The sequence below is a fragment of the Arachis hypogaea genome, chromosome 9 (genome assembly GCF_003086295.3).
Source record: "Arachis hypogaea cultivar Tifrunner chromosome 9, arahy.Tifrunner.gnm2.J5K5, whole genome shotgun sequence".
Taxonomy (NCBI): domain Eukaryota; kingdom Viridiplantae; phylum Streptophyta; class Magnoliopsida; order Fabales; family Fabaceae; genus Arachis; species Arachis hypogaea.
In genome coordinates this window covers 13,141,808-13,213,896 of record NC_092044.1, presented here as the reverse complement: position 1 = coordinate 13,213,896, position 72,089 = coordinate 13,141,808, and the positions used below count along the sequence as shown (strand labels likewise).

General features: G+C 29.9%; 1 protein-coding gene and 1 long non-coding RNA gene across 2 annotated transcripts; one reads left to right on the top strand and one right to left on the bottom strand.

The window, feature by feature from the left end:
* Positions 1-27,884: 27,884 nt before the first annotated feature.
* LOC112710441 (protein BIG GRAIN 1-like B) lies at positions 27,885-29,710 on the bottom strand. Its single transcript, XM_025762649.3, has one exon. The coding sequence runs from the start codon at positions 29,240-29,242 to the stop codon at positions 27,992-27,994; it is 1,251 nt and encodes a 416-aa protein (XP_025618434.1). The 5' UTR covers positions 29,243-29,710; the 3' UTR covers positions 27,885-27,991.
* A 7,995-nt stretch (positions 29,711-37,705) lies between these two features.
* Positions 37,706-38,801, top strand: LOC112710440 (uncharacterized). Its single transcript, XR_003156844.3, has 2 exons — positions 37,706-38,138; positions 38,538-38,801. It is a non-coding gene; the product is annotated as an uncharacterized lncRNA (long non-coding RNA).
* Positions 38,802-72,089: the final 33,288 nt, after the last annotated feature.

Genomic DNA, 72,089 nt, shown 5'->3' with positions numbered 1-72,089 from the left:
TGACATTGTTTTTAATAATGCTTCGTCAAACATTTTTCTTAGCTAATTTGGTTGCCCTAATTTATAGTAAAGTCATAAAGTCATATATGTATGTCTCATACTCTCATAATTTATTCAGTTGGTAATGTTTTATGCCAAATCTATTATAAGAGTAAAGTATCGTTTTGTCCCCAACGTTTGGGGTAAGTCTCAAAGTTGTCCCTAACGTTTGAATCGTCCTATTTAAGTCCCTAACGTTTCAAAATTGACTCAATGTTATCCTGCTGTTAGGAATCTGTTAACGGAATTGACAGAGGGACAAAATTGAGACGATTTTGAAATGTTAGGGACTTAAATAGAACGAACACGCTGGGATAAAAAATGATACATAGAAATAAATTTTAATTTTATCCTTCAATTATATTAATTTTTTACAGTACATAGGTATACAATTAATTTTTAATCACATCTAAGTAAATTACACTTAATCACATTAATTTTATTCTAAATAAATTTATTTTTTTATAATTTTACTCTTAAAAATTTTTACTTACCATAAAATGTTTGTAGAATAACTGGTACATAAACTTGTGGATAAAAAAAAGATACAAATACAATAAAGTAATGTGATTTTAGTCATTTTACAAATATTTCATGATGAGTAAAAATTTTTAAGAGTAAAATTATAAAAAAATAAACTTATTTAGAATAAAATTAATGTGATTAAGTGTAATTTACTTAGATGTGATTAAAAAATAATTGAATAACTATGTACCGTAAAAGATTGATATTAGTGAAGGATAAAATTAAAATTTATTTCTATGTATCATTTTTATCCCCAACGTTTTCATCCTATTTAAATCCTTAATGTTTTAAAATCGTCTCAATTTTGTCCCGCCGTCAATTCCGTTAACAGATTCCTAACGGCAGGATAATATTGAGTCAATTTTGAAACCTTAAGAACTTAAATAGGACGATTCAAACGTAGGGAGAACTTTGAGACTTACTCCAAACGTTGGGACAAAAACGATACTTTACTTTTTATTATAATGGGTTTTGAATTTTGGTCATTTTACCTAGTTGAAGTCTGACATGTTGAAGAAAAAAACTATTATAGTAGACTATAATAGGTTTTCATAATTAACTTTTGGCAACAATTTAATTTAATATTATTTTAAGTTTTTAGATACATAATTAAGATATTCGATAATTATTGCTCTTATATGAGATCAAAGTTTCCATCTTTTAAGTTCTAAGCTAAATTCTAAACAATTATAATGTTATGTATTATTTCTATAAAATTATATAATTCTCTCATCTACTTTTTTAATATTAGTTTGAATTTTGTTAATTTTTTTTAGTTGTATATTTGTTTTGGTAAAGAATTCAATTTATCAATTAGTGGTTATTATGATTTATAATATTTATCATTGAGATGAAATTTCTTTTACATATTTAATATTTTATATATTCTATTTTTTTTTAGAAATATGATAATAAAAATAAAAAAATTATGTCTTTTTTAAAAGAAAGGTTACTGCTAAAAATAGAAAAATATGTAGTGTCTACGATGGTCTATTTTCAGTAGTGGTAAAATAATACTTTAAAATTAATTTAAATTAGATTGAAATTAGAACAAGTATAAAACGAAGTACGAAATAATACATACATGAGACGCAGGTAAATTTTAACTTACCTGGTTGAAGATCCATATAACTGATTATTGGTGTGAAAATTAACGCCTTCAAAAATCTAAAAAAAAAAACAATACATCATGTGAAACCAAAACAATTTCATAAGATAAAGAAATCATTAAAGCACGAAGAAATAAACCAGTCACGGAGGTGAGGTGCATAGGGAGCGCGTATAATTGTTCTGTAAAAACTATTTATAAAGGCCGAAAAAAAGCTCTAAGAAAAATAGTTCAAAGTTGAATATAAATAAATCTTTAGAGAGAAAAAAAGAGAACCACATAGGTGTGTGATGCTTGAGAAATAATTTGTGATGAAAATGTGTAAACTGATTTTATTGCTTATCAGTAAAATTTATTAAATTGAAGTGGCACGATTAGATACCTTTGAGAAGCACATGTTTTTATAACTGATTAGTTCAACAAACATTTGAAATTAAACAATTATTTTCTACTTTTTTTAGCCTAACAGTTTTTTATCCAAGCGGTTCAATATAATTTTTAAGAGAAGCAATAGCTAACCTTTTTAAATTTATCCCGTAACTTCATAGAGAAGCAATAGCTAACCTTTTAAAAATAAATGCTTTGAAATGGTTAACGTTAAATCTATAGGTAAAAGCTTGTTGTGATCTCCCCCTAATTCTAAGCATTTTTTTGTTTTCTCTATATGCCCCATCATCTCTATAACTCTCAAACCCTCACCTAAGATGCACGTCTATCTCATTATGTGAGAGAATTCTCCCTTTCAAACCCCTTACATGAGTTAAACTCTTGCTGAATTAATTTTCTTCCATGGCATGTTAAATATATTGTTATCTTTTTATATATTCTCAAGCTTCGTGCATTTCAGTAGACAATACCACTAAGGAGTCAGAAATAGACGACAGTGCTCGACAACCAAAAGATTCTAAATTTGTGTAAAGAGCATATTTAAGAATCAAACAATCCTTTCACTGTGCCGCTCAAAACAACCACTTCTTACAACTTGTTCACATCCATCAATCGGAAATTGAGACCAACCAAGTAAATATTGGATTTGAAATTTAATCTCCAAAGTTAAAGTACTTTTTTGCTCCTCTTCTCTCTACCTTATTTTATTTTGCTTTTATATATCATTCAGCAGTAAGTAATGTATAATATCCAAATTTCTCTAGTTTAGCTCTATGTACCTCTTGTGTTACTTATCCGAATTGTTAAACTTTTTCCTTAAGAAAAAAATTTTCTTTTTTTATTCCTTAACTTGTATTAATTTTATTCATTACTTTTATTTTAGCATTTCTATCTTATACGTTTGCGATTACTTGTACTGGATTTGAGTATTATACTTTTTCAATTTAAAGTAGTCTGTAATGGTTATAGATATTCTTCAAATTATCAGTCTTATACTTGTGAGCTGGTTTTGGTTAATGACAATGGCAACTAATTGCAGTGGGTCTTTCACTATGAGGACAATGTCAGAGAAAAAATAAAGTGCGGAATCATACAAAGGATAGGAAAAAACTGGAAGAATACAAGACACAACTTGTATCATAAGTGTTACAAAAAAAACAAGGATTTTTTATAAAAATCTTAAGCATCACCCGCCAGGAATAAAAGAAAATGAATGGAAACGGTTCCTTGAATATCGCCAGAAGGAAGAAACAAAGGTAAGCCTTGGTATTTTTTATTATTTTCCCAAAAACATACATGTGTATACGTATTATACCCCTTACATTTTATATTCAACATCCCATTCTCATTTATATTTGTTTTGTTATTTGTTTATATAAAAAGTGTAAACAACACGCTTTAAATCAGAGCAAGTAACTTTATACACATAGTGGGGGGCTCCAAAACATTGGCAAGAAAAAAAAGACAAAGTGGTAATAAGTAATTATTTGCATTGAGATTTTGATTAATCTTCCTGAATATGGTATTTTTATTTACATAATTGTGTCGATATCAATGATACAGGGAAAAGAATAAGGAAGACCTGTTGGTAGAGGAGAGTTGTTTATTATCACTCATAAAAAGAAAAATGGCTCGTATATCCATCCCAATGCTCGTGTTGTTAGTGTAAGTAAAGTATGAAAATTTTAAATTTAGATTACTGTATATATCGTGCTAATTTTAAATCATGTCTTTCCAATTTCCTAAATATTTGTAGGAAGCAATTGCGAATGTTGAGAGGCAGGATGAATCCTCTAAGTAGCTTTTACAAAATGATTCACTGACACAAGTATTTGGAAATGAGCATCCAGGACGAGTTCGTACCTTAGGTTCTGGACCATGTCCCACCCAAGTATTTGGTAACGTCGTTGGACAACCGTCGGGTTCTAGTGAGCCAAATCAAGAGTATGAGAGGAGGATTGCAGAATTGATACTAAGATAGAAGAAGAGCAGGTGAAGAGCAGTTGATGGGGAAGGTTTTGGGATATATAATCCAATAATAAGGAGGCAATTTGCTAGCTAACATTGCTGCAGCGCTAGATGATTTGGACAGTACACCGACCTCGTCGCGCGCAAGGCCATCTTCATCTGGCTACCATGATCGCAACAAAAATAGTGATTTTTAATCAATGTTATTAGCCACTATTGAATTTAACTTGATTTAGTGCTTTATGTTTATTTACTTCAAATTATGAAAATTTAGTTTATATTGAATCATGCACTTATTGTAATTTCATTATATAAGTTATGTTTGCCTATATATAATTTGGTTTGTTATGTTATTTAGTTGTTTTATTTGGTTGGAAGTTCTTTAAATTAATCGGTAACTAATAAATTAAAGTTGAATAAACATACTATTTTAAAAGAGGCAAAATAATAAAAAAAGTTAGAATTTTAATGAAAATCTTGAATTTGACGAAAAAATCATTTTATGTTCCCCAGCATTTAGCGGCGATTTTTCAACCGCCACAAAACGAACGCAAATTTCAATTCTTTGCCATTTAGCTGCGGTTTTTTAATTGCATGGCAGTTATTCCAGCGGTTAGTTAAACCACCGCTAACCGTTTAGCCATAGCCTATCTAACGGCGTCTGGGTTAATCACTGTAATATGTTTGGCGACGGTTAAAAATAGCCGCAATATGACCCCAAAACCGTCGTAAAATGTCAGTTGTGTTGTAGTGTTTATTATCGTCAACATCAACATCTTCATAATCTTCGTTTGTGATTTTCTTTTTTTACTCTATATGTGTTCAAAAAACTAGACCACATAAATTTTGATGTACAACATATAAAATATGGTGTACAATATAAATTTTTAAAGAACCACATGTACAGATTATTGATACCTAACTAACAAATTGCACACAGTACAAAAATTTTAGTGCATAACATTAAAATTTTAGTACCTAGTACAAAAAGTTTTAAAAGACCACATGCCTAAAACATTGACTTTCAATTAACAAAATACATACATAACATAAATTTTCATGTACAACTCAAAAATCTTGGTGCATAGTACATAAATTTTTAAAAGATCATATTCAGAACATTAATTTACTTAACTAACAAAATACATTCGTAGAAAAAATTTATATACCGTGTTAAAATTTATGGGTTATATACTATATACAAAAATTTCTATACTTTGATAAATTTGTGTCGTATACAAAATTTTTTTGTTATATGAATAAATATTTCTGCACAATAATATTAATAAAAAAAGTAAGTACATATATTGTGTACGTATATTTTTGTGTGTGTTAAACTTAATTATAAAAATATTTGTGTATATAACATTACTGATTAATTCATCTATTATTAATTAATTGGTGACGACAATTATCCTACTTTCCGATCAATTATTTCTACCGCAAAAATAAGTTACTCGAATGTTTAATGTCCAATTTTTAGCTAGTAATCATTTTTTTTAGATTTTTTTAAAAATTACCTCTATATTTTATATTAAATTTTATCTTATCTTACATATAATACTTCCTTTAGGGTCTAACTTGTTGTCTATTTTATTATTTTGATTTTATTTTGTTTTAAATAAGTGTCTAATTTTCAAAAAAAAAAAATCAGACAAATTTAATTAATTAATTTTCACCAGTAACACTAATAAGTCAGTGAAAAAAAGAGAATAAAAGAAAAGAAAGGATAAGCATATATAAAAAAGATTAATATTTGTTAAGGATAATTTTGTACAAGTATATGGTTTAGTTTATCTAACACCAAAGATGCTTATAATTTTCTTAATCATGCATGCACTAATTAACATTAGACAGTTATTTTGAAAACAAAATATGTATTTTATCGATCTACTAGACATATAATTTCAACTTGACATATATCGAATATTTCATGAATATATACTCACTAGTCGTTACCTATGCGTATTTGTTATGTATACATTAATACATACACATATATAATCATTATACGTCAAATTGTATCTTAACATACTGTTATATATTGTTAGAGGTATAATTATTTATAATTTTTTTAATTTAAAATTTTAAAATAAATAATTTTATAACATGATATCAAAATAATTTAAATTAAAAGCCTTAATAGAATAGAAACTATGTTTGGTTAGTTAGTTAGCTGAGTAGTGAACTTGATAGTAACTAGTTAATTTGCTGAAAACAGAATGTTGTTATATGCAATAAAATAGAATCTGTTAGCACTATTATATATGGCAGTGTTTGAATAGTGTTTTGAGACATAAATACATAATAAGATATAAATATAAAATATACAATTTTTTTTATTATATTTAGTAATAATGTATAAGACAGGTTAATCTAAAACTGATATCATATTTATCTCTGTCATTGTAATATCACTATCAGTATTATTTTTTATCATCATTACTGTTAATTTTTTAACTTCAACCTAAATAATTATGCATTATCATCAAAATATTTAATCCAATAATCAAATCAATAATTTTTTATATATAAAAAATTAAAACAGAGATTAAAAAAAAAAGAAACTTAAACAAAATAGATCTAATCAAAAAGAATAATGGGCAACAAAAAAATGCAGAAAGCAAGCACAATTTGAAAAACAGATATGGAGGCAATGAAGACAAATCTATATACAGAGAGAGGCAACGGTGGCGTCAGCGTCGACATGAGCCAACAGAGGCAACAGAAGTGGGTGAAAGTAGATCTGGAGACAAGGCGAGACAACAGAGGCATCGACACAAGCGATGGAGAAGAGAGGCGGGTCAAGATAGATCTGGAGGCGGCACAACGACAGGAATGACGACGATGATGGCAGAGAGCGAGAGGGAAGCAACACAACGATGGTGACGACAATAACGTTGAGAGGGGGATGGGACGGCGAAGGAGGAAGAGAGAGGAGGCAGAAGAGAGAAAGAGAAGCGGACAAATGAGGGAGACGGTGGCGACACTGATAGTGGTAGTGGTGACAATGGTAGAAGGAGAAGGCAAAGTTAGAATAATAGGAAGGTAAAATGAATTGGAAATGAAAAAAATTATGGAATTAGGATAAAGGATAAAATTAAAATTTTAAAAAATAACCAAAGATAAAATTAAAAGAAAATTCACATAAAAATTCACACGAATTCAAAAAAAAAAAAGAAAAAATTACATGAAAAAATATATTAAATTTATAATATTCATGTATTTTCTCTAGTCAACTTAATTGATTTCATAGCATAGTAAAAAATATTAGGATGTTTGTCATAGATTAATATTGATTCGTATTCTTATCTTGTTAACGATAAGATAGTATACATTTATTATTTGATTGTACATCTTTTTGATTTGCTTATCGTCTATATATAGTTGGTACCTTGAATCATATTAAACAACTATTTTTTTTATGTTAAACAGGACCTAAGACCCACTAGACAACTAAATATATAGCTTATTCTTGAGTTATTATCATTAACTCTAACATAGAATTAGAACTATGGTGTTCACTTTGAACTCTTCCGAGTTTTTTTTTTTTTTTTGCTGCTCCTATATCTTTTTGTAAGAGTATTTTTACTTTTGTATCTACTTTTCAATCCTAATAACACATCTTTTGTCTGCACTCCAAGTACGTGCAATTTCGTTTACGCGTTATTATTTTATCGTAGTTCTTAATTTATATTCTAAAGATACGTTTGGTTTGTATTTTTATTTTTTATTTTTATTTTTTATTTTTTTAAATTTTGTAATAAAAAAAAGAAAATAAGAACTTAAAATAAAATGATAGGATTTTATTATTTTTATTATTTTAATTTTTTTTATAAAATTAAAAAACTAAAAACACTAAAAATAAAAAAAATGCAAATTAAACGCACCATAAATTTTCTGTATATTTTGTCTCCATAATTCCGAGTTCCGCCAATTTCTTTTGCTTCCTAAGTACGTTGATAGTTCTGACTACACCCTAAATTTTGGTATATTATTTGTTATATTTATAAAGTAGTACAATAGCTTTGAAAATTGTAGCTTCTTTTAAATTCTGGTAATCATTAGTACTAAAAAGTATAGTCATTGGTCATGCACAGCATCACTTGAAAAGTTTACCCTATTTTAAAAAATTAGAAATGTATCTTTTGATACAGAAAAGCGTAGTCTTTGAGAATCGACATTCTCTCATAAAAGGATCTCAAAAGTCTAAAAAACGTAGTCTTTATTTAAGACATCATTTTTTTTTATTTTTGACTACACTTTTCAAGTGTACCTAAATACGTGTTTTTCTTATAATGAACGACTCTCATCTATCAATTTTACATAAAATTAGCGGCACATAAATTTTTTTATTTTTTTTTTAAATCCTAACATCTCATCTATCCTCTCTTTAAAAAAAAAAAAGATAAAGAGGAGAATACAAGGATAGAACAAAAAAGGTTAAAGAAATGGAAATAAAGCTCATGGAATTAGAAAGGCAAAGGCGAGAACCAAATAATGAACCACCAATTGGCAACCGGAAGGATCTAATCGAAGAGATTTGAGACAGAAGTAAACAATTTATGAGCAGATTACTTTGTATTTTATTTCAAGAAATAGAAAATGCTTTGAAATGCTATGCAATTCTAATTAAATACTCCACTTAAATAAAATATGAAACAACAAAATAAAAATTAATAAGTAGAAAAGCAAGCGATGGCATGTAATAAGGTTATATAAATATAAATCAAGTAAAAAGAAAAGCAATAATATCCTAAATTATAGGAGGGACAAGCGTTTATGGACATGAGAGAGAGAGAGAGGTGAAAGTGAGAACACACGTGTGCATGCGCGACAGTTCTGGGACATGAAGGGCCAATCCATCACGTGTGGGTGTAAAGTGAAAAAAAATAAATAAATAATGAAGGGTGCATGCTGTGAACTATCACCTATGCTATATGCTATAGAATTTTTTATTTAAATAGTTAAAAATTAAAATATCACACCATTCTTCTAAACGAAATTAGTTATAATTATTTTTTTAAGATTTAATTATTCTGCAGGTCCCTCTAATTTTACCGAATTTTCAATTAAATTTTTATACTTTTTTCTTTTCAATTAAATTTCTAGATTTTTTTTTTCAATTTAGTCCATACAGTGACAAAATCGTTTGAGATAATAGAATATTCTATTAAAAAATCGAATATTCTTATAATTAGGTTTAAAAAGCAAACTGAACCCACCTCCAATTTTTCAAAATTTCAAAACTACCCTTGACATTTTGTAGAATCCTAGCCGGCGCTTGTTTTCTGAGGTCAGTGGCGTTTCTCCTCTGTTCGCTGGTGTCGTTGTCCATCTACATTGTCGTCGTCCTTGGCGGCGTGAGCATCCGTCGTCGTCCGTCGTCCTTGGTCTGTGTTGCACTGCTTTGTGCTATTAGTGGCAACTGCATAACACAGACGTCACTATCGAAGTCTTGGTTACCTCCACAGCTTTGGAGGAAGCTCTTCAATTTCTCTTAAACTGAATTTATTAAGCTGAAGAATTGAAGAAATAAAGAAGAACGAAATCGAAAATGGGTAATCAGAAGTAGATTCTCAAATTAAAATACAAATTAAAAGCTAAAAAGAGACATATAAATAGTGAGTTGAAATTATAATTTACGATCAAACAAAAATTTTTTATAATTTTTTGAGTTATTCTCTACATACAAGTCATGTTATATACAAGTCTGTTGAGTTAAGAAATTAACTAAATTAATTAGTGATGACAAACATTATTTTTGGCAAAATAAATAATTAGTGTTGATAAATCAATTAATGAGTATATGTTGCTAATTATTTATTTTTATGTTACAGGCCTTAATTAAGTTGCAGCAGCCCAACATCAAACAAAAGATATCAACTAATGGGCTAAATAGTAAGTGAAAAATAAAGACAAGCCCAAGTCATTCATCTCAAGCAAAATTCATCAAAGAAGCAAAGCAAGGCACCAACGGGCTGTAGTAGAGAAGAACCCGATCCAAGTCCGATCTGGTTTCAGAAATGCAAATCCATCTCTTTTGCTTAACCAAAAGCAACGTTCATCTCTCTCTCTGATCAAGTCAAATCAGTTTCAGAAAAGTAAGAAAGAAAAAGAGAGAAAGAGCTTCCTCACCAAGATAGTCACCAAAGAAGCAAGAAAGAGAAACTAAGCTTGAAAGGCAGAAGTCATCTCAACAAATTCAAACCAAATCAAATCAAGCTTAGGTTATAGGTAAATCTTTTCCTCATACATGCAACTCGGTCTCATCTCTTCTTCCCAACTCTCTGCTCTATCCGAAAATGGCATTCAAGGGAAAGTTGTTCTCTGCCCTATTCTGCTTTACATCGACGGTCACAAGTGATACTTGGGGACCAAGTAGTTTCTCAATGGCTACGATCAAGTTGACCATGAGAAGATTTCTATGGTTACTGCTTTGTGGCTTTCGATCAAGATGAAGAAGTCAGAAGCAAAGTTTCTACTCTAAGGTTTAATGAGAAAAAGTGATTCTGTGGGTTGGTGAAGCTCAAGGCTCAAGGTGTTGACCTTGGAAGAAGAACCCAACAACATGCAAGGAGATAAAAAGAGGTTTGCTGTTCATTCAGAAACTAAGGAGAGAAAACCAGAGAGTGAGAACAGTGTTCTGTTAAGAAGTTCATCTACTTGAATAATGCTTTCTTTCAAAGAAGCATTCTACCAATACTGAAGAACTGCATCTGAGGTTTGCGAATCTGGTTTTGCACATAGCTAAGAGGCTGCTGATGAAGTCAATCTCCTTCATGTTTTACTGATTGTAATGTACTTTTCTAAGTTTATCTTTCTGTAATTTCTTGAGAGAAAAGGCATTGTGAGAAAGCTTAAGAAAAAGCCATGAGTGGAAAAAGGCTGAGAGAAACACTTGAGAGAAAAGCTTAGAGTTATTTTCTGATTTCTTTAGGTTGGTTAAGTGTCTTGTATCTTGTACCTGTTTTGGTATCCCTTTCTTAGTTGGGTCAGCACTAAGAGGAATAGTTAGGTATTAGCATAACCAATGTCAAGTTAGGTTAGAACTTGAGTGTGAAAGGATTGGGTCAATCTTGTGAAATTGGTGTATGTAATACTGTTAACTATAGTGAAATTCTTCCATAATTGTGGAGGAGACTGGATGTAGGTTGCATAGCACAAGGCAACCGAACCAGGATACATGCTGGTGTTAGCTTTTCTCTTCTCTGCTGAGTTCTATTTTCTGATATTCATGAGACAAAAATAAATTGTCTCATAAATTTCCGCTGCTGAGTTCAAACAGAATCAGAATTGTAATTTTGTTTAAAAAGGGTCATAACAGCAACTTAAAAAGGAAGGCATAGATTCAACCCCCCTTCTCTAAGCCTACCACAACCTTCAAAGTCTTTAGAAGTCATTTATATTTATGTGCACAGGTTTTTTTTTGTACCATTGTTGCACATTGTTGTTGTTGTTCTTCTTTTTCCTCTTTATCTTTTTCCACAACCTTCTGCATAATTCAAAACTCTTCTTCTTCCTCCTCTTTATCTTTTGCTGCTTCTTCTTCTTCTTTTTCATTATCATCATCATCATCTTCTTTTTTTATTCATCTTTTTTTTTGTTTTATCTTCTCAAGTTTCTTCTTGTTTTACTCTTTTAACAAGAATAAAAATAAAAAAATCAAACAAAGAAAAATAAGAAACACATAATGGTACAAAATTACTTGGAAGATGATGAACTTACATTCATTCAACTAAAAGAAAGAAAGAAATAAGGAAAAAAAGAAGAAGAAAAAATACAGCATTAGAGAAAATATTTTTCTGTATTTGCAGCAAATTTGGGTGTAACACGAAGATATTTGGGTATAACACGAAGATATTCGAGTGTATTGTTTAAGAATTTTTAGTCTATGTTGTAACACCTTAACTTTTAGCATCTCAAGATCGCACTAAAATTTCGAGCGCTACTTACCTCTATTCCTTTAATTATATACTATATTTATTTAATATTAAGCCTTCGCGAGTGCGAACTAAAAGTTTAATTAAGAAAATGGGAAGGTTTTACTTTTAGTCACTTAATCACAAAGATATATATATTCACATAGCATTATATACATAGACTTATATCAAGATTCGCAGATACAAGTCCTATCCCCTCTAAAAACTAAAAACAAATAAAAGACGAGGGGAAAATAAAATCTAAGAACTTAATTCGTGAGTATAATCTTCTATGCTCTTGAAACTCTGGATTAAACCTTCGCACCTATAGCTAAAAGGGGTGAAAATAGGGGGTAAGAATTGGGGTGTTCTTAATAGGGTCGGGGTTAGAAGTTAAGTTCATTATCCAAATTTGAAACTCATATTTTCCTTATAAAAATTTCATGCAAAATGACATTCTTCATATATTTTATTGCTTAGTAAGAAACCATTTTAACCAAAACTTACCGCTGGTCCTTCAAATCACGGCCTCTGACCCAAATCAAATCAACACGGCCTACGGCACAATTTAACACAAATCACCATCAAAATTTAATTACAAAACGGAATCAATCATAAGCACAAACAACGCAAGACAAACACAAATCAAAAATGAATTACAGAACATAGAATCCAATCACAAGCACACACAATCATGAAAACATAATCACGACAAGTATGCGCAAACAAGTATGATGCATGTCTAGTCCTATACAGGCCATGAACTCATGTGTCGGTTTGTTGCCCTATTCTCGATACTGGTCCTGAGAAAAGCATTTCATGCCGCCGTCCTTACCTCAGCCAACATCCCCTCCATGAGCGTTACACATCGCCGTCCTCATGGGGGAACCTTCCTTCCAGTCTCCAGTGAGCTTTACGTATCGCCGTCCTCACTGAGCTGTCCTTATAGTATCAAGTGAGCGTTACGTATCGCCGTCCCCACTAGACACTTGGCACTAAGGCCCAAACATCATTCAATTTCTTTTTAATCTTTGCTCTTTACTCTACTGCGGTAGAGATCCATTTAATTAACATCTTATTTTCTATCTGCTCTATTGTGGCAAACATTTTTTAGTTTTTTTTATTCTTTTAATTCTTTTGTTCTCTATTCTTTATTGAATAATATTTTCACTTAACTCAACAACCTTTATCTGAATTTGACTTCCAGTGCCATAACCTTTGTAAGCAACATCTGTTTTACAGGTGTGACTCTCTTGAGCCGATGTATGCAGACATAACCTCTGTAAGCAACCTCTGTCTTACAGGCGCGACCATCCCCTAAATTGGCCGATGTATCGCTGGAAAGCAAATCTCGGTTGACTCACCACCGTATCTCTACTTATCTCATTTTCTTTTCTTCCTTACCATTCTACAATATAAATTGTCTTCGCATTATTCCCTCGCCTTTCCCCAAGTGTCTTATGGAAAAAATTATAAAGTTCTTTAATTAAGTTTACATTTTCTAAAGCTTTTAAGATTATTCTGCTTGCTTGCTTTCTCATTAATATTACACATTATAATATTCTTACAAAATAATATCTTTGATAAATACTAATTATAATAATGATTTATTTTAATATAAATGAATAATTTTAAATAAGTATTTAAAATAATATTTATAATCTTCTTTTAAAATTTAGTTTATAAAACCTTATTTTTAAACATTTACTAATTACGTTATAAATAATGAATTCTTTAATATTCTATTCTTAATTTTAATATTTTATAAAATTATATTTTAACCCTCACTTATTTTCATATTTATAAAAATAATCCTAAATTTTTATGAAATATTCATTTTTATCCCCGTACTTTATTTGTTACCTAAAATACCTGAAAACTTATATAATTACAAATTGTACCTCAATTTTTATATATAAATACAATGTTACCTTTCAAAAATAAAGTTTGAATACTAATTTTCATCTTATACCAAAATCGAAACCCTTAACCCTTTCCTTTCAAAATATTACTTGTATTTTAATCCGTTTTCGAGTTTTTCGATTAATGATTCTTCGTAACTTTTAATTTAATCTCTTGGCCATCAAACCTCACCGAATTTATACTTTATTCTTAATGATATTTCATCCCAAAAATTACTAAAACACCTCAGCTAGCAATTCATACATAGCCGAACCGAAATCTTAAGCAAACAACAATAATTCAAAAAAATTCAACATAACTTAATCAAACTCAAACAATAATCAATCAAACCAACATTCATTCATCTAATTCACTTTAAATGATTATAAAATTATCAAACCTTACTTTCGTACAAAATTAAAATACTTGAAGTTTTAGAGAAATTTTTCGAACAAACTGCTAAAAAAGAAAACGTTATAAATTGTCTGTATCTTCTAAAATTTTAATTGGCCAAACTTAAAAAAAAAGATAAATTATATCACCATCAATTTTTATTGAATAAAAATAACACCAATATATAAAAAAGGAGAATATAAATATTTTTATCAAATTAAATTTTTTATTGAAATTATAGTTCGCAAAAAATTATTGAAGTCAGAAGTTTATATTTCTATGAAGTTCACGCTCTCTCTCTTAGTTTTCTTTCTTTTCTTTCTCCAAATGCATGTTCGGTGATGCATGAGGAACAAAACAAAGATTATTAGTGATGAATGGTGTTTAGGCTTATAGGTGTCAAAGTTAGGAAAATAAAAGAAACATGTGTCATGGTGATATATGTATAAAGGAAACATGTATAAGAATTATATATATGTATATAAGCATGCAGCCATGTTATTTCATTCCTCTTATTGTTTCCTTAAGGCTTCGGCTAAAATGTTTTTGAAATAAATAAATAACAATATAATTTAGTAATGATAATAATAGAATAATATTAAATAATTATATAATAATGACAATATAATATTAATAATAATGATAACAATGATAATATAATCATAGTAATAACAATCATAATCATAATGAGAATAATGATAATAGTAATAATAATAATAATAACAATAAAAATCAATTTAATTTTTTGTCTATCAAAATATTTTGTAATAAATAATTTAAATTTAATAGAATAAATCATAATTAAATTAAATTTTAATAATTATAAAATTCTATTTAATTATTTTTGTTAAAAATAATTTTTTTAAAAATAAAATTTCAACAAATATAATAGCTCATAAATAATTAATTATTTAATTTTTTAAAAATTTGAAGTGTTATATATATGTACTGGTAAATTTTGCATAATTCAAAATTCTTCCTCTTCCTTCTCATTTTCTGTTACTTCTTCTTTTTTTCATCATCATCAGTATCTTCTTCTTCTTTTCTTATTCATCTTTTTCTTGTTGTTTTACCTTCTCAATTTTCTTTTTGTTTTATTCTCTTAATAAGAATAAAAACAAAAAAATAAAAAAAAGAAGAAACACATAATGCTATAAAATTACTTGGAAGATAATGAACTTATATTCATTCAACTAAAAGAAACAAAGAAACAAAGAAAAAAAGAAGAAAAAAAACAAATGCAACATTAGAGAAAACATTTTTCTGTGTATGTATGCTGATAAGTTCTACATAATTCAAAACTCTTCTTTTTCCTCCTCCTCATCTTCTGCTGCTTTTTGTTCTTCATCTTCTTATTTTATATTCGCATAATTCTTCTTGAGAGGAAAAAATCAAAGAAAAAAATATATATAATGTTGCAAAATCAATAGAAAGTGGAGGAGGGAAAAAACGCAGCAACAATAACAGTAATAAAAAAATGATGAAGCATATGAAACACGTAAAAAAAAGAGGAGAAACGCAAAGAAAAAAAAGAAAAAAAAAAAAAAAGAAGGAAGAGAAGGAGGAATGTGGGATACAAAGAGAAACAACGTGATTTACGCATGCGTTATATAAGTAACTTGTATGATTTATATGTGTACTAGTACTCAATTTTTTTTATCTAAGGTACAATTTATCAATAACAAAAAAACATATAAATTATTATTTTAAATCATCACGATTTATGACTAAACGTAAACAATAGATCCCTGTAACTCGTAGTTCTAAACCATGCTTATTTTTAGTATTCAAAATAAAGCCATTTTTGATAAACTATATATTGAGTTATTGCATTGACATTTATTTTAAAATAAAGTGAATATTGGACTTTAAAAAAAAGTCATTTTTGGAACAAAATTAAAGTATTGACGTAGGACTATATTTGCTGGACTTAATTTATCCTGTATCTCCAAAAAATTTTATGTGGAGGTCAAATTTATCTAATAAATTAGTATTTTCCTTCTAAATTTTAATGAGTAGATTTGTAACGAAATTAAAATTAAACTTTGAAGGATGCATATGTGTCAATATTTAAGAAGCAAATTAAATTAAGAGTATATATTTAAATTAGTCTCTAATATATTTTAGATAAGTTATTTTAGTTTTCAATAAATTTTTATTATTTTAAAATTTTTTAAAATATACATCTGTCTAATATATTAGTCTCTCTATCTTTTTTTAATAAATTTTTTAACATACGTATTTGAGAAACTAGTTTCTAATACATTTTATAGATTTTTGACAAATACTTTTTTGAGACAAATTAACTATCTTTACAGAAAAATCAACCCCTCTCGAAAATCTCTAAAATAATAAAAATTTATAAATAATAAAAGTATTTAACTTAAAATATTTTAAAAATTAATTTGAATATTCACTCTAAATTAAAAGAAGCTAAGGCGGCAACAACATTTTCACAAATAATAAATGGGGAGACAATCTTGTGTCTAAATAATTGGGGAGACAATAATCTGTGGAGACAGGCAAAGAAAGAGTAAATTTCGTTGATTGCAGAGGGAACCTAGCCTGCAAGTTCTTCTGCATGATGTTATGATGGAACATATTCTAAAATACATATACGTACACTATAAAGCTCAGTTATTTTGTTGAGTTATTGTATTTATGTGTTACATATATTATGAAAATTAATATTCCCTGACACTTTCAGTATATATAATATATATCATCAAATCTGGATGATGAAAATATATTTTTTTAAGTAAACTTGTAAAAAATCATATCGAGATATAATCTCTAGCTAAAATACTTTTTCAAGTATATTTTCTTATATTTACCGTATTTTGTTTGTCAAATTGAAATTATTTTTAGAGGGTCAAGATGTTTTTTTTTTCTTTTAAAAAAAGCAGTAAATATTGTTTTTGTATTCTTTGTATTTCTTCGTTTTCATATTATGTGTTTATTTGGCATATAATTTTGTCTTAGAATTGCGAAAAAAAAATCTGTTGATAAAAGAAAATTTTGGAAGATGGTGCATAAGAAAAAAAATTATGCTTATATCCATGATGGTGAAGGCTATTGCTCTGGTTATTGTGTTAATTAAGACTACATATAATTATTCTTCGTATACAAGTTATTTTTTTAAGCAAGTCTTTACAAGTTATTTATATTCATATACGTACATTCTTTTTTGTACGGCTGTTGTACGTTTTTTTTTGTTATTTTTTTTTTGTTATTGTTATCACCAACATTCTCTCCTCTTCTTTCTCCTTTTTTTTCATTTGAATTTCTTTTCCTATATCTTTTAGGAGAAAAAGAAACACAGAATACAAACGTTAAAAAAAAAAATAACCTGATTTTACGTGTGTATTATATAAATGAGTTTTGTTGAACTAAAATTAAATTCATATATTGATGTAGGATTGAATTTGGTAATATCAAAGAAATAAAAAATAATTATTTTAAACCGTTTAAAGTTATTTTATTTAATATTTATTTATTATAATATATATGTACTAAATAAAATTAAAAATAATGATTTTTGATAATTTTTTATTAATATTTTTTTATTATTAAATATTTTTATTTTGGATCAGGTCTTAGTCAACTTTTTGGTTTGAATGCACAACAATGGATACATGGAGGTTAAACAGAGTAGAATGAGATGATAGCAGTTGAGTTATTAAAGTCATGGCTGATGGCAATGAATAAAATTGGAAAAGGCCCGCAAACAAAATGATACATAATGCTTTGAGACACCTCATTTAATGGCAAGGTGGTGATTTGCTACTCCACATTGCTGTTCAAATGAATTTCTTAGAAGGACAATCATATATTAAAGCAAGAACTCTTTTACAGTTTTCCATGACTAACGAATATTATTTTTTTTAGTTAATATTTAATAAATAATAATTTGTACTATATTTATAAATATTTTATACACAAAAAATATATAATTTATATTTATATTTATCAGAATTTTATATATATAAATTAATACAGTTTAAATTTATATTTTTTAAAATTTGTATCTATAAATTAATAAAATTTAGAGTAAAATATTTATATAAACCAAAGACAACTTGATATTACATGAATCATTTAAAATAATAGATATCTTGAATCGTACTTCTATATAAATCGAATTAAACTAATTCGAATTATAAAATATAATAGTAAATCGAAACATACAGATTCAAATTATACGGGAACATTGTTTTAAGTATAAATCGAATTAACTCAACTCGAATTACTTTACGTGACACTAAATTAAATCAGTCTGATTCGAATTACATGGTGTAACAATAAATCGATTTAAGCCAATTTGATTTGCATTCCCTTAGTAAATCGAATGTAACAAATTTGATTATGCTCAATGGTAGCTAGGAGTAAATCGAATCCACTATGCTCGAAGTAGTATGCATTAAGTTATATGTATAAATCGAATTTAAAAAATTCGATTTAGTTTGAAATCAATGTATATAAATAGGAGCCAAACGTGAATTCTTCATAATAGTGGAAGTTACAATGGCTAGTGATGATAATTTTTTAGTTCTACTGCATTATAGAAGGTCGATTAAAAATAATGAGTTTTGGAATTAAATTTACTGATAAGGATCCGCTTAGTGTTTTCCTCAAACCTTCAACAAGTTTCACCGAGTTTCAGAATACTATAATCCAAAAACTAGAGATGCAAGGTGTGAAATAGATGGGGAAGTTATTCTATAGAATTTTGGTTTCAGTGCTGTAAAATAATGTGAAGTACGATTCTTACGTCATAGACAGTGACCAAGATTTGCAAGTCTGTTCTATTGTCGTCGGCAGTTTTTCTGAGGACCCCCTGTGCTGTTGGCCAAACTTGTAGATGTGATTTGTAGTTCAGGAGGTTCGAATCGGAATCCTCAACCTTCAACAATGGCAGCCTGCTCTAATTCAATGCCTCTTGGTGCCTCTTCATCTGTGCCCGTGATTGCACCTGAGGCAGTTTTGGTTACCTCACCGTCCTTCGCAGCTGATCCAAATTGCAATCATGATGGAGAAATAGGTTATACTCGACCCTTTGGTAAGCTTGCGATTGCAATGGCCGGTACTCCTGATATGGTACTGGTTTTTGGACAGGGTAGAGCATTGGATGGTGTGGAAGATGTACTGCAAGAAGATGATGATGATGATGTGGAGCCTGCCACGATTGTTGATGTTAGTGATGATGACATAGCGAGGAGTAATTCAGCTGGAGGTGGTGTAGCGGCTAGTTCAGGAACTCAGCAGTACCCCCTTACTTTTTAACTTTGGACTTGGATGCCATGAGATCGCAGGGGGTACCTGGTGTACTTGTTGGATTTGGGGTCAGAGATACACAGGATACATGAAGACTAGCTAAGTTATAAGTTAGTCAGCAGTTTCAGGATAAAGTGGAGGCCGTCTTAAGCGTGGAGATTTATAGCATCCACTGTGGGGTTGAGTACAAAGTGTTGGAATTTGATTATCGCAAGTATTATGAAAAGTGCAAGAAATTTGGCAATGGGTACACATGGTTGATTCGGACCAGTCTCCGCCAGCGCAGAGGTATTTGGGAGGTAAAATGGTACAATAGACCTCATACTTTTCTGGCTATGTCGATATCAAGTGATCATATGATGCTTGATTACCATGTGATCTCGAACTTCATACTGCCTATTATTAGAGCTAATGCTGTCAACGCGATCAAGGTACTGTTGAAGGCGACAGAGGCACATTTCGATTTTATAACGATTTACAAAAGAGTTTGGTTGGCTAAGTAGAAGGTCGTAGCTTAGATTTACAGATATTGAAAAGACTCGTATAATGAGTTGTCGCCATGGATACAAGGTGTGTAGATGACAATGTCGGGTCATTTTGTAGTATTGAGGACGAGTCTTGTTCAAGTGGATGGGCTAGTCGATGAGTCGCATGTTTATTTCTACTGTCTTTTTTGGACATTTTCACCGTGCATCAAGTCCTACTTCCAACATTGTAAGCCGTTGGTTAGTGTCGACGGGTTCCACTTGTACGACAAATATGGAGTACGCTGCTTGTTGCGATTGCTCAATATGAAAATTCCAATATCATTCATGTCGCATTCGCACTTGTGGGAGTGAGAATGCAGCTTCATGGTCATTTTTCAATCCTCCATGATCACCACTGTCACCAACTCCACTACCACCACCTATACCACCATCACGTCCACCACCATGGCCTCCGTAACCTCCTCCATCTCCACCCTGATCACCTCTGTCATATTCTCCATCACCACCTCCATCACCAACATCATCACCATTATCATCTCCACTATCACAACCGTCATCTCCACCGTTACTCTCATCCTCTTCACCTTTCCCTCCACGTCGTGCTCTACCTCAACCACCACCCCTAACTCCTCTACGGCCATGATCCTTAGCTCCTCTACGACCTTGATCCCTTCCCTCCAATGCATCGATGGCATCGTCAAGCCACATTCACTAACGCTGATTTGAACGTGTCCCGACATGACGTCTTCGTTCAACACGACAGTTGTCTGGAATATCTAGCAGGTGAAATATATGTGTCTTCGGACGGTATCTCTTAATAAATGCACTCACTAATGACTCATCCACTCTAAACTAGTGGTTATTGAGCCTCGCAAGATGGGTCAGGCCAGTCATCTGTAGATACGGCATGATCCTATCGTATAAGGGTATACCATGCTGTCTCCTCATGCTCGTGATACAGTGGTGGGCTGCATAACAATGAAAAAAATTCTCTTAGAACCATAACAATTTAGAAAATCAAAATCACCTGAAAGGCTAAAATAGATGATTCTAATAAAGAAATACTTTAACCAAAACTAAATTAAATTCTAAAGGAACATAGTTAATCTAGTATTTACTATGGGAAGCTAAACCCTTTAGTATATAACTAAAATTGTAGTGCCTCGTTAATCTAACATTTGATAATTCAATTTTTTAAAATAAATTAAATCGTTATAAATTTTTGCTAATCTTCTACTACCTAATCCAACACTTGAAATTTAAATTTAAATTAAATTAAATTAAATTCCAACAAAATTTTTAACCTCGTTAAACTTCTAACAATAAAAACTTACAAATTCTAACCAAATTTGTTAAATCTACTTGTCAACATACTTAATTACTCATAATTCGATACACTTTAATTCGATTTATTGCTATAATTTGTAATTCAAATTTAGTAAATTCAATTTATATAATAATATGCATGGGGACGCTCACGTAACATTTTTTTATTTTGGATGATTCATGTAATATCAAGTTGTTTTTAGTTTATATAAGTGTTTTACTTTACAATTTATTACTTTTATAAATAATTTCTGCTAACTTATCGAAAAAGTAGCACATCTTATGTAATGCACGTCGTGCTGTTGATTTGAAAGAATATGGTAGGAAACTAACAATCAAGAGGGCATACACATAAAAACAATGTTGACAGCCCAAACCATGAAATAAATCATGACAACCACTTAATTAATTATTTGCAATTTAGTCCAATTTATGAATATACATAGTTTCCTAATTATTATTTAGGAGTTTAGAGATGACAAATATGTCTCTAGAAGGCGAGATAATATTGTCTTTTAATTAAGATAATAATACAAAACATGGTATTAATGTAATTGACCCAATATGTGCCCCTATCTTCGGACATGACCAAGTAAGTGATCAAGCCACTTGTGGTGTTAGAGACTCGAACCTTAACAAAGCTAAGGTTGGTCCTACTCTTAATATAGCCACCCAATTAAACCGATAAAGTTTAATTTCATGTTGCATAATTCCTTTTATGCTATATATAGTGGGTTGTGGTTGTGCATGGTGGTTAAGTGACATGCCCAGCAAAGGAATGCTCACACGTACGTACATATGCATGTACCAATGCTAGGTGTTGATACTTGACAGCAAGAAGTTTCTGGTTTTTTGTGCTTAATTAGATGTTAATGGATATATAAAATTAAAGTAGATTGGATACCAATGATATCATTCGTGCAGTTATGCCAATTAAGGATAGGGTATACGAAATTAAAATAATTATTCATACTACTTGTGTATTAACAGGACATTCTCTCTTTTTATTTATTAAATATCTATAATATTAATAAAAGAACAAAAAGGATGCAATAATGATAAAGAGAAATAAAATTTATCCTATGCTTATGGGAAAAAAAATTTGAATCAATAATTTTAATTTAAGAAAAATAAAAAATATAAATAAATTCTATTATGAAACTAAATATATACATTAATATTTTAATGAGTTATCACGGCAAGAAATATATCGAGTACCGTTGAATTTAGAGTCGCTTATTATCGTCGATTTTATCGACAGATTTATAGACGATTTTGATATAAAATTTGTTTAGGTAAATCGTTACCGACGAATTTTTGATTCCGATAATACATTTGCCGGTAATACTTGGCAACAAAACAAGAAAAAACGACATAAATAATTTTAACATGAACTAAATCTAATGATAAACCATTTTAACGAAACGATACATTTTGATAACCTGCTATGAGTTACCGTCAAATTTAAACGAGATAACAAAATCTAAAATCAAAAGCGCAAACTCTCCCCGTTTATTTCAAAAACCCTTTCTCTCTCTGATATCTCTTCTCTCTTTCGATCTCTGCCCTTTCTTCTCTCCAGTACTTCATAATCTATCACTTCTAAGATTATACACATGTTATGTTATTATTTTTAGAAAACAAATATTTATTTTTTACTATATTTGAACACTTGAGTAAATATATTTAAACACTTGAGTAAATATAGGAGCGGAGTTTCATACATTTTAAAGGGGCAAGGGCAATTGCCCTCCTTTAAAATTATTTTTACATTGGTTCTTTTTAATTATTTTTTTTCTCTTTCTAAAGTTATATTTTTTTTGTATTGATACCCTCCAAAAACTATTCTAGTTCTTCCCGTGAGTAAATATTACATGAAAATAGTACTGCAACTATCTATCGACTTATGATGCACGGACACTGACACAGACACAGGACACGACACAATACGAGACACGTTGATATGCGAATTTTAAAATTTTATATGACACAGAGACACGCACATATATATAAAATATAAAGTATTTTTTAGATAAATTATAATGATATTTTGATATTTTATTGATATTAAAATATAAAATAAAATTTTTAATTATTTTTAATGTCTTATTTTAATTATATCAAATATTTAAAATATTTTTTGTTTTAATAAATAATAATATATACATATCTAAATTTATTTTAAGAATATATGTTAAGAATAAGACTGGACACGCAGATATGTAATGGTATTTAGGTGTGTCCAGACATGTCTGGAGAAGAATCTTTTATTTTTTATTAAGACACGGTTGGACACAGCAAACACGCGTGTCGGACGAGTATCGATGAGTGTCATGTCCAAAATATGTCTAACACACAAACACGATAATTCAGCGAAGTGTCAACGCTTTATAGCTATCGACTAATAGAAACCTGTGTACTAAGTAAGTAAATCTGTTTTGCACGTCTTTTTTTTCCCTCTTAGATGTATGTTCTTAAAAAAAAATCGTTAATTCATTAATTAATTGAAAGCTCAACCAAAGGTTAGCAAACAATTTACAATAATTTCAGTTTCAAATTAATAATTTCAGTTATGGGGTTTACAGTAATTCCTACTATATAGAGGATTCATTTCCTTTTACATGCCAATTTTTTTCTATTATTATTATTATTAATATTATTTACAGAAAATATAAGCCTGTAATCTCCACTTCCAACGATCATGTGCATTCCACTGATTTAATCAAAATATATATACTCCATTATATATCGGATCGGAGCTCCGTTTAAATTTTACCATTTGTAAGTTCATTATGTTGTCTGCCAGTGTATTCTCTATTTATGTAATAATATCATACTTTTTTAAATTTACTACATAAAAGTAACGTGCGTGACGGCTCAACCAACAGTAATCTATCTCAATCTAAATTAAGAAAGAACAGAAAACAAACAAAATAAAGACCTATTCCACTCACATACATATCACACTTTCAGCTTCGAAGTCTATAAACAAAATACAAATTCGTTTTCTTCCTACAAAACACTTTGTGAAGTTCATATGAAATCGCTGTTTGCGGTGTGAACTGGGAGAATTTTAAACTGTTGCATTTGTATAAAAAAATTATATCAATAATATGAATCTAATTTTGATGTACATACTTCCTGCTAGATATATAATAATTTATGTGTCTTTTTTTATCAGTTTAATTTTAAGAGAAATAGTATTATAATATGGTATCAAAACTTTTATATATGATCAAAAAGTTTAGAATTCAATCTTTATTATTTCCAAAAGAAAAAAATAACATAAAACAAATAATAAAAAAAAATTATGCAAAAATTTACACAAATTAAAAAAAATTTCTTACATAAAAAAAATATTAGAAATATAATTATTAATGTATATCTTTTTATCAATTTAAATTTAAAAGAAAAAAGTGTGTTTATATAACAATATATAAATAATATAAAAAATAATTATTTTTATTAATATAAAATTATATAAATTTTTATACTGATAATACATTAAATTTTAAATTCTCACCATATATACACATAAAATCTTTGTATTAAATAAAGTTTAATATATTAATTTTTTGGGATAAAATAGTTGATAACAAAATTTAATAAGATTGGTATGATTATTAAAATTATAGGGAATCCAAGGAATCGTCAACTCTAGGATGAGTAGGTGGTTTCACACCCACTAAGAACATATATTATCATTGTCGTACTCCCCCACTTCACCAACCATATGAGAGGAATGGGTTTTTAAATTGAACCAAATGATTTTAATTAGATTACAAAGTGATTTCTTAATCCAATAATATGAGAGTTGCATGCTAATTAAAATCCTTCACTAATCAATTTTTACTTTTTTAATGTTTTTGATCAATTGCGGTTAGGGCATCACAGGTCCACGACAACATACACCACGCCCTACAAAGCCAATTCTTCACCTATGTCTCTTTTCAGCATAGCATAGCATAGCATAGCCTTTTCTTTTCCTAATGTCCAAGCTAGCTAGATAGCTTTCAAAGTGCTCATTCATTTTTTTTTCTTTGTCTTAATTAAAAATGTGTTTGTTACTTATTAAGAGTATTCAACTTAATTAGCATATCACACTGTTATGATTTAGTGGTCCTCCAAAAGTATTCGTTTTCCAAATTGATCTAATTAATAATGAATGGTGCTTTTTATGCTATTTTGAAAAATAAAAGAAGAGATATAATAAGAGCATGGAAAATGTAACAAAGGAGAGGTAGATAATCATTAATCAATTTGAGTTAATCGAGCGAGCAATTTACTCGTTCATTTAAGTAAGTGTATGTTAGGAGTTTAAATTTTATCTTATATATAGTAATTTATTGACCAACAATAAATCTTTAAATACAGCTTGCATCTCCAATAAATTAGTCTTTGAAAAAAATATACATGACTATTGTTAATAGATAATGATGTTGATAATGTATGTTTTTAATGAGTTTCGAGAATTATACGCTATGGATTGGTTATGTAGGTGTTTTATTATGATTTTTTTTTAACAACTACTTGTTGATGTAATATTTGAATTTTATGAATAATTTTATAAATGTTTTTACGGGTCTACTTTTGAAATTTTATTTCTATTAAAATATAAAGAAGATCAATAATTATTAAAAAAATGTTTCAAAAACAAATTAGCTGTGCTGTTGTAGCATTCCCAACAAGCACTAGGACCACTATTTTTATTTCTTGGATATCAATCTAACTATTAAATTTAAATATTAAAATTATTACATATTATATATACATAGTATTTATTAAGTTATATATATAAACACAAAAAAAATATATGATTTAATTTAGTTGTTAGAAATTGTAGGTAAAATTTACAATGTGAAAATACTATTTCGAATTACCATTGAAATAAGACACATGATCATGCATTTTATGTTATTATTGACACAACTATTAATTAGACGTTTATTAATGACAACATATTTGTGTCAAAAAATAAAATTTATTAAATCACTGATTTTAGCAAAACAGTTTACATTCTGATTTAGCAGTCTATAGACGCAATAAAATTCAATAACCCTAAATTAATTTTATCCTTCTGGTTGCCGAAATTTGCCGTTTTTCAAGATAAGACCAAAAAGAAAATGTCAAAAAGCTAAAGAGAAACATGTATTATTAGTAACCATCCCCCAACCAGAACCAAAAAATTAACAAAAAAAAAAAAAAAACATCACAAAATATGTAATCGCATTTGACGGTAATAAAAGATGATACCAGTTTCAATATTATTCTGGAAATGGCATTAATTTTTTAAATAATTCAGAGACTAACCTCTTGTATTATTAGAAGCCAACTAAATTGACATCAAGGTTTTAGAGAATCCATGAAGAGATATTTTGTCCACATCTTTAGGGACCGTGTCTTATATACATATCTCTATCTTTTTCTGGTTTTTTCCATTAAACCCATCATTTGAATCTTCTTCTTCTTTTATTATTATTTTTTTTCCTTGCCATAATCTAAAGTTAGCAAGGCTTCTATTTGGAAATCCCCACCTAGTAAATTTACAAAAAAAAAAATTTTTCAAAAAATTAAGCCTTATTAACGACGAAAATTTATATACAATTATTTTTATACGAAGTTGATGATTGAAAACTGTTAAATAATAATTTAGTCAAATATATTAAATTATTTAATAATTTTTAATTATTAACTTCACGTAAAAGCATTGGTTACCGGATTAAGGAAATAAATTTTGAAAAATTAAAAGGAAAATAAAATAGTTAAAGCTGTGTAATTATTATTAAGATGAACATAGGCACTTTTTATCTACCAAAAAATGAAAACATATATATGGGCACTTTTTGACTATTGCTACCACGCATATGAGATGCATGAAGACAGAGTTAATTTGAAGCAAAAGAGGCCCCCACAGGCCACAACATATGAGAGAGCAAAAGCCCTCTTTTTTCCATTGCCATGAATAAGTGTAGAAATTCTGCCTTTGCTTTCAGCTTCATCTTAATCTTCTTCACACTGTTTACTTCCCTTTTTCCTTTTTTCCCCCATGTCGTGCTAAACAAACGTTACACATTACTCCTCCATCTTCCTCTACTTGATGCTCAATCATTTTGTAAGAGGGGTATCAAACTTTACCCACATAATCAAATAAAAAAACTAACTTTGTTAAGATGCTCCATAAAATATATACCACCATGGATTCTCTCCCTCTCACCTATCCACCATTACACTACTTTGAATTATTCATTTATTATTATAAAATAACAATTATTTGTAAATTTAAAATTATCATAGGATTTTTTTCACTTAAATAGTAATCTCATATTCATGTTCTGAATATATAAAAAAATAAAAATATTTAATAATGATCAAAGTTTCCTAAATAGGAGGTTATTTATTTTTTTTATTACCTATTTTATAAAATATAAATAATATTTCTTAAAAAAAACTCATCAAAGATCATGATTAATTAACCATTTTCAGAATGCATCCACCCAAATTAAAAAGAAAGTAAAATATAGAGGGATTGGAAGATTATTATTAGACAGCTAGTAAAAACAAAAAGAAATAATCTTATTATTTATCCGATGATGTAAACCCCCCAACCCACACCATTAAAATCCTAATTTTTAGAAAGTAGTCCCCCGAATTCATCAAAATTACAGAATGAACCCACTGGCAATGGCTCTATTGGTATTGAAGTGAGTAGTTTCATACACAGGCAACTCCTCTCTATACCTCTCAATCCCAATTGCTGAAAGATTATCCAATTCAAATAGATCAGAGCTACAACAACTAGCATCATCATCATCATCATCGTCGTCATCATCATAATCAAGTTCATAACGCATGACGTCATCATGAAATTCTTCATTCTTCTTCTTCTTCTTCATCTGATAATTCTTCAACAAGTCCCTAGCTAATTCCTCTACTCGTTTACTCTCCTGCAACACATGGAACCTAAGCTCTTCATCGTTAGTGTTCTTACCATTATACCCCTTTGCGGCCACCACTAAATTACTGTTTTGCCCTTCATGCAGATTCTTGTGCCCGCAAGGCCTGCAATCTTCTCCAACTATCACACTCACTGGACAGAACCGTACGGACCTCTTCGTCCCCGTTCTCGAAGACGGAGTCTTGCTCAGGCAAGATCTCGAGAACGAGGACGCAGAGGAACATGCAGAGTTAGAATAACTAATACCGCGTCCTCCGCCATGCTGCGTGGCGGAGGAAGGCTGCTCGTGCACCACGCCGGGGCTCGAAGAAACCACCTTGGCTTTTTTCGAGCTTCCGTTTGAATGGAAGAGCGAGTTGAGGAAGCTGGCGAGTCTTGCACCCGGCGAGATCGGCTGCTTTGTTTTCTTCAGCTCGCCGTACAAGATTCTCAGCGCTTTGTTCTTCGTTTTACCGAATCCGTTATTGTTATTAGTGTCGTTGTTTTCATTCTTCGGCTTCTGCGGCTGCGAGTTCCATCTGTTGTCATCAAACGTGGTTGTTGGCTTCTCGGAAACGCTGGTGCGAATCGGCTTCGGCCTTTGGCGGTGGCCGTAGAAGGACTCCGATTCCGATGAAGAGAAGCCGGCGGAGCTAGATTCCGAGGAAGTTGAGTTCGAGTACATGGAAAGTGCGTTGGAGGAAGATCTAGAATTGCAGCTTCTATTACTTCTTCGATCGAACTCCGTTAGCGAGTTTCTCCCCTTCAACAACAGTTTCTCATCTTTCTTGATCTCCATCCAACTCTCCACCTTGCTGGCCCTGCTGGGAGAATTCTGTTTCTGCTTCTTCATGGTAGTTGTAACCGTTTCTTCGACCTCGATGGAGCGGTAGATTGCGTCAAGGAGAGTGGAAGAGAAAGACGGATTACTATTCCTTTCTCTGTGTCCTCGTAATGGTTTGTCCCAATTTTCCATTCTTGTTATATAGAGATGGAGAAGGGTACCCTGTGCGAGTGTGAAAGAGGAGAAAGAATTAAGAGAGATAGAAAGGAAACAGAATTTTGATGGTTATCAATTACTCTTGGGCTTTGTTGTCTGCTTCAAATAGTAGTAGTAGTGTGAGAGAGAGAGAAATGAAAAGAAGAAGAAAAGAAAGAAAGGAGAGAGACATGAGTGGTTGATGGTTTAGAGAGGGACAGTAATGAAAGCCCAAACTTCACGCCTCAAAGAGAAGAGAAACAGAAAGGATGATTGAGAGAGAGAGGTTTGGAGAGTTGTTTCTTTTGAAATGCTCTTATAAGGGTTGTTGTGGGGGTATGTAGACAGAGTATGGTAGTGGAGCTGCCCAGCCTGTACATCATGACGTGGATATTTTCATTTCATTTAATTAATCTTATTATTATTTATTCAATTCACCCTCTTTAATATAATTTTATTTTTTTTTCCCATGGGAGGAATTGACATTAGATCCTTACTTTTTCTTTATATAAGAAAAGAAGGGAAATGCAATGTTGGGTAGGGCCATACAAAGAAGATATTGATCCTAACAGCACAACCTATTTTGCGCTTGCTCAGGAACTCAGGATGTTTTGATCCATCCAAGAAGATTCCGCTTCCCCATTTATAATTCCAATATCTATATTTATCTTCATCTTATCTCGGATGTACATGTTTTTTGTTTAGTATGGAATTTCTTTAAATAATTAGATATATGTAATTCCAAAAAATTTGTGTTTTTATATGCTATTTATACTGTTTGCAAAAAATTATTACATATATTTTATTTACCCTATAAACTAGTATAAATTATCTAGTTTACAAACTAGTTACATGTGAACGACAATCTTAATTAATATCCAGGCTCTTTCAGAAATGTTTATGGCACCAGGAAAGTTTATTATTACTATTAGCATATAAAAAAGAATAAATTTATTTTTTAGTCCTCGATCATTTGTTTAAATAAAAAACTTTCATCATTCGAAATTTTTTTTATCGATTTTTAACTACCTAAAAATAATTAATCTAAACTACTTTTGTAAACAGTGATATAATAATATATCAGGAATCACTTAAATTAATAACAAGAATTACTTAGAATTGAATAATGAAAAAATATTTTGTTCTTCGGACAAAGGGTTAGATGTTGAAATTAAAAAACATTCGCTTCATAAAAATATTCACGATTATTTATTACTACATGAATAAAGTGAGAATTAGATTCTCAAATATTTCGATTTTGGATTAATTCACTTTTGAAAAAAAAAATACCAATTAAATTCTCTAAAATAGTAAACAGTAGATATATATGTCCTTATATTAATGGATAGCGTGAAACGAACGAAACTGAATTACTCATATATTTTTTATGATCTACAATAGTACATGTCTCATTACTGCCACATGAATATAGTAGTGATGTAATTTTAGATAGTAAAACATTCATTATTTTTTGAGTTTCCATATAATTTTTATTACTTATTCTCTATTTATCATAAATTCTACTAAAACAGTTAAAGTTTTGCTAAAAAATTATTATCTACATGATAATCTTTTATAAATAAATACATCACAACAATTAATGATACATATAAATATTATTATTAAATTTTACATAATAAATTAATAAAAAAATAAAATATATTTATCGTTTATTATCATAAAATATCAAATTAATATTTTTTTAAAAAATTAATTAATTCAAAATCATAATCTTTAAAAACCTAATTGTGACTCAATTTTTACTACACATTCGGCCTGCCTACACCATCTTTAACCGTTACTTTTAATGATTAAAAGGATATTGTTTTGCGTTTGATTAGAAATGGGAATTGTGAGGTATGAACATGAGGAGCACTTCCAACACTAGGTATTATACTGTATTATGAGGCATTATATACACTTGTTTGCAACAGTCAACTAATGCGGCTCAAGAGACCTAAACTTTGGGCTTTAGGAGGCTGCTTCCTTAAATTCTTTTCTGGATTCTAATGCCCGTGCTCATCTTCAAATTAAAGTTATGCTCCTTTTGCCTATTTTAATGGAATGCTTATTAGGTAGAGATAGAGGTTTAATGCTAGGAATGGAATAGGAAGGAGGTGGGGATAGGAATATCTTTAATCTACATTTTCTTAGGTTGGTTTCTATGTTGAAATTTTGAAAATAAAACAAAAGAATTTAATTTAAAGAATTAAAAAGGCTACAAATTACTTCTAAATTGATAATAATATCATTTTCAATTACGTTACACGTATAATACATTTGGTCGTAACCATTTTAAGTGTTCTGAGGATAAGTTAGTATTCTTATTCTAATTAATTAATTATTTTTATATCAGTATTATTTAAATTTTAAAAATATTAGCTAGTAAAATAAAAATTAATTTCAAACTGCCAAAATAAATAGCACAAAACAAGAACATAGATTTGTTTTTAGAGTACGCGAGACATTTTATTCCAACTTATACGCACACAAAGAAGTGCAACATGCACAAGTTCTCTTGGTATACGTTGTTTCTCTCTTTCTTTTTCTTTAATTTCTTTTTGGTCGAAACTCAGGTGCAGTCGACTTCATGTGAAGTTGATAGTTGAGAGCCGTTAGATAAAAATTTAGTCAAATAAGTCAAACCATTTAACAGTTCTCAGCTATCAACTTCACGTGAAGTCAGCTGCACCTGAGTGTCCACCTTTCTTTCTTTTTTCTTCTTCATGTTTTATTTATTATTTATTCATTTATTTTTTCCAATTCTCCTCCGCTATGTTTCCTTTTACCCTTCATTTTGTTCCACGCTTGGTAAAAAATTAGTAAACATGATATATGGATTGACAAATAAATATGAATTTTTTGAATAAAACTCAAAGAATGAAATAAGATGATTGATACAGATAGAGACATGCAAGAGAGAGACAGAAACAAGAGAGTGAGTCAGTGAGCGTGAAAAGGGGTAAATTGTTTTACGTTCTTTTATTTTGATGCCTTAACATTTGGGGTAGTGGGTTGAATTGATGAACTTGAAATTGCGAGTTTTATCTTTGTAAATGAATTGACAAACTAATAATTATTTATGGGTATAATTATTAAAAGATAGAGGTTAGATATTAAGAAACTAAGGTAGTTATAAAAGACAATTCTCATTATTATGGTGTAGATAGATAGATAGATTAACCAATATCTTGGCTGTTTTTTTTTATAGGTTTTTATATATATTTTTTGATAGGTCAATATATTAATTAATATAAGACCTTGTGTTATCTATGATTCAAAAAATGTGCTAAATATGGAAAGGCATATGCTCTAAAATAAAAAACTCTAAAAATTATATTTAGATATCTTATTAATTTAAGAATGTTAAATATTATTTCAGTTTTTTTTTTTTTTAAGTTTATAAAGTGATTTAGATTAGAAATTCTATAACTTAATTTTAGATATTTTCTTAATATTTTAAGGTAAGACTTAAGTTATTTTTTTGCCAATTTACGAACTTTAAATATTATTGTCTCAAATTTTATTAGGATAAATTTTGACTCAAATTAAATACATCACTAAATTAAAAATTTAAGATATTCGTTTGAACTTTTCAGATAAGACTCAACTTAGACTTCAGTTTAACATAATAGTGTTAGATAGTATTTTTTTGGAAAAAGTTTAGAAACCAAAAATTTTCAACCATAATTAGCCAAAATTTTTTATAATTTATTTTATTTATATAATTTAATAACAATTTTATTTTTTATTTCACTATCTTATTATTCTAATTATCATATTCTTATCAAATCTACTTATTAATGATATTAATCATAAAATCATATCCCTTTTATTAGGCATTCTTGTAATCAATACTTAATATTCTTTTTTATAATTTAATTTTTATATATAAAAATACAATAAAGATTAATAATAATTATAATTAAGAACGGTAATTATAATATCAATTACATTAAATAATTGCAATTGATTCCTTGTCCGTTATGATATTTATCATCAATTATTGAAGATATGAAGCATGAAACCTATCCTAATATATACTTTATGTTAATTCAATCATATTCATTCAAAAATTACAAGAATAACACCATTGCAAGCACAATAGTGTATAAACTAAAAAATTTTACAAGAAATCGTTTTTATCATTGTAATTCATATGGCAATTGATTTCGACCTTAATACAGTACCTATGGCAAAATGTGCTGAAGAATTTGAACAACAGACGGACTCACCCGACGAAATTGTTGCTAGTCAATCAATTTCTGAAAATATGAAAAACTACACTAGTTCTGATGAGGTATGGTAATAATCCGGATTTTTTTGTGTATTTTTTAGCACTTTAGTTATATGCATAACATTCTTGATCATTATTTGTTTGCTATTTATGTAAAGAGAAATATTTTTTTTATTATTTTTGTTATATTATTTAATTTTTACAAATATTTGTATGATGTTGATCTCTAAAATAAGAAGTATTTTATTTGAGTATTTAATTTTTTTTGGTAATTAGTATTTAAATCTTTTGATTTTGCTCATTAATTTTTTTTGGTTATATAAAAAAAAAGAAACAAATAAGATAACAGGAAAGAAAGACTAAGCACTATAGCTTATTAGTATAAAATCCTGCCAATTATCGCCTTTTTATTTATGTTGTTTATTTATTTATTTTTTTTCAATATATGAACGAAAGAAATAATATTTATTTATTTAAATAAATACTTATGTTATTTTTGATATAATTAATCATGTTTTTAATTTCTTCTTCTTATGATTAATTACTTATTAAATTATGATTTTTTATTTTAATTTGCTTAATAACAATAACTTTTTTAAAAAATTTAAAATAAATAAATATATAAAAATTATTTTATCATGATCAACCCATTAATCCATAAAAAAAAATTATAAAATTTTTATATTGTCTTTTTAAAAGATTGGAACATTTTATTTTATTTATCGACAAATTTTTATTAGACAAAAAAAAAATCAAAATAGACATATCATGTTTTTATGTCTATATATAAAGTATTATTTCTTTTGTTATTATTATTTCCAGCACCAGCACAGTCATACAATGTTCGCTATATCGAGTATGATACTAATTATATTCTTAGTTATACTTATATTATACTATTTAGTGAACTACCAATTTTGACACTTTAGTTATATGCATAATATTCGTATAAAGTTCATGCTTTATGCAATCAATAAGTTCATATGAATAACATCCATAATTACATGAAGTTAACATCTATGTTAACATATATAATGAAACGAAATTAGCACCTAAAATTACAGTAGTGTGTTTTATTTGTTATATTCGATAGTGAAATTAGCCACTTTTGTATAGTTAACTATTAGGTAGAGCTTCATTTGTTTTTTTTCAGATCATAAACCAAGCCATTGGTGACGAAGAGCTAGATCCCGAGGAGGGAATGTGCTTCGGCACATTAGAAGATGCGCGTGCATATTATTACCGATATGCGGCTAGGACTGGGTTTGTCGTCAAAATAAGAACCACCGGCTGGGAGACTAGAAACGATCAGAGGGTGGTTGTTAATCAGGTTTTGCATTGTAACAGAGATGGATACCGCACATCCCGTGTAAAGGCACCCAAGAGAAGGAAAATGATGGCCTCAACAAACTGCAAAGCCCGTTGCTATTTGGCACTAGATAAGATGACAGGGTAGTGGAAAATTTTTCGAGTAGAGGTATCCCACTCACACCCGCTTAATCCGAAACTATCTGGAATATTCTCTGCAAACTGTCAGTTAAATATGTATGTGAAGGACCTGATACATCAAAACGACCAAGTTGGCATTAGACCGAGTAAGACGTACCAGGCACTAGCCAATGCCGCCGGTGGCCTTGCCAATCTCACCTTTACGGAGAAGGATGTTAGAAATTACATTGGTAGTCACTTACGCATTTCCGGGGATAAGACGGGTCCAAAAGAGTTACTTAAACACTTCTCACGGATGAAGGAGCTCAATCCGAACTTTTTCTTTGAAATAGATGTGGACGAAAACCATAGCATTAGAAATGTGTTTTGGGCCGACGCTCGGTGTAGAGCTGCATGGGAATATTTTGGTGATGTCGTGACATTTGACACTACTTATAAGACTAATAGGTACCAAATTATTATTTTTTTTGCTCGACTTAATTAGATTTTTTTCAGCTAAGGCATTTAAAGTTTTCACCTACATTACATGTTTTTATATTTTTATTGTTTAGGTACGACATGTCGTTCGGGTCCTTCGTAGGTGTCAACCACCATGGGATGTCTACGTTTCTTGGGTGCGCATTATTGCGGAATGAGGATACTCATACATTTCAATGGTTTTTTCGTACTTGGTTGAAGTGCATGAGTAAGGCCCCCATATGTGTTATAACAGATCAATCCTTGCAGATGCGTTCTGCATTAAAGACCACATTACTACACACACGTCATAGATGGTGCATATGGCATATCCTAAACAAGATACCAAACAAGCTGGTAGGTTACCGTCATTTCGATCAGCTCAACACATGCTTGAAGAGGATTGTGTTTGAATCCAATTCTAAGGACTCATTTGGGAGAGATTGACACGATTTTATTGAAGGGTATGACCTCCACAATTCAAGGTGGCTAAATAGTAGTATAATCTTTTGGTTCATTGCTGCCTCTGTGTGGCTTATTTATAGATGTTATTTTATAGTCAATATGGATGTTGTACTTATGGGTTAACTTACGCTATTTTTTTGCATTTTTTGTTTTTCCTATTCATTGGCAGATATGTTTGCTAATCGACACATGTGGGTGCCAGTATTTTTCAAAGACGAATTCTGGACTGGCATGAGGAGCACACAGCGTAGTGAGAGCATGCATTCAGTTTTCGATAAGTACTTAAACAGTAAGAGCTCTTTGTTGTAATTTGTTCGTCAATACCAAAATTGTGTTATAGACAAGGAGCAAAAGGAGCTTGAGTGTAACGCTGCTGATTTAAGGGGGATTATCCCTTGTGTTTCCAGCTCACCAATAGAGAAGCAGTTCCAGAGATAATATACAAAAATTAGGGAGGAAAATATAAAAAAATACATGGAAGGCAACACCTAACTTCAAAAAAATATGCATCATCAAATCTATTCTCACTTACTACATATTTATCTATTTTCTCTCGGCGCTCGGAGTGTGTTATCTATTTTCTCTCGGCGCTCGGAGTGTGGGCCATTGTGTATGGATTCTAACACCCATAGGTTATTAGTCTGTCGGTGGAGTATATATAGCCACTAGTGATCATCTCGACACACTGGAACAAACCACTTCATCGTTGAATAAAGCATGCTAGCATATAGTTATTTTTTTCACATTCTTGTAATGAAAAATAGATATTGTGTGTGGATAAGTAAGTACGTGAATTACTTACATATTTAACTTGCTTCGCCTTTCTCGCATCGAACCAATGCTGCCCGCGACCCATGAAGCTGCTAAGAGTAGGGACAAAACCAGTGTTCATCCTGGCACATCATTCAATATTATCATCACTCAATATTAGGGCCTGCAAACCCATTTTACATTCGTTAAACACCTAACGAAATAATTTAGAGTATCCTTCACCGAGGCAATTATAGGTATTAATTAATATTAAGTGGGTAAGGACAGATTACACTAACAATTAGTCTCGGCAGAATACAGTAAAATTCGTGCAAAACCTTGCATTGCTCGAAGCATTGAACATGGCACAACAGCAATCAACCACCTAAATAGAATAAAGGCATTGCATTTCAGAGCGCTTTAATGCAAAACACATACTCAACAATTGATTACAGTTTTTTTGTTTGCTCTTACCGTATCGCTTACTCTTCAATGCGATCCCAGTGATTGAAGGTCCGCTCGCTGCTGCTGAACATCATCACCATTGCGAATCCACGCTAGCGTGGTATTCTTTGCACCCCTATGATCTGTCACCCACTTGTATATCCTGTTCATGTCATCATATCTAGGCCTTGCAGCACCCCCAGATGGCATTAGTGTGTCCACCACATCTTTTGTTTTTCTTATATTTTCTGGTGTTTCAGGATCCGGAGTCGCATTTCGTTTATTTGTTACTGGAGATCCCGGCGTTGAGTCTGGTATGTGCATTGAGAAATGCCAAGCGAGAATGACGGGATTGGAAAGTCAACTTGAGCTGGGTCCTCTGGCGCAACATACACTACCATTGCAAGTTCTCTAGATTCCCTGCACATTCATTAACAATTAAGTGCTCTTAACCAAGGTTCTGAAAATCAGACCGGACCAGCCGGTCTGACCAGTGTAACCATGACCCGGAAACAATCACGGTTTAGTTAGTATCTAAAAACCGCTAATTTAAAAACCGTTGAACCGGCTGGAAATCGACCGGTCAGACCGAACCGGGACCCGGCCGGTTTTCACTTTTCAACAAAAAAATAAAAAATAAAAGACGCCTCCCTGACCCTGACTCCCCCTCTGTCTCTCTCACTCACCGCATCTGCTTCCTTCTTTCAACAAAACCTAGCCTCCAATGCCACTTTCTTCTTCAAGTTGTGTCACCGCCACCGCACTACCGCCGCCGTCGCGATTTGCGCCGCCATTGTTCGGACTGCATCCATGGTCATCGAAACGCGTCTTCTCGCCTCGCTTTTCCGTCAGTTTTGAGCTTCCGCGTCTGTTCTGAGCTTCTGCCGCCTCTGTATCGCCGTGCTTCCGCCGCGGTGCTCCCTCTTCGTCGCTTGTCGAGCTTGCCTCAAGCCCTTGTTTTTGCTCTAGCCTGCTATTATCACCATGCTTCGGCCTCTGTTTTGGCTGAGCTTACGCCAGTGCTCAGCCCTGATCTGAGCTCCCTCTCCCTCATCTGAAATGCTGAATCTCTGTTGTTCATGTTTTTTTTAAGTAATTTCTTACTTATCTGTTTTGAGTTTTCTTAGGTTTCTTGCTTATCTGTTTTGAGTTTTCTTAGGTTTTTTTCTTAGTAATGATTTTCTTAGGTTTTTTTGTTATGAGCAATTTAAATTATTTTATTTTACAGTAATTATGGAACTATTTTTGTTGTTCAGATGTATTTTTTTATTTAATTGTTCAGTGTTGTGTTTATTGTTGTTGCTGATTGTTGCTGTTTGTTCTTGATGGTTTTGATTGGTGATATTTGTTCACTGCTATATTTATTCTTATTGTTCTTGATTATTACTATTTTTTTCTTGTGCTATTTGTTTTCTAAGTTGCTATTTTTCATGTTTTTGCTGTTTTTCGTGTTATTTTTTAATGACTATTTTATTTCTGGTATCTCTGAAGATGTTGATTGCTGGCATCCTGAAAGCTTGAAGCAAGAAGTAATGTTTCCAGAACTTGAGAGTTATGAGCCAACCATAGAAGGAGCTTTACCAACAAATAATATCTGTTCAATTTTTATTAATGGAACCTGCAGGCTTGAGTCTATGGATATCTCTGATTTAGCAGAAATCATATCTTTTCTTTTCACATACCAGAACTCTATTGGAAACAACAATAATCATATTATACCCTTAAAAATTGCTATTACAATCTGTTGATTGCTTACATGAAGTATCTGTGAGGGTTGCACATTTACTTTGTTCTTGGGTCTTGTTCAAAATACCTCGTGTTCAAGAAATGAGTTCAAACAATTGGTAGCTCAGATGCTAATGGTCATATCTGACTTGGTGCGAGAAAACAATGCTTATTTAATTTAGTGGCATCACGGCCTTGCTAATGCTAATGCTAATGCTAATGCTTGGTTACTGAATACTCTATTTTGAACTTTTGATATGTTGTATAATGTACTGATTTTGTTGTTTTTAGTGTTTAATTTAGTGTCATCACTTCCTTGCTAATGGTCTATTTAATTTAGTGTCATCACTGCCTTGCTAATGCTAATCCTTGGTTACTGAATGCTCTATTTTGAACCTTTGATATGTTGTATAATGTACTGATTTTGCTGTTTTAGTGTTTAATTTAGTGTCATCACTCATCACTGCCTTGGTAATGCTCTGCTTAATTTCGTGTCATCACTTCCTTGCTACTGCTAATGCTTGGTTACTGAATGATCTGTTTTGAACTTTTGATATGTAGTATAATGTACTAATTTTGTTGCTTTTAGTTTTTAGTGTCATCACTGTCTTGCTGAACAATGTTGCTAATGTACTGGTGTTGCTGTTTTAGTGTTTTATAATGTGTTGCTGTTTGATAATATACTGGTGTTGCTATTTGATAATATACTGGTGTTGCTGTTTGAGAGTTGCTAATGTACTTTTGATCTTTTAAGATTTATATTAGACTATAATTATATTTTAGGGTGTTTATTTATAATTTATTTATTATTTTATTCTAAAACTATTTTTCTGGCTGAACCACTGGTTAGACCGGTTAGACCAGTGAACCAATGAACCAGTGACTAGAGCGGTTCGATGACCGGTCCATTTTTCAGAACCTTGCTCTTAACTGAGTGCTCTTAACAATTAAGTGCTCTTAATTGAGCGCGAACTAAAATAACGAAAGTTGTGTAACCAGCATAAGATTATATGGATAATATCTATTATTGATTAAACATTCCACCTCAAAAGCAAAAAAGAGTCAGAGATAAAAAGTCATGTACCTACTATAATTATCAATACTTCGTATTATTGTTAAATTCATCTAACTTGCCTTTTCATTGAAGGTCCGTCATCAATATTATCATCTGTTTCATTTCCAACAGGTGTGTCAGGCATTGTCTCATCCCCTGTGGGCATTTCAGCACATGTCTTTCTCATATTCACAATATTCCCCCTAATGGACTTGTTTTGGGACTCTTGACTGTAGTTTCTGTTTAAATAAATTAGAAGTTGAGCAGCTATAAGTGATAATAATAAAGGACACCTAATACAAATCTGATCTGATCAAGTAAATCTAGTACGTTTAAATGTGTAAATGGTATTAATTTGAAGGTTTACCCAAAGCTTCTTCGTGCAGAATAAAGTAAAGAATGAATAGTAACATCCGCAGTGCCAACCATTTAGCAATCATAATGCCACACAGATAACATAGGGTATGAGGAATGCATAACATCCCAATTTAAATTATAAATATTAGCTATTCGAACTCCTATTCAAGATAAATCTACAAGTTACAACCCCTAATGTTGTCATCCTTCTCAACTAAGCACAATATTATACATAGGTAACATATATTAAAATTATTTTATAAATGATAAAATTTTATATACAAACAAATGTAATGATTAATTATGTCAACGCAGATGTCCAAATAAAAAAAATTATACTAGTATAGTATTAAAATGAGGCAGGTTAGAGCATTAAAATTTCATACTATAATTAAAAATTCAGTAACTTGCCTTTCCTCGGAAGGCCCTTCATCAACATTATCATCTGTTGCATTTACCATTGGTGTGTCGGCCGATGTCTCCTCTCCTGTGGGCGTTTCCATACATGTCTTATTCGTACACACTTTATTCCCCTAATGCATCCGTTTTTGTGAATCTTGGCTATAATTTCTGTTTAAATAAATTGGAGGATGAATAACTATAAATGATAATAAAAATGTCACCTAGCACAAATATAATCCGACCAAGTAAAACTAGTACACCCAAATATACAAATGAGTTTAATTCGAAATTTTACCCAAGGCTACTTTGTGCCGAGTATAGTACAAAATGGACAATAACATCCGTAATTCCAATCAGTTAACATCCATAAGGCCACACGGATAACATCAGGTGTCAGGCATACATAACATCCAAACCAATAAGACAAAAATTAGCTATTTGAAATACTATTTAAAGTAACTAGTATTGACATTACTTAAATCTTTATTTAATTGGAATAACGCTCATCAAATTGTCATTCATGTTGCACATTAAAACCAAAACAGCTTAGTAAAGGGCATTTTGCTATGCACATAAGGGAGAGGACACATAGTTTTCAAAGTTATTATGTTATGAAATGAATGCTAAAACACAAAAAGATGTATTTACATGTGTAAGGTCTATTGCCATGCTCAAGATAAGTAGCTCAAACAGTTTTTTAAAGATAGATCTACAAGTTACAGCATCAATATCATACTTCTAAAATTAGATAAATAATTAATTACTCTATACATGCTAAAACTTTATATACGATTAAAAAGACGCAAGATCTAAAAAATATTTATACTATAATAATATTAAAAAGATGCAGTTTAGAGCAATAAAAATTTATAACAAAACTGAAAAAATCATTGAATTGCCTTTTTTTTTTGGAATGATGTTCATCAAATTTAGCAGGTGATGCATGACCAGCCAGTATGTCGGTCTCATTTTCATCTACCGTGGGAGCTTCTTTACGAGTCTTTCTATTAGACTTTCTTTTTTTCATAATGCATCATCTCTTTGATACACGGTTGTGCTTTTTTGGTAACCCATACATCTTTCCAATTAAATTTAGAAGCTCCTGCAGTGGACAAAGTATAAGTTTTATTTTCATTAGAGCTTAAAAGAAGTGATCCGATTAACATATCTTTCACACTTATCACTATTAAAAGATTATATATCTATCATATGCCTCACCGAGTGAGATGTGCTTTCCTCTTCATCCATCTTCTTCAGATTAGCAAGCGACTAGTCTCTGATCCACGGTTCTCTCCCATTATATCTTTCTAAATCTCCATTCCTGTTAGCATGGAGATATATAATCTGAAAGTTATAGTAATTGCTATTAACAAGGTATACTATAAAATAACAAATAACAAATCAAATGTTAGGGATATACGGCTCACCAGTAATACGAACATACATTCATCCACTGTCTTCTTTCCTACATCCTGAAACCTTAGAACTCCCTCAATTAGAAAATCATAAATGTACCTCGCCCAATATATCTTCCTTGGGTTCGATACATCAATGGTAACCCGCATATGTATGTCTGAAACGGTGGCCTTTGATGAGGGAAAGAACAAACACTTTGCTATCAACCTGATGAACTGTCTCCAGAAGTTAATTCTATTGGCATCGGACTACATCGAGCATGTGATAACATCCCTTTTCAAATCTGCTTGTGTCTTTCCTGTGAAGCTGTTAACAAGTCGGTGCTCTGCTGGTGTTTCCGAAATTTTGAAACTATTCCCTGCCAAACACAAAATGAGTCGATGTAGTCCAAATCTTTAATGGCTAATTTTACCGAAAACATATACTCAACAAGATTATTGTGGATAATTTTTTTTCTTTTTCTTCCTATTTTATTTGGGAATTGCTTACCATGGTTCGGTACTCCAAAACACCGCACAATTGATTGAACCGATATGAGAATTTTTCTTGTTCCAACGATCAAAGACTTTTCATCCTGACTATATGATGATGCTAATGCCACCATCATATCTTGGTTGACAGCCCATTTAGGCACATATTACAGCCAGCCAAATTTTATGTTCTGCACCTCCATTATTTTCTCTCTGCCCGTGTTTGAACCTAATTGCTTCCTAACTGAAGCAATACAATATGGCGAGCACCTAGATACCAGTGTTTTCTACACAAACATTCATAATCAGCACAAAGTGACAATGAAGAAAAATGTTAGTTTTAACATTTACTATTAAAACACAATATCCCGAGTTTATAGTTAATTCACCGCTAACCATTCAACGTACCTTTTTTGGTTTACCAATTTTTTTTTTGTAGTTCTCTTTCGGGAATGCTATTCTTATGTGTCTCTTTTTTGCTCCTGGTACAAGCCATGGCTACTTCTTATTTTTTGAACACCTGTTCACAAACAACTGCTATATATACTCAAATAACACACCTAAGTTAATCATTAACATACCAACATGTTTATCAATATCATAGATACGCTAACAACTTTGCTTAGTATAACATATATGATTGAAAAATATCTTGCTCTATCATTATACTATCACAGTGGCCCCTAAAAATACCATTTACATGTCTAATTTTTTGAGAGTTTACGGTTAATCTCTATAAAATTTTAAATTTGATACCCACCTGAACTAACAACTTTGCTTGCAAATAACTTTCAACAAAAGTATGATATCAAGAGATTGCATATGAAATTATGATCCTCCTGCATATCCCATTCTCTATTTCTACCGTGATTGTTGTGATAACCACACTAATTAGGTTAGTTCAATACAAAAACCATGATTATTTTCTATGTATCCATCATTCTTATAATCATTTCACTAAAGTAACTAATCAAAACTTAGTGAATTAATTTGTTTAACTATATACCATTATTTAAATAGTCATATATGTATTGTATGTTCAGTTTTTAATAGACACCAATAAAGATAAAGCAATTCACACTAAAAAAATTCATGCAAAATTCTAACTCGACCTTTTATAAAGATAAAGCAATTCACACTAAAAAATATCAAGGCATAACATCTCTATTGCATCCGTATCTAGAAGAATTTTTTTTTCTTTACATGAATAAAAACAGAAATTTGAAATAAAAAATTTGCCACTAACCTTAAGTACTCTTAATGTACTCCCACTATAGTTAACTACCATAATCAGTCAAGTAATAAAAAATACAAAATCTAAGTGACAGACATGAAAAAAATACTTTATTCATTTTTTTTCTATCTCATGGTAGAATTAACAAAGAGAAAAAAAATGAAAGGTACCTGAAGCAGCTAGAATGAAAGCGATTTCGTTTTTGCTCTACTCCTTCGCCTGGACTTTATCATTTAAAGACACAATTGCAGCTTTTTTAGCGAAGACCTTCAAAGTATGGAGGTAACCTGAACAAAATGACTATTTTACATTAATCACATAGTTAAGAACTTGAAAGAAAGCACAACACCAAGCACGTAAAATAGCAAATCAATCCACTGTTGAATAGATAAAATATTAGTGGAACCGTAACACTCCAGAAAAATTATGGATGCTTATCAAAATGAAAAAAAAATCCCTTTTTTGATGCCTTTCCTTTATCTCCAACCCGAAATGCCATCTTTGCAAGTTTTTTCCTTTTTCTAAACCCATCAACGTGAGATAAACACGAAATTTTCATCGTTAATATCGACTCCAACCGCATGTAACAACTGATAATAGAGCCCCAATATGCCAATTAATCGAAACATAAAACTATATAACATATCTATAGGAGTCGGAGACAAGGCTATGCGATGCTCGACCTTTCTAGTGGAGACTTTCGAAGTATGGAGGCAACTTGAACGAAATGGTTGCTTCTTATTTGTCACATTATTAACTAGTTGAAAGAAAGCACAACACCAAACACATAAAATAGCAATTCAAACCACGGTTGAACAGATAAAAAATCAAGAGAACCGTACCACACCAGAAAAATCATAGCTACTTATGAAAACGAAAAAAACCCCTTTTTTTATGCCTTCTCTTCGTCTCCACCCCCAAAATGTCATCTTTTTCAAGATTTTCCCTTTTCTCTTTTCCTAAACCCATCAACATGAGATAAAGACCAAAATTTTCATCGTTAACATTGACTCCAGCCACATGCAACAACAGATAATGGAGTTCCAATATGCTAATTAATTGAAACATGAAACTAAATAACATACCTATAGGAGTCGGAGACAAGGCTATGGGATGCTTCGATGACGAAGCTGCTTGAGTTTTCCTCTCTGCGTCTTTTCGTTTTTCTCGGTTGTGGGGTTATGGATGGAATATAATGGGGAGAAAAGTCTTGATCTTTCACTCGGATTAATTTTGTAGTGTTTTCGGATGTTAATCCACTGGACAGAAATTGCATTTTAATTGAAATAAATGTAGATGAGAGATTTTTAGGGATTTGATTGAGAGGAAACTGAAATTAATTTTGGGAATGAAATTAATTACTCCAGGCATGGAAAAGAAGGTAGAGTGATAAGTATGTTATTGATAAGCAAGTGTACTCTACTCGCTTGCTTGTCATGAGACTGGCATTTATTCTGTAATATACCTATATTATATATTATTTTTTGGCTACCTAGCACTACCTTATTTTTTAAGCTTTTTCATCAAGACTAGAAACTGTTACTAGACTAAGTTGCAACAAAAACTATTGAGTGAAAAGACTAACCGTGTTAACTAGGACATTAAAAATTTCGTAAATGTACTTAACAACTTAATCCAAAAGTCTATCCTAATTCTGAGATAGTTTAAATATGTTATCTAAAAATTAAATTAACTCAAATGATACAAGAGAACTGTTGGAGGTAAGAATTCACAGTATGCGTAGGAGTGTTGAAGACTTTACAAACTTAAGGATGATTTCAAATTAAAATCCTATCTTACTCTGAGATATAGTCTTAAAGTACTTTTTAAGAGATAGAGAACACTTTCAACTTATATTACATAAAAATAATTTACATAAAGATGTATAATAAATATTTAAATTACAAATTATGTTCTCTTGGTTTTTGGCAGAATTTAATTATAGGGCGAAGATGTGTAGAAGAGGCGTTGAGGATATATGTTTCTATATTTTGATCTTCTAAAATCCTCCTCACATATAAGAGAGATTTTATGGTGTTTTTTTTAATTTGGAGTTACAAATAGTCGTTGAAAATCTTTTTCAATTGTTGTCCTTATAATTTTGTAAAGAGAAATGAAGGACGATGTGGTTTTTGCTTGTATTGTTAGCGTCTTTTGCAATATATGAAAGCTTCACAGTAAACTTGTTACAGATGAAAGAGAACATTTTTTAAAATGATTTAACTTGTTGAACAAGCTCATTTCATACCTTATGAGGTGGTCGGTCCATTCAAGTTTCATTTTTGAAATTGAGTAAATGACCATTTGTACTTATGAAAGATACAAATGCTGACAAATGTATCCATATAAGAAGAAAATTCACCTTGTAACCACGAAAGATGACCTCCGTGTGCCAGAAGTACCCTGACGTTGGTTCGCATTTGGTCCGTTAATATCTGAACATACGTGGCAACAAAACCACTCCAAACCTATCTACGTGTAACCTAATTTTTTTGTTAAGAAATAGCATAAAAGAACCTTACACCCCCTCTGTGCCCTAGCAGAGCTCCGTTGTTGTCGCCACTGCCATTCCAAATCGGAGAAGCTGCGGTAGAGACATTTTTTCAGTTTAATCAAGTCGTTGCTTCAGTACCCGCAGGCCACCATTGTCTGCATCTCGCTGTCCACTACCTGCTGTCGTTGAAATCATCTCGCCGTCTTCACTACCCACAGCTCGCCATTGTTGTAAGCATCTTGTCGTCCACTATCCATAGCTTACCATCATTGCTCCACAGAGAATAGAGGTATGTCATTACTAGTTTTTTCATCTTAGAATGTTTTTGAGAATTTGTTGAATATTCTAATTATCTTCCATGGGCTTGAGAATTTTTTTCAGAATCTTTGGATTAGGGTTAGATTCCCAGTTTCTATGTTGTTGTCTATAATTACATAGGATAGTACTATAGATTATACTGTATTGCTTGCAAGAATAGCCACTGTCCATATTACTCTGTGTATTAATCATAGGGGGAGATTTGAGTGAGGTCCATATGGGAAGCTTGTGTATGTTGGTGAAAAAATAACAGAGATTGAGAGGGTTAATGTGGATACTCTCAATGAATTTTTCATAAATGATTTGCTAAAAGATATTGGGTATACATTCATTACTGATTTTTATTGGCTAGAACCTGGTAAAGAGCTTGATAATGGGCTGAAATTGTTAGGGATTGATATGGACATAGTTAAGCTGTATGAGGCTACTGTGAAGAATAGTAACAGAATTTACTTATACACAGAGCACCTTGTAAATGATCCTGTTATTGTTGAAGAGAATATTACTATAAAAAAGATGAGATTGAAGACTTATGCTAAGAAGAATCCAACTCCAAAGAAGACTTATGGATAGTGAGGCCCAAAATAGAGAAAAGGCCCATGAAGCAAGCAGCCAGATTGAGATTGAGACCCAAAAGGAGGATGGTGTTAATGTGGCCTAACAATGATCTCTAGCAAAATAAATCTCTCAGCCTCCCACAACACCTATGCAACCAAATGAGCCACCTTAGCTTCCAATTAATCACAGCCTTCACAACATCCCATTGAGCAAGAGCAGTAGCAAATACATACTGCTGGTTCAATATTTCTAAGTGCAATTTTTGTCTCAGTATCTAGTGAGAATGAAGCCCAAGCAGCTGAACAAGTATTCCACAGCCATATAGAAACCCACTTTCACAATTAAACTCTGAATCAAACCCAATTCCACACTCAGATACTAACAGTACTCCTCAGAACAACCAAACTAACCCAGATGAGAAGGTTGAGGAAAGGCCTAAGGCGAGCAAGAGAATCAGGGCTGTCAAACAGGCTAGCCCGACCCATTTAGGCCCAACTTGTTAAGCCCGTGTGTTAAATAGGTTGGACCGTTTAAGCCCGCTTCATTCGCGAGTCATAATTTTTCAGCCCGGACCGTTTATGGTAAGCCTGATGGGTTAAACAGGCCAGTTCATTTATCCTTTTATTTTATTTTTTAAAAAATATTTTGACTAAAAATATCACTTTTAGGTCAAAAATCTTAAAATATAATATTTTTTAGTTGATGAGTGGGATTTTTGGGTCGGGTTGGAAGAAATGTCGACTTAATTAAAGTGCAACTTTTTTTTTTGAAAAAGAGTAAAAAAATAAATAAACGGGCCACCCGTTTAACCCGCCATTTTTTTGGGTTAATCAGGCTTAGCCCGTTTAGTCCGAGTTTTGAACGGGCTTAATTTTAAAGGCAAACCATTTAAATGGACAAACGGGCTGGCCCGATGGGTTTGGCCCATTTTGACGGCCCTAAAGAGAAGATCAACAAAGAAGCCTCTCCTAACTAGACAATCTTTCATATCCAATCCCAATCCTGACAAGCCTCCATCCATCTATGTGCCTGTTAAGCAGGAAGAATTTTTGGATGAAAATGCTGGATATCATTGTTATGAATCCAAAGAATTGAGAAGCATAACAAGTGATGAAGATGCTGATGAGCTTCCAGTCTTTCCTCAAAACAATGCTGATGTTTCTATCAGCCAAGTCCAGTTGGAGTTAGGGATGGAGTTTGAAACACTCAGCATTTCAGAAAGGCAGTTCAAAAGTTTAACATCAACATTGGAAGGAGTATATTCTTCCCTTGATGTGATTCAGCGAGAAGTAAAGCAATCTGCTATGATGAGGAATGTCCATGGCAAATATATTGTGCTAAGAGGTCTTTTTCCTTGAGTTATCAGGTCAAGACGTTTGTTAATGAACACACCTACAACAGAGATAATCATTGTAAGTCAGCTAACGAAAAATGAGTTGTAAATGAATTAGAGGAGAGAATAAGAGTCCAAACAAATCTGACAGTGAGGGAGGCTGACCAATTCTTTAGAAACGAGTATGATGTGCTAATTAATGAAAGAAAAATCTACAGAGTGATGGGCAAAGCAAAGGAGAGGATAAAGGGTTCTGAGATTGCTCAATATGCTAGGCTCCATGATTACACAAATGAGATACTAAAGACTAACCTGGGGTCTACAGTGATGATACACACTAATCCACAACCTGATTCAAACCTTCTATTTCTCAAAATTTATGTATGTTTTGATGCTTGTAAAAAGGAATTTCTTGGAGGATGTAGACCATTTATAGAATTAGATGGAACCTTTCTCAGAAGGTACTTCGGGGGTCAGTTGCTTACAACCATAGGTCAAGACGCAAATAACCGCATATATCCTATTGCCTATGCCATTGTTGAATCCGAGAACAAAGCCAGCTGAAAATGGTTTTTAGAGATACTGGAAGAAGACCTTGGAGATTTCAGAGCAAATGGGTTTGACTTCATGTCAAATATGCAAAAGGTACCTAATATATTTAAGGATTTTAGTGAGTTAATATATTCTTGATATATTCTGTTAGTAATTATTTTGAGTTGGGGAAACTTGTTAGTGATTAATGATTGGTGAATTTTTGTACACAATGTATGAATTTTTGTGTTATTCTTGAATTAATTGGACATGTATTAATCATCCGTGTTATTATTTATTTAGTATTTCTGATTTAATTGTTTTGCATATTATTGTATTAGTTCAAATTAAAAAAATAATCATGGCTTTTATTGTTGATAATTTCATTTGTTGTTAGGGGTTAATACTTGCCCTAGAGATGTATCCAAGGGTCATAACAAGTGAAGTTACAAGAAGAGAAAAGAAACAATGGCTAGTAGGAGTGGTGCACCTCAGGAGCAGGTAAATGTGGGGGATGAATATCCTGATATTTTGGCTAAAATATATTAGGAGAAAATCTTAGAAGCTACAGATGCTGAGGCAGCAACAACATGCACTGGTGAGAAAAGTGCTTCAGTAGCCCTATAACCTGCAGTTGTAAGTGCCATTTCATTTCATTTCATTTGTCATTAACTATGTTACATGCTGCAATCACTCATCTATTACTTCTTGTATCAACTCTAAAAAACTCAACCAAATTTCCTACCGAACCCTGCAACAACCAAAAAGCCTGTTAATAGGAGAAATGTTAAGAGACTTTCTTCAAGTACTCCACCATCTACTAGACTTCCCTCTACAAACCTTCCAACAACCAACTCAAAAACAATACTAATGGTTACACCTCAAACAATGCAAGGTGCTAGTATTAGGACTACCACACGTTTTATGCAGTTTATGTCTACACCTAGTACAACATCAACTGTTAGAGGCAAAGGAACAATGGTCAGAGAAAGAGGAACATCCAGTGGGTCCAGTAATGTTGTTTCAAGCGGGAGCAACAATTCAACTCCAATATCATAGTTGTTTAATTGATGAAAATCACTTGTTTTATTGCATTGGTTCAATGTTGTTTTAATCTGAATTAGACTTTTGGGATTGTTTTGTTGGTATATTTCATGTGATCAAGAGAGATGATAAACTCTTCAAAGCTTGCATAAGAATGCTCTGTATTTCTTTTAGGTAACAATCTTACAAGACCTTCCCAACTTTTTTCGATCTCATCCACCCATACAAAATATTTACAATCTCATGTTTGGAAAATCAAAATACCCACACCCATCCAACTGTCAATGAAAATTCAAAAAACTAAGGAACCTTCACAAAAAAAAAAAGAAAAGAAAAACGCTAAGCCATTACCTTCCAAAGAGGACATCGGATGAACCATCTATTTGGGTTTGTTATCATGTCGATTCCATTAACGCAACCTCCAGTCCATAGAAGCATCTCCCATCAAACTTCTTTTCCTTTTTCTTCCTCGAACTCGAAGCATTGCTGCAACTTACATTACTCGTAACAGAGTTAAATCTGCGTAGAGACATGGCCATGGGTTAGAGGGTTTTTCTTTGTTAATGTTCGTATTTGAGGAAGAAACGAAAATGAAATGATTTCAATTTCTAGGTTAGGGTAAACAATTGAGAAGAAAGGAAGAAGAAAGGCATGTTTGGATTTCAATTTTTGTAGAGATATACATTGGGTTACACGTAGATAGGTTTGGAGTGGTTTTATTGCCACGTAGGTTTGGATATTAACAGACCAAGTGCGTAACCAGCGTCAGGGTACTTCTTGTACACGGAGATTATCTTCTGTGATTATAAGGCGAGTTTTCTTCTTTCATGGGTACATTTGTTGTATCTTTCATATGTACAAATGGTCATTTATTCTTTTTGAAATTGTATATTTTAATATTTATACTTTTTTATATTAAAAAAAATTAATTTTATTGCACTGACAGTGTAAAACGTTTTAATTTACACACTTATGCTATCATATTTATTTTTTTGGATGATCATTCACATAATTAATATAAAAGATAATTATTTTGGTTGATATGATATTACGTAATTAAATGCACATATAAAATTACTTATACTGACAATAAAATTAAATTCTTGAAAAATACCTAATTTGTTTGTGTTAAAGAAATTGTTTTTTAATACACTACCATTTATTTTAAGCAAACATGAGATAACACATTAATAAAATTATTAAATTATATTTAAATATATTAATCATCAAAATTCATATGAAATATCACGGAGTTAACAAAATAATCACATGAATTAAAGTTCAATTATGGATTTAGTTATGACATGTAAATATATCACCAAGTGAGCTAATTTGTTGCATTCCACATACATGATTTAATCTTACGGGATCTATGTTCAAATTTTTCCCGAAATCCATTTCTGATCCTCTCAGCACTAATTTATCTTTTAATCATAAACCCTAATAATAATAATAATTTATTTGACTAAAAATGATACTAATCTGTCTCTGTCTTTCTCTCTCTATATATATAGTGTCTGTATGTTTAATTGAAATTAGAAAGCCTAGAAATGAATTAAGAAATGTTTTAACGTGCAGCAGGAATAATAATAGTGAAAATTGTGGTGTATGTCCACATCGACGTGGCTGTACTTGTGTGGGGCCAACTGGGTGCATGGTGTGCTTATTTGCACAATCATTGCTCTCGTGCCTCCTCAACTTTATCAACAGAAACACAAATAATAAACACACATGCAAACCAATTTTCAAACACATCTTATTAATTAGCACTAACTAAGAAAGGATTAGCATCACAATATAGAACGCCAACAAAAGTGGTATTAATTAATTATATATTTTATTAGCACTAACCAATTAAATTCATGTTTTTCTATTTATATATATTTTGATAATATTTTTTATTTTTATTTTTTAAATTAAAAAATATTATTTCAATCTTAGCACCACTTTTTAAATGTTGATAAAATTTTATATATATCTCCAATATTTTTTGTTATATAAAAATACTTATATCAAATTAATTTTTATGTGAATAACAAAATTCAAACTCTAGGACTAATTGTTCCTTATATAATTTTCTGGAATATTATTGGCTACAAGCCTACAACAATGGTTGTTCTCTCTCTTAGCTTCTATGTTGCCTTTAGTCTGAAGAAAAATATTTCATAATGAAATGTAGGAGGTTGGATGAGAATATAATAACAAGTCCACCAAAGTGTGTGTGTTGTAGAAAAGCATCTAACTAATATATACAAGCCCTATAACAATCATGAGGTGTTATCATCATACACGAGTCTCAACTCTCACGTTTCATGTGTAACAAATTAATAATTTATTACTACATATATATGAATAATGGATGCTTCTTGGTCTTCTTCAGTTTCAAAAATAAAAAAAGACATCATTATTTTCAGATTACTACCAAATTTTTTCGCCATGTAAAACAAATTCAAGATTCTATTGCCATGGAGAAATTAAAGTATATATGAATGTATATATATTTTTTAAACATCGTATTGACAATATATATACTCACGAAAGAAAAAAAAAACATGTTTATGTTTATTAGGTAAATGCAGTAAATTCAATACACAACAAATTAAAATGTTTCTTCTAATACAAAATCATATATACTTGTTTTTATACACTATACATGGATGTTTGATTAAAGTTTTGCACATGTAGGTTACTATATATCATATCACTTTCGTATGCATATATTACCACAAATTAAACTATTTATGTAAAAATTGATGATACTTATATCATAAAATTATTTCTCTTAAAAATTTAAGCTAATAAAAAAAGATAATTATATTTTTAATATGTTCTTTTAAATTTTCTTTTTGGTTTACTTGAATTTGTTATATAGACTCTTTTTGTCTTTTAATTTGTCTTATGCTATATATATTTTTTCGACTATGCTGTGTATATATATTAAAATTAGTCATTAAAATCAGCCACTAGTATAAAATATATGTTAGAATACAAAATTATAAATACACATTAAAAATAAATTAATTACATATATATTTAAACATAAATATATTAATAGTTGATTTTAGTGTATAAATAACATTTTTAATATTTTTTCTTTTGAAATAACAAGAATTAAATTCTAAATTTTTTTATCATAAAAATTTTAATACTATATTATGAAAATATATTTTTTTTAAAGTTTAAATTAATAAAAAATATACGAATAATTATATTTCAAACCGATTAATGGCTCCAAAATGACTATCCGTTCCTATTGAACGAAGGATGCACAACAAATCTATATGTTTAGAAGAGAGTCCAATGATGTCTGACATATGTGAAACTATGATTAACTTAAATAATTCATTCTGTATATGAAAATGATGATATTATTAGTGATTATTACTTTTTGAATAATGGGTAAAAATTGAGGAGATAAGAGACAATAGCATTATCTTTCGTCTTTACTGTACTAATAAGCTTTAATTTGATAATTAATAAAGATGTCAATCATTATTATTGTTATTCTCTCCAATAATATTTTCTGTTGCTAGACAAGGACAACATATAGAAGTGTTAATAAGCTTCTTGAGTAAGACCTATTATTATTATTATTATTATTTCCAATCATACTTCAACTATAATGTAGTAAGCATTTCAATTTGTCCTTAGCTTATTCAAGATAAAATTTAGCTTAAAATAGGCTCCAGATTAAATTGTGCTCCACAAATTAGAATATCCGAAACCTTAAGCAACATGATAAAACTCTTTTTAATTATTTGTTTTTGGTGATGTATCATCTGTACGTACAGATACAAAAGAAAAAAAAACTATACCCTAGGTAGTAAGAAATATAATTATTTGTTTAAGTTTTTGGATGGGCGGTTTTATAATTATTAGAGTTTCTATAATAAAAAATTCTAAAGTTCAATCCTTGATTCCGAAAAAAATTAGTATAAAAAAAATAAAAAATTTATAAAAAATTATTCACGCAAACAAAAAATGCTCTTGAATGAGTGAAATATGTAAAATATATAAATATTCATGAATTTTTAGTTTATCATAAAATCATTTTTTTAAAAAATTTAAGTTAACAAGAGAATACTGATAAATAATAATTGTATCCATAACACGTCTTTTACACAAATTTTTTTTTTATTTGTTTTATACTGAAATTATTTGTATGAATAAACTATTCGTATTTTAATTTATACATAAAGTAAAGGATAATATTATTGTTTGCGGTGACAATTGAAATAAAATGTTACAAGTTGAAAAATTTTAAGCAACTAACATTTTTATTATTAGTTTTATAAATTTTTTGTGTTTCTGTTATTTAAAAAAAATTAAAGACTTAATTAACTAAGAGTTCGTTACAAAAATATTTATTTAATCAACATTTTTCTTTAACCTATCAAAATTTATAAAGATCAAAATAACTATACATGTATTAATATTAACCTATAGGTCCATCTAGTGTACAGATGGATATATACAGATTTTTGTCTTTTTGTGGCTGAAAACGCGTGTCATTAAAAGTGTTGTTTAAAGAAAAAGTGTTACCCTTAATCGTTAACTTGGCTCTGATACCAATTTTTTAAATGTAATTTCTTTTTCAAAATTATTAACTTTTCATATTTTGCTTCGAATAAATTTATGATTTGTATAGATTTGGTTGGTGGTACTTTATAATCAAAAGTATTGAACATTTCTACTATTACTAATTCTGATTTCATTTATAGTTTTTCAATCTTGTTTTAGTTTATAATATTCTTTTTTGCTTTGATTATTGTATATAAAATCTTTTATCTGTTTGTCTTTTTCTTTAATATAATTTTTCAAATCCTCCAAAACTTCTTTTATTTCTACACGTTCTGTTGTTTCTAAATATCTTTTTAATTTTTTAACTTCATTCTCCATTTTTTCTTTCAACAGTTTTAATTCTTTTAAGTCATAATATGGTGTTTTAGGCATTTATAAATTTTTTAAGTTTAGCTCCAACTTGTTTATATTTGTTCTTATTTCTATCCTTTTTATTATAAGGTCATTACTTTCGAACTGAAGATTATTTAATTCCCTTTTATACTCCTTTATTTTACTTTTTAATTTTTTCGCCCTTTTTTTTATTTTATTTTCTGCTCTTTCAATCTTTATATACTTCATTATTTATCTTAGAATTTCTGCAAATTCTATCATCGATTCATCACTATTTTCTAGAGATTCTATTAATTTTTCTAACTCTTCAACTTCTCCTTTCAATTTGTCATAGATTATTTTTAGAGCTTCAAATGCTCTGTGATTTATTTCAGAAAACTGTAAATAATTCAACCGATTTTCTCTTTCAAAGAGCTCTTGTTTCTTATCTTGATAGGTTACATATATTTTCTCTTTATTTATTGTCATAACTTAGTGTTTAGGGTTTCATTTAATTTTTCAACCTTTTTTGTTAATTCTTTTATTTCAGAATTTTCTTCTTTAATCTTTAACTTAGATAAACTTAAAGGGCTATTAATTTTGGATTCTTATTTGAAAATTCGATGAAACTAATTTTCCTGATGATTTTTTTAGTAAAAGAACTGGGTTTTCAATAGCTTTATATTTTGGTATTTCTGTTTTTACAATTTTCTGAAATAATTCATCGACATAAATTCTCTCTGTTTTTAAATATTATACTATGATGGCTATTTGTTAAAGCATAATTTATTGCATATGTAATTGAAAATGGTTCATCATTTTGTTCAATTAGATTCTTTCGGTGAAATTTATAAGCCAAACTTATAGATCTTCCAAGATTTTCAGTTGATAAAGGTATAGCATATCCAAGATGGGCATTGAATTTAACATTTACGTTTGCCAAGTTTCCATGAACAATTCCAATTATTTGATCTATTGGGTCATCAGTAATTCTTTTGTCACAGATTGCTAAGCTTATCGGTGAATTAATTCCTTTCATGTATGTGGATTTGATTAAGACTTGTATAGTACTAATATGAATCCATCCAATTTTAGATCTTTTTTGTTGATCCTTAATTTTCTCAATCTGTTTACTCAATTCTTCATCATTTATCAAAGCTATTTCAAGTTCTCCATTAGCAGATTTTATCTTTATAGGGGCTTCAAGTTGAATTTTCCCATAATATATTATATTTTTTCTATTAAAAACTTCTTTTAAAAGATTTTGTTTATTAAAATTTTCATTTGATTTGAGATTTAATTCTGTTTTTAGAACAGCCTGTTTTTCATTATCTAATAAAGCAGATAATCTATAATAATCAGATTCTTCCGTTAATTCTAAATTTTCTAAATAATTCATAATTATGAGATTAAGATAAAGGCGTACCTTTCTGGAGAAAAACTTCCTTTATTTAGAATATTTTACATAAGATGTTTTTATCTCCAGAGGGGAGACTGTAGATACTAACCCCAGAGGGGAGTTTAGAATTGGTTTTTCCTAAGGGAATTCTTCTTCAAACTATAGAATCGCCTCGGCCGCTTCCTCCTTGCTCTCCTAGCATATGAGTACTCTTAGCCTTCTGCTTTCTATTGTTTGATGATTTCTACAATTGCCTAAGTAACCTATTTATAATGGTTGGGTCTGATGGACAATTCCCATCCTTACCCTTCTTATGACGTCATTGCTTACGTCATTGTTTATTATCTTGCACCAGCTACATTGTTGGTGCTCTATGACCTAAGCGCTTACGTCACTATGTAATAATGTTGAGAGATGCTTCAGATGTGCTGTCCTCTTCCTTCATTATGTGGCCTTCAGATGTGTTGTCTCCTTCCTTTATCATGTGGGTTGATTCCGTTTCATTATTGCTTTCTTCAGATAACTCTGAGACACATAGCTGGCACTTGTGGTCTTCTCTGTCTTTTATCAAATAGCAGAGATTCCTTTTTATCCCTTCGGGGAGCTTTTCTAAGAGTCCAGATAAGTTGTAGAATGCTGATTCAAATTCCACTAAGAGTCTCATCTCTCTTTCTTCAATTTCATTCCTTTTACTGGACACAAGCAAAGTATTTCTGCTTTTATAATTGATTCTTGTGTGAGATTCCCTTGTTATCTTTTGAGTTCTTTCGAAGACCCTTGCTAGTGTGCTGGCTAGTCTTCCTTCATGACTGTAGATTGTTAAATCTTGAACTTGATCAATTGGTTGAAAATTTCCTGGGAAGACGGACATGAAGATTACTTGATGTGCTGGAACCAAGCATTCTTCTTCTTCATTAAAAATAGGTTGACTATTCGTAAATTTTAGGGATATATCCCTTGGATTTACGTTGTCAATCATATTTTTAAATCTCTTTACTGCATCAACGAATCCTGCAGGAAACTCACTAATAATTTTCAAATAATTAAAAATTAAAATTGTATCAATTAATCCATACTGGAAAAACTGATAGGTGTCAGATGGGGAAGCTTCTGGAAATATAACCAGCTTTGTTAACTGTTCTTTGGCAATAGGATAATATCCCAAGATTGCCCTTTTTTCTTCAGTCCAATTTAGGACTATGTTAAGGGTTTCTCTGAGATTTGATCTACAGACCCTTTTCTTTTCCTTGATTTCAGCCCTTGTAGGAATGTTTCTTATTATTCCTGTTCTCTGGGTTTGAATTGGAGCTATATCTGCTCTTTTTAGGGTTTGCTCTGGATGAAGAGCTTCATATTCCCTGAAAGATTCCTTTGCTTCTTCCAGTGTTAAAAACCCTCCTTTATGAATTATCTTTGATTGATGTGTAAATGGTGCTGCTTTTTCCCAGGCATCATATACTCCTTTCATGGGGCCATTATAAATTACATAATATTTTTTATCTTGGGTGGATTTTTTGATAATTTCAGCAATTGTTTTATTTTCTGGAATTTTTTCTTCACCTGATTTGTCCACCACGCTTAGCTGGCTGAACTCTGATGGTTTTGGTTGTTGTGTTGATTTTATTGCTTCGATGGCCTTCTTGAGGGATTGGATTTGTGTCCTTATTTGCTGACAATGCTTGCATTTTTCGAGTTCTTGTTCGTATTTCTGAATTTCTTGATCTAATGCGTTGTAGACGAACTCCATTCTCTTGTTAATGTATCTGCAATAACATTTTTGTCACCCTTAATATATTCAATTTTTATTGGATATTGTAACAAGAATAATTGCCATCTTACCAATCGTCCATGATTATAATCAACTTTTAAATTATATCGTACGAAACCTGTTAGATAACTTGAATCTGTCCTTAATGTAAATTCTCTGGGTAGTAAATCAATTTTCCATTTCTTAAGAGATTTAATTGCTGCTAGAGTTTCCTTTTCATGAGTGGTATATCTCTGTTCTGTTGAAGTAAAAGTCCCTGAAATATACCAGCAAAGTAATTCCTTTGGGGAATATTTAGAATCTAGTGATTCTTTTTCTTGTTCCAAACTTTTTATAGCTTTCTTAGCTTTTAGACATCCTGACCAGGTTATGTCTGAAGCATCTGTTTCTACTATTAAGTAGTCATTTTCTTCTGGAATATAAAGTTCTGAAAGTTTTTCACATAATTCTTTAATCCTTTGAATTTGCATACTATCTTTTTCATCCCATTTCCATTCTTTTTTAGTACTTATTTTTGGAAATAGGCTTTTAGTGTATTCTGTTATATTCTTTAAAAATCCTTGATCAGAAATATAATTTATACATCCTAAAAATCTTTGTAATTGTTTTCTATCTTCTATTTTATTGGGAAATAAATTTACCTTTTCTAGGAATTTGGCTGAAGTTTTAGCTTTCCTTGAGTGGATAGAATTAATCCAAGAAACTCTATTTCTTGTTTTGCTATTCTTGCTTTCTTTTTGCTAAGAACTAGTCCTTTTTCTTTACATCTTTCTAAAACTATTAATAATTTTTGAAGATGATCTTCTTTATCCTGTTTTGTAAAAATTAGTATATCATCAATGTACACTAAAACAAATTCATTTAATTCTTTTAGATTTCCTTCCATAAATCTTTGATAAATACCTGGAGCTTGTTTTAATCCGAATGGTAATACATTCCATTCATAGAGTAACACACTTGTTGATTCTTTTGTTGGGCAAGTAAAAGTAGTTAATTTCTTTGTTTCTTCGTCTAAACGAAGTTGCCAATATCCTGATTTTGCATCAAGAGATGAAAACCAAGTCGCTCCTTTTTTTCTAAAATAGAATCTTTTCTTGGAAGTTTATGAGCATCACCAATAGTTGCTTCATTCATCTTCTTATAGTTAATAACCATTCTTCGTTTTCCCCTTTTAATTTCATTATTGTTTTCAACATAAAAGGCTGGAGCCGCATGAGGACTTTTACTTAATCTTATAATTCCTTTTTCCAAAAGATCTCTACATTCTAAAGAGAACTCTTCTCTATCTCTTGCGGAATAAGGAATTTTATTTGGAACATTTATCTCCTTTGTAGGATCTTTTAATTTAATGCTTACTAATTCGTTATTTGTATTTTTAATATCTAAAGGATTTTCAGCACAAATTTCATCCAAAAGTTCCTCTATCTTTATTTCAAGATTATTTTTTGGAATATTTATTTGAAAGTATAAATTTAAATAACATGTTTCTAATATAGAAAATATTTTAAATTTTAAGATCTTATCTATAGTAGTAGTTGGTATTTTTATACGTTTTGATTTTTGATTTATTGAAGAATCATGTGGAGCTTTTAAAACTATGTATGTTAATTCTTGAATGAATGGATGATATAGTTTTAAAAAGTTATTTCCTATGATAAAATCCATTCCAGAATCTAACATATATATAGATGGAACAATGAACCTATAATTTTGAATAAAAATTTCAGTCATCTCTGTTTTTTGGTCAATTTTATGTATTGATTTGTTAGCTATTCTAACTCTTAATGGTTTCTTTAATTTTTTCCAATCAAGTTTTATATTTGAACTAGCAAAGCATTGTGTTGCTCCAGAATCTATAAAAGCATTTATAAATTTTTCTGCTATTTTTATAGTAATAAATGTGGCATTATTACTCAGTCTCTGAGTCTGTTTCTGAGACATATTCAAAAATATAGTCTAAGTTATCATCAGATTCCTCTAAAGGTTCCATAAAACAAGACTTAGCAATTTCTATTTGTTTGGTAAGATCTTTTTTATCTTTCTTTTTCGGACATTCATTTGCATAATGTCCTTCTTCTTGGCAATACCAACACTTACAGTTTTCTTTTTTATTTGGGCAATAGTCACTTTTTTGCCTTTTGTTTTTATTGTTATTTCTTGTTCTAAAATACCTCTTTTTTCTCCAATTTGGATAGTATTTTCTTTTTCTAAATTGATATTTTCTCTTTCTCAGAAAATTTTTATTAAGCCCATATTTTTGGGGTATCTCTTCATTATCCTGACAGCAGATTCTAATTATATTTGCAAATCTTTTTTGAGTTGCTTCTTGCATACAACGTTCTTTTATTTCCTCTCTTATTGCAGCGGTTGCTCCACCAAAATTATTTTCAATTGTCCCTCTATTTATTTCTCTTATAAATCTTCCCATTATAAATTCATTAGCAGGATATGGAAGTTTTGTTATATACATACTAAGATAATGATTTTTATCTTCTTCTTTTAATTTGTAATAATGTATTCTATATTCACATATATAAGATTCCACATTACATAGATCATATATCTGGATATTAGCTAAATGGTTTTTTGCTTCTTGATATTCTTTATTATAGACTTCTTGTTTATGATCTATAATATTTTTCCCAAAAAATTCTTTATATAGAATCATCATTATATATAATATCTTGTCATAAGCTGTTATTTTTGTTGCTAAATCTTCTATTATTTGGTTTTCTATTGATGTCATATAATCTCTTATAGTCCCTTTAGTATGAAATCCTATGTAATTCCAAATATCTCTTCCAGACAATTCACTAAGTTTTGGATTAGTAAAAGCTTCTAATAAAAAGGAATTCAACCAATTTTTGAAAATTTCTTTTTCATTCTTTTTACAGTCTAAATCGAGCATTCTTTCTCCTTCCATTTCCTGGATTTTAGGAACGTACTTTGATGGTATTTTTGTATATTTTGAATCTTTATTTATAAACCCTTTTTTAAAAGCATAATTATCAAAACCTGTTTCCCATTTATATTGAGATTGGTTATCTTTAGATGTTCCAGCTTCATTTCTTACTTGTATTGGAATTGCTGGTTCTTCGTCACTTGAATAATCTAGGATGTGTTCTTCATTTTCTATATTTTCAGAATTTACTAATTCTTCTTCTATTTGAAATCCTTGTTCCATAATATTATTTTCTTGAGCCATTTTTAATTGTTTAAAAAGCATTGTAACTTCTTCTAATTTTTCTTCAATATTCATAATTTTAGTGGTAGTTTTACTTTTAGATCTGTTATGTTGATTATATTTTGAATTTTTTCTTCTTTAGGATTCTCTTTTTCTTTATTTCTTTGAAATTTTATGGATACTAATATTTCTTCAAGCATATCTACTATAGAATTTAATTGTGGGTTAAAAGTATGATAAAGATGTGGGGAATCATTTCCATGGTAACATTTCTTAGAAATTCCGTGTGAAAAATAAGTTCTTTCAGGTTTTTGAAGTCCTTCAATAAAACTTATAGTAAAATAAAGATTTTGAGAAAAATCATTTTGTATTGATTTTAAGAATTCGGTGTCATTACAGTTAACATTAGTTAAAATCATTAATTTTTGATCTATTAATTTTGATAACTTGATTATTTCTTCTCTTAAATCTTCTAATTTACTTTTTTCCATTAGGTGACGCTTTTCTTTGTGAAGAGTTACGGTTTAAAGTGTGGCTTTAGAAAGTATGGTGTAGACAAATCTTTAAATCTGTACCATATATATATATATATATATATATACTGACACATGCATCTTTATGATGATAAGACGTGTATACGCATATAAAATTGAAATAATTAAGGAAACTTTGGCAATAAGTCAAAGCTCACACTCGATAGGTCTCAATTAGAATAATATAACTAAGAATCTTAAAGTAATCTTAGGGAAAAAGTGTATGTTGATGATGGATGGGGTTACAGCAAAAGAAAGTAATTGGGAGGGTTAAGAAAGATTCTCTTTGGATCGGACCAATAAGGGGACCTACCCCAAAAACTCAACTCATATTATTCCCCATTAAAATTAATACACATCCAATGAAGAAAAAGTTGTCATTTAATTAGTTGCATATATAGCCATATATTATTATTGTGCCCCATATTCATAATATAATTTCAAACCAACAATGCTGAGAGGACAAGTGATTTTGTGTTAAATTCCATCTCATCATAACCTTTATTTTGGCTCTTATGCCGCATGCTTCTTTTTTCTTCAAAATAAACATCGTCCTGCCAATCAATAACTTAATTGGTGTGCATTTTTTTTAGGGTTGGCAACATAATCCGCATCAATTTGCTCAAATTCAGTTAGAACAAAAACTAACAATCCAAATTTATATTAGGTAGGATTATATTCAGATGATAAACTAATTCTGTTCCTTCAACTTGTATCTTTAATATATATACATATAATGAGCGAGAAAAAATTTAAACCTAAATTTTTGTCTTTTGCATAAATATTTAGTGTTACAACAAAAAATTAATTTGTTAATCATAAATAAATAATATTTGATATTATAATAAAATGTAGAAAGATTAAATGTTGTGTTTGGATAAAAAATAATTTTGTTTTTACGGACTAGGTTATTAAATAGGATCGGATAGAGAGATATCGAGTATAAGTAATTAGACTTGGGTTAAAAATTTAAACCTTTAAATAGAATTAAGATAAAGTCTAAATTCTAATCTATTCTACGTACCTATTGCGATTATTAATTCTTTTCTCTCTTTAACTTACTAATTTGCACCTTAGACAATTCTTCTTTTAATTATACTCATATTTTCTATCTCTTTTAGATTATTAAGAGTATTTTGCTTTGTGTTTTTATTTTCTATTTCTATTTTCAGTATTTTATATTTTTAAAATTTTGTGAAAAAAAAAGAGGTAAAAACAAAAAATAAAACTTTATTTTTTTCATTGTTTTATCTTTTTTTTCTTCACAAAATCAAACAAAATAAAAATTATTGAAAATAAAAATAGAAAAAAATATAAACCAAATGAACCCTAATTCTCCTCCATAATCTATTTTTAACCAAAGATCATAGACTAGTGATTCTTCTTCAATTCTTCTTTCAGCTAGAGAAAAGAGAAGAAAAAAATGCATTTAAAAATAAAAAGATAAACATCTAAATTAGTTTTTAATAAATTTTAGATTAGACTTTTTAGTTTTTAAAATATTATTATTCTAAAAATTTTAAAAATTATTTTCGTTAGACAGATTAATCTATCTGTCACTTTTAATAAAATTATTAAAAAAAGAAAAAAAGAGAACAAGAAATAAGAACGTATAATTTGGCTTGTCAATTGTCATTATCCATGTTATATTAAGAAGGCAGTTGAGTTTATTTGTAATTATGGATGACGCTTCATTCTCCACCAACATCGCTTCCTCAGTCATTGCCATTTGAATAGACACACACCATCACATATGACACCACTATAGCGCTATCAAACCGGTGTTAATATATATAACTATTTCAAATTTTAATTTCAAGTGATTGCTTGTTATACTATTATTAATGTAATTTAATTTTAGAAGTCTTAATTTATAAATCATTTCTATAAAATTTTAAATTACTAGAAAAATATTTTGTATATTTTATACATAATATATTTGCACTACAATAATTTTGGTAGACAGCGATAAAAATTTTGCGACGGTTTTATAAAACCGTTGCAAAATGGTAACTTATGGAAACCGTCACAAAACGATAACTTGTGGCACATATAACAACGATTATTGGTCGGGGCTGCAATCAAGACTACATTTAGCGGCGGTTTTTCTTGAGCCGCCGCTATATTTCATCAAACTTACATTTAGCAGCGTCTTTTCGAAAACCGCCGCAAAATGCGTATTACCACATATTGCAATATTTTCTTTAGTAACAACCATTTGGGTATAATCTAGTTAAGTAAACACTACTATCTTAAACTACATATGTTTAAATCATTCGTTACTTAAACTCATAACACTTTTTCTACATTCGTTTTACGTAAAAAAAAATTTACAAGTTAAATAAGCTATATATGTTAACTCATGTGAACAAATTTACCAATAAGATTTTCTTGTTTACTTTATTTGCATTTAAATTTGCATTCAAACATGGATGTAAAAGAAGAAAATAAAATCATACTCTGAGCTAATTAAAAATCAAACATTTTCTAAAAATAATAATTATAAATATTTTCTATAAAATATTAAAAATAATAATTAAAAATATTTTCTAGAAGTCATTAAAAATTTAAAACTTTATAATTTTACTAAAATTATAATCATACTTTTTTATTTTTTTATTTTAATAATTTGTTGAGTATTTATTAAAATAAAAAATTTAATTTTTTTTAATAACAATCTTAATTTGTATTCTTAGATATAAGAATTCATAATAACTAAATTCAAAATTAATTAATATTTTATCAAAATTAAATACTAAATAGAATAAAAATATTTTTGTATGAAAACCAATCAATCATCTGCATATTATCGTGGTTAATAGATTCAATAATGCTAACTGACCAACAAAATACAATGTTTTTGACAAATATTTTACTAATTTTAATTATTAAAGACTAAATTCTAAATCTTAATAAATATTTTTAGAAAATATTTGATTTTTAATAATTTATAAAAAATATTGATAATTATTATTTTTTTATTTATGATTGAATGTACTCTTTATTGAATTTATAATGGATATTATTAAATGTACTCTTTATTGTACTCTTTATATACGCTTGGATCATGTAAATTAATTCGATCTATTATGGTCCAAAAATTAATTCGAAGCAGACCCATTCGAATTACTAGGAACGATCCTAGCGTGCATAATTCGAATCACCCTGATTCGAACTACCCTAAGATTACATGCAAGCATAATTTAAATTGAAAAAATTCGAATTACAAGTATTACTACTAATTCGAATAGGACTAATTCGAATTAGTGTTGGTTTGTCTAATTCGAATGAGACTGATTCGAATTATATAAGAATATGCTTTTGGGAGATCTGGTAATGTTTTTCAATTTAGTAGAATTGTGTAATTTGATTCTCCATTTGATTTAATTGTGCATTTTACCTAGTATATAAGGTGCCTATAATAACTATGATTAGATATAAAGTATACAACAAAAAATTGTGTGGCAATCAAATGTGTTCATATGATATATATAATTATTAGCGCTATGTACATCGAAGAGACATTTGGCTTGGTGGTAACATGACATTATTAAAGATTTTCCTTACTTCCAGGTTTGAGTCGTACCTTCTTCATTTGTGGAAGGCTTTACATAGTTGATATTCTACAATGATCCACACGTTGTGGGTCTATTGGTGGAAGTATGGGTTTAACGATTGAGTCGGTTGGATCACCGAACGGTCCGGTCCGATTCTAATAACTATAAACAGAAATACTAAAATTTGGCGGCGGTTGAAAACCACCGCAAAATAAATGTTATTCTCGTTTATTTGCTATTTAGCGGCACGCTGCAAAATTGATAAACGTTTAACGGTGGTTATTCTAACGATTAGCTAAAACTGTCGCTAACCGTTTATCCGCGACCTATCTTCCAGTGTTTGATTTTACCGTCGTAATATGACTCCCATAACCGCAACAAAATGCCGGTTGTGTTGTAGTATTGATTGAAATGTACATAAACAAAAAGATTTAGTTGATACACACTTATGTAAGTAGTTAAACCGTTTGGATATTAATTATTAAAAATATGTAATTACTTTTTGGTTTTTAATAACATTACAATTATGGTCATATTGAATGAGAAACTATATCTCATATTACTTGACATGTTTTAAAAAAATTATTTTATTACATGTATTTTAAAATAACTAATAAATTACTAGCTAGTGAAAAGGAAAAGATTGAAAATTAATCTTTTTAACCAATCATAAGCCAACATTTTTTTAAGTTTATCTTTTTTTTCTTTGTCTTTGCCATCCACTACTTTGTTGGATAGTTATCGGTTAAAAAAAGTTGATTGCCTAACAAATTTGATATATAAAATACTATTTTTTACAAAATCATATTTGTGTTATATGAGTACAACACAATTTTTTCTTCATATTTTAAAATGAAATTAATTTTTTAGTTCTAAGAAATAACCAAAAATAATTTTGTCTCACTTTTAAGATTTGCGCAGTAAAATAATCACACATCAAGAATATTAGTATTAGCATACTATTACATTTAAAAGGTATACATTTTTTAAAGGATGCAATTTTTTTTCAGAAAAAAATGGGATAAATTTGTAAAATAATCTTTTACATCTTTTTTAGAAGAAGAAAAATTACTCTTTTTTATTGCTTTTTTTATTTTTGAAAAAATATAAATAAACAACTAAAAAAATGAGATATTTATTTATTTTAAAAATTATTTATTTTACCTTATAAATACAAACAAATGAGTCAATATATATAAAAAATAATAGAAAAGCTAAAGGTCTTCTTGACTACTTCTTATTGTTGGAATAAATATATTCCTCAATAATTTTACCAAGACTAATTTCACATCAAAAGATACTAAACATGTGCAGATTTACTTTAAAAAGGTTAAACCAATCGAATTCAAACATGTCATTTTTTAATCACTATTGGCCTGGCCTGTAGCTGATGATGAATAATTTATCTACATTATTATTCCAAGCATAATTATTGATACTCCAAAACTAAAGAATCTAATAATACGAAGCCCTTTAATTAATTTAATTTAACTTTCAATGCTTGGTCATTTGTTGCAATAGGTTACTTAAGGGGAATGTTTATTTGTTTATTTGGTACCATTTTTACGAAATTTGTCCAAAATAGAAGAGACACACATGGATGAGGTTGCATGATATGATTTGATAATTGTTCATAATCTTGCTAAGATATGAGACCAACAACTATAGTCTATACCACTCACCCACTCAATATGAAATATGGTGCTGGTTTCCACCCATTAGAGAGATGTGAAATGTGTATTATTCTTTTTTTGTACATATATAATGATGAAAATGTTTGTACGTGTGGTTCATTTTATTTATGAGTAAACTAAGAGTTAAATCTCTGAATATTTTGATATCAGATTAATTAGTTTTTAAAAAAAAATAGTCTTTCATGATAGTAAAAATAATAGACACGTTATGTCTTTTTATTAATTCATCACATAAAATTCAACGGTGATGTTTATAAGTACTCTTAATTACTAAGACATATTTATTTATGAAAAATTATTGTGTAGATAACAATTTTTGGAGTGAGATTTTATTTGTTTTGATAAGATTCGTGGTAAATAGAGAGGAATTGATAAATATTATACAGAAACTCAAAAGATAATAAATACTTCATTATCCAAAACTTTATCATTTTCATATTCATGAGACAGTAACATGATACACACCACTATAGATAACAAAATATATAAGTAACTCCATTTTATTTTACACTATTCATTGACGGAAGAACATATATGTCCATGATTGCTATTATAGAAGATCTAATTAATAATTTTTTTTCAAAAATTAATTAGTCTAAAGTCAAAATTCTCGAGGATCTAATTGTCTCTTTGCTCTTGATTTATAAGTAGACTCGTTATTATACTACAATAATATAAAGTATAATATTATTTTTTATTTTTTAAATTGAAATTCATGTTCAATTTATTACTATAGAATGATGAATTCAAAATAAGTATGAATTAGTCATTTTATGTCATGATATTATCATTTTTTTAATTTAAATTAATAAAAAGAGACAAATGAATATTTATATTTTTAACACATATTTCACGTAGCAGAATTTCTTTTAAATTTGTATAAATTTTTTTTGGGGGTTTAAGAAGGATTGAAGTCTAAATTTTTCGGTCATAGAACGAAACTCTAATACTAATATTATATTGTGATACCACTTCTCTCAAATATTTAAATTGATAGAAATAGACACATAAATAGTCGTATCTCTAATATTTTATTATTAGTTTTGAAAAAACAAAAAGGCTCATGTGACACATCTACACACTACAAAACACTTTGCAAAGTTGGGTGGTAGCCATTTTGGCAAAGGCCAAAAACTATAGGAAACATGCCTCTCCCATCATTATTATTTGTTCTCAAATTTCATTTCAAATCGTGGGTCACCCCCACAATACACCCTTAGCTTCCATCAATCAAAACCATATATTGCTTTGGCCCATTTTGATCGCTTCCGCAATAAAATCACTTATTATTATTATTATTATTATTATTATTATTATTATTATTATTATTATTATTATTATTATTATTATTATTATTATAAATCATAAAGCATGACTACACCTCTTATGCCTATCTATATATCTATATAATCCATCCATTTTAATTAACTATTATTAATTGATGCACGATAATATTCATATAAAATTATCCAACATCATTGATATATATTCTCATGCTTCATGCATCGTTTGATTAATTTAAGGATATCTATATATCATCCCACTAAATTGGAGAAGTTTACTAATTAATACCAACTAAACCAATCTCAAGGTAAGAAAGGAAAACAAAACCTTCACATACACTCATAATATATGTAGTTATTGACAACTGATTATGTTTAAGAAGTGTAATTAATTTGTCTCTGTATTTTGAGAATAACCAAAAGAAAATGAACGAAGAGATATTGTGTGATCGGAAAGTCTCTGGTGGAACTCAAGCTATACACCCACACTTAAACTACAAAACTAAAAATAACAAAAGAGTAGTTTCTCATATTTTGCTGTCTCAAAATAATGAAGACACAAATATAAAGACATATTTATACATAGAAATAGATGGATTATTATAAGAAAAACTATTTTTAGCGATCATTTATTTTGTTTTTAGTGAAATAAAAATAGTTGCTAATATATTTATTAGTAATTAAACATTAGTTATTTTATATTCCGCCGTTAAAAAATTTTAGTAGCAATTATATAATTACCGTTAAATATTTTTTTAATAACAACAAAAAGTATATATAATTATTATTATAACATATAATAATAATAACAAATATATAATTATCATAAAAATATAAGTTAAATAAAATATATCATAACTATTATATTATTATATTATTATCACTAAAAATGACTTTTGTTATAATAACACTTAAATATATCTAATCGGTTTGATAGTTAAGACACTAATAAGTATATAAAAATATGTAATACAAGTAGATGGTGAAGTTTTAAAATTTTGGAAAAGTCAAAATTATAATAAATATTTGTATCTCATATTTAATATCTAAAATTCTAAATCTTAATTTTTTAATAACGCACTAAATATATGTATTTTGTATATTGTTATGCATCATTGTTTTTTTTTTTTAATTTGTATCTTACTAAACAAATAATTAAATATATGTTAACTTATTATGTGCGAAAATTCTCTGCAAATTAAATAATAATCTGATATTTGTAAAAAGAAAAATATAGGGTATCAATATATTATATGTCAATTTATTGCCAATAATAATTAATTATTATATTTTAAACACATATATAAAAAGATAAATTCATAAAATATATATATAATTATATAAAGACACTTCTATTAGACACAACTATAAAAAATATTTTTATAGATACATCCACAAAAACATTTTCATTAAATACAGTTATAAATAAAAATTGACAGAAATTGACAAAAATACTGTTGATAACGTAACAAAACTATTGTAAAAAGTTCCGTTAAGAATTTATTAAGAGTGTGGAACAATTAGTTTGTTGTCCGCGTTCCTATCATTTTCCATTCCTCAAACTCCATTAGACACCAAAGAGAGAAAAATAGAGAAAGAAGACGAGCTAGGGAAAAACAATAAAAAAAAAAGAAAAAAAAAAAAGCGAAAGCAATATGTGCACTTGTGTAGCTGCGCTTAAATGTTACAATTAATCTATCGTCATGAACAAGTTTAGAGCAATTCGGATATTTTTTTTTTGAGTAGCATTTTTAATAGTTTTAACAAGTAAATTGATTTATAATTAAAATTTGTATTAAAATTAATTAATAAAATAAAATTAGTCTCATTTATAATTTCATAAATATTTATATGTCTTTTTGTATAACTCAAAATAAAATTAAACTTAAAATTAATATTAAAAATGCTCTTAGTTTAGTAGAAATTTTTTAATTTCAGAAATACCATACCAAATTTTAGAGTATAATTAAAAACAGTTAGATCAATTAGCATTATTTAATATGTCTGAATATTTATTATAAAATATTATGCTTTTATTATTTTAATTATCTTAGCACTTATAAATATCTTTTTATATTATATCATTCTAAAAAACTTAAATATACATAAATTTTTTTTTTCTATTGTTCTCATTTACCCTTTCTAACACCAATAAAAACCTACCTGAGCTTTAAATTATTGTGATTGCAATAGAGGTGCATAATTTATACGTTGGACTGCAGGAATTGCAAGAAAATCACAGAATTGCTACAATGATCATATATATATATATATATGGTGAGAACTATAACATTATTATTGAGAGATTTTTAATTTTGATATGGAGTCGATAATGGTGTATAATCTGAATATGAGGATTTAAGGTGTATTATGGATCTGTGATGACTGCGCACAAAAAATCGGACGGACCAATTGGTAGTGCGAAAATCAGACGGTCTGATTTCACAAATCGGACGGTGCAAAAATCAGTGGATCTGATTAGTGAACTTCTCCCACGTGGCGCACATGCAGGTAGAGATCTTGGGTGGCTTCGTTGCACTCTCAGCAAAAAACGAGTATTCCCCCTCTTCCTAGCATACATCTCTTTCAACAATGGTGAGTGCTCTCTCTTCATCCTCCCCAATCCCACAACTCTACCCAGCACTCACTATTGTTGGACCACATTCAACCTCGGTATGTAATACCCTACCACCCAGAGCTTTACGCTTAAGTCGTAAAGCAGAGGTGGTGTGGTATTACATTATGGTATCAGAGCAGTTCGTTCCTATAGAGCCTGAAAGACGGACTGATTGTACTTCTGTGCATTCTCTGTATATGTGTTTATGTGCTATTAGGATATCTGACTGATATATATAGCATAAACGTTTGTGAGCATGCATTTGGAACTTAAAGCATTAGACCTGCGATATTGAGACTGATCAACTTAATATCACTTGTTTGGTGTGTATAGGGACCAGATGTCGACTCGCGGACGCGGTCGCGGGCGAGGTAGAGGTAGGACAGGCACTGTTACTCCTGCCCCTACAGGGACTGATCCAGTAGACTTTATGGCTACCCTGGAAAATATGGTTGCAGCTATACAGGCAACAGCCGAGGCACTGGGTAATCAGATAAACCAGGGTAATCATGGGAACAATAATAATGAGGACAGTCCTATGACACTTGCTACATTTCTGAAAGTTCGCCTTCCGACTTTTAGGAGAACCTCAAATCCGACTAACGCAGATAATTGGATTCAGGCTATGGAAAGGGCGTTGCAGGTCCAACAGGTTCCTGAAGAGCAACGGGTTGAATTTGGAACTTATCAGCTGCAAGGTGAGGCTCAGTATTGGTGGCAGGGAACACGACGTATCCTGCAGCCTGATGGTGCTGCAATTCTTTGGGAGGTTTTCCGGGCAGAGTTTTATAAGAAATACTTTCCTAATTTAGTCAGAAATGCCAAGGAACTTGAATTAATGCAGTTAAAACAGGGATAGATAACTGTTGTTGAGTATACTAGTAAGTTTGAGGAGTTATGTCACTTTTCTCGTATCTATCAAGGGGCACCAGAAGATTTTACCGAATGAAAGTGTATTAAGTTTGAGGGAGGTCTTCAGAGTGATGTTCTAAGCTTTATTGCCCCAATGGAGATCAGGGTATTTTCTGAACTAGTGAATAAGAGTAGAGTAGCTGAAGATTGTGTGAGAAAGGCGGCTGCAGAGAAAGAGAGTTTGAGGGTGCCTTTTCAAAGACCTTCAGGAAGGAACTTTGCTCCGAGAGGTAGGAATTTCAAATGTGGAGGCTCTGTTTTGCAGCT

Bases quoted from the DNA above. Each gene is read 5' to 3' on its own strand.
- LOC112710441 (XM_025762649.3), bottom strand. From the start codon at position 29,242: ATGGAAAATTGGGACAAACCATTACGAGGACACAGAGAAAGGAATAGT.